A 52,269-nucleotide genomic window follows, 5' to 3' on the forward strand; every position below is an offset into this window, starting at 1 on the left:
ATCTTCTTAATATGAAGCTTGCTAAAACAAAAGGAAGTTTAAGGGGTTGTTTGTATTGAGAAAGTCTCACAACTCATTTCATCTGATCTAATTATTACAAAACATAGATAAAAAAGACAGATAGACAAAGAGAAACCACAAAAATTCAAGGAATATATCACCTTGGATGGGTTACATCCTTGTTTCTTTTTCTTCCTTTGCTATCCTTTCATGCTTGTATACCACATTGGCTCCGCAACTTTTATAAAACTTCGTTATATGATCATTCTGGATATAGAAACGAACTCTAAGATTGTCCAAAACCTTAAGCTTAAAAGATTCTATTGATGAGTATGCCACCCATACTTTATATGGCATTGAATGAAAATCTAGTTTAAGTAATTCAACCCCTCTTTCAATGTAGCATATATGATTTGAGACGTCACTTGTTATCTCAGCCCTTATCTGATCCCACAACCAGTCATCTCGATTGAAAAACACAACGCAATATAATGCTATCCCACTTATATTCTCCAAATTGTGTGGCCCCTCAATATCTATAACCCATGCTTTTGTTCCACTCAGTTGGACATCATCAGGCCTCGTAAAACGCCCACCATTTGATGACACTATATGATAATGTCCCTATAAAACGAATGCCATCAATTTTCAATCATGCAAATTATATACAGAGGCACCCACAAGTGTGTATGAGAGATAGAGAGAGATACCTTTTGCAATAAAGGATTTGGCCCATGACGATTCCATATATTCACGTGCATTTTGTCACAGTGGGACAAGTTAATCAATGCTAATGATCTGATGCGGTTTCTATGCAATTGCAATATTTTTGATGCTTCTGGAAATCTTTCTAAGGACTTGCATCCACAAGCATCTACTTGGTCTATATTTGGTGGAAGTTCTGGTATTTCTTCAAGTTTCTCACAATGGCTCAAGTCAAGGTAAGCCAGTTTGACAAATCCTTTGATGCTAGTGGGAAGGCTAACAATTTCACTCCCCGATAAATCCAAGAAAGACAAACTGGCCAAGGAATTAAACATGGTAAAGAAATTTGATAATGGAAAGAAATTTGATTCTGATTGAGAACAATTTGGAAGATTCAACACTTGTAATGCAGTGCTCCCATGGCTTGAACTTGCTAGAGGCGGCAATTCATGGAGTTGTTCTTCACTTGAAGATATCTCGTCTTCCATTGTTGTAGACTTAATAGCCAGAATGGGTTGTCTTTTATAACCCATCTTTCCAAAATTTAAAATATTTTGACAATCCCTGATGCAAACCCGACGTAGATGCTGCAACTGAAGAATGCAAGTTCGGAGACGAGTAAGTTTTTTGCAGTTGCTTAGATTTAAAAGATCAAGCCCCACTAGATTCCCTATGGATAAAGGTAGTTCTTCAATTGCAGTGCCCACTACATGTAATGTACATAAATTTTCCATGTTACCCTTGATTTCAAGAAAATTACGAAAGCTTGGGCAATCTTCAAGCTTAAGAATATATAAAGATCTCAACTTGAGACTTTTTGGCAATATGGAGAGGTTAGGGCATTGTTCAAAAGACAAAAAAGAAAGATTATCAAGGAATCCAACAGAATCATGCACCTCAATTAGACTTGCACAATATTCGACTTTCAATTCCTTCAAATTTGAAGCACTTGAAAGATCTTGGATTTTTGTTAAGAAATTACAATCAATGAGATCCATAGTCCGCAAGTTCTGTTAAGAAAAACAAAATATTGTTTGAAGCTAGCGACCTTACTACATAGCTCAAAGAAAGAAAATGAAGATTATAATTGTACATACCTTGAATCTTTGGCCTAACTCCATGACCAAGCTATCACGCATTCGAAAGATGATGAGTTTCTTTCCATTGAAATTGGGTGGTAAAGCTTGCATAGGATATTTAGACCAATCAAGTACTCTTAACTCGTTAGAGAGATAATTAGGCCCCTCAGAAAAACGTGCATTACGATTTATAAAAACTCTAAGTCCTTTCATTGATACAAAGGCATCAGAACCCAAGTTTATGATGTCTTCGCCATCGGGCAAATCTATTACCATGCCTTCAACTTTGTTTGTTCCCTAGTAAGGGAACATAAGAAAGTGTCAGCAAAATTATTGCATAAAGTTTCTCTTATTAAACTTTGCTAAAATCATAATTTTTGTGTTGACGGTATAATATAGTTCTCAAAAAAGGGTAATCTGTTGTATCCTTACTGTCTTTACATATAAATATACATATACATGTACATATATATATATTTAGTAAAAAGACATTTAGATATGACACTTTGATTGATTCATCTTAATTAATTAAACGAAATCCATTTATAACTAAAACATCATTTTGAGATAAAGGAGATTTTGTATATATATTTTCCACTATGTTTCACTTTAAAAAAGGGGAAGTAAATGTCGATCTCTTGTTGTTATGATGATCTTGCTTCCTAAACCAATCCAATTGCAATCTCCAGTTACATTTTCTAGTTGGACTAACTCATTCACATCATCAAGAATGAGGAGAACCCTTTTAGAGCGAAGTCTATGCCTAATCATATTGACTCCTCTATCAATATGATGCACATCCAAACTTATTCTTAAGATTTCATAAAGAAGTCTCTTTTGCAACTTAATTAGACCACTCACTCGCTTTGAAGTTTCTCTAACATCTTTCAAGAAACAACTCCCTTCAAATTGAGAAGAAATCATGTTATAGATCTCTTTTGAAATAGTTGTCTTACCGATTCCAGCAGCTCCAAATATCCCTATCATGCATGTAATATCATTTCTTCCAACTCTTAAATGCCGATAAACATCCTTTACACGAGACTCTATTCCAATTGGATACTTGGCTACGTGTAAAGATGTATGGTTTACCATTCTTAAGTCCACCCATTGAATTATTGTGTGGATAAGTTCCAATTCATTCCTTTCAATATAAAAGAGATGAAAAAAGGTTAGAAATTTCATATTAAATGACATATGAATATGATAAAGTTATAATATTGTTTTTCCTTTTTTTTCTCCGTTACGTACGAAATGATAGCATAAGATTACGATGTCAAAGGTAGCCTTTCTCCTTAATCCAAATGTTTCGATAGATTGTGTATTTGTATATTTTCATTGTTTGTACATATATATATATATATATATATATTGTATTATAAACTTGTTATTTTTATTTATTTTCCACATTCTCAAATAGATATGTCCCTCTCGTAAATCTGCAACTATAATTAAGAGTATTTCTCAGTTTTAAATCTGCAAATTAAAACTAAAAGTCACTACTTATACAAAGTAGTTTTTTTTCCTTATCACAGTATGATTCCCAATCTTATTCTTAAATATCATTTCTTTCCAACTATCATTAAGTTATTTTATGGACGAAATTCCATATATGTATTGCTATATTCCTATGTTTTTGCTTGCAATTCATCAAAAGATCACCCAAACGAATAATCATAAATATGAAATAGTTTTCCTTTTGTATGGTATTTTATTTTCACTAGTTCCCCATATCAGATCGTGGATTTGTCTCAATTTTCTCCATAAATATCTCAGTAGCATCATATGCGCATATACACCATACAGTACATGCATATAGACAAAGCTTGCCAGAAGCTTGCTAATTGGAACCCGGACAAATCGGCTAGTTTTTTCAAAGCTACCTTCCACTCTAACACCTTTACGTTATTCTTGATCCTCTCTACAAGTTTGGTGAATGATTTTCCAAAAATCCTTTTTTGATGTCGTACTTCCGATAGATCTACGTCATAACAAATTGGTAGAACAATTTTGTTTCCTTGCAATCAAGAATCTTCAATAACTCGTCTAAGCACCATCTGGATTCTGCATAATTTTATAAGAGAATAATGATAGAAATCATTAACCCTTCAATAGCTTTGAAAAGTGATGGCGAAATTTCCTCTCCTCTTTCAATATTATTGTCTATGTAAGTATTGATTCCCTTTCGATACAAAGCTTGGTATAAATGGGAAACAAAGTTTTGGCGAACATCTTCACCTCTAAAACTCAAGAATACATCATGATTCCATGGTCATATGGAATTAGAAGAAGAAAAGTATATGGAAGAGGAAGAAGGTCCTTGAAAGGTAATGGAAAAAGTCATCCCGATCTCCGCATGCGTGATTACTATTCACCAGGAGGTCCAATTATAGATAATCAGAAGTACTGGATTAAAGAAAGAAACAGAAACTTCTCGGCAACTTCTTGGCAACAACGTCCCGCATGTTAGCTAACCAGCAGGCCAATCATACCACTCCATTCAAAGGGATTATGGGGATGAATTAATTAAAAGAGATCATGCATGGAGTTTGACCGGTTGTTGGCGCCTACCTGAAGGTCAGATTTCTAATATAATTTTGCTAAATCGATTCATGGCACGTTTGAATTCAGAAAATGTTTCATCTCATCATTATAGTTTTATCAAATTTTTACAAAATATAATAAATAATTCAACTTTTTATATCTCAATTCAACTTTTTTAAATCTTGAAACAATTTAATATTAAAAAATAATATTCTAATAATATTTTTTTTTAACTTTCATCTTTCATCTAAAACTATCTCATCTGATCTCATTTCAAATTCAATCCAGCCCTATATTCTATAAAATGGAAGGAAAATACGCTATAAAATTCACCCATTCAATCCAATTTATCATATTCGTTGGTGAATGGAAGCCACCCTATCAAAAGCCAGAAAGAAACCGACACTAGCCGCCCACTAGTGTTATTAATCTATATATTTAGCTAAAAAAAGTCACAAAACCTTCTCTATTTTTTTTTAATTTTTTTTTAAATAAAAATATTGTTTAAAGAAAGAAGTCTAGATCATATCAAGGTCACTCAACTCCTACAAAGCTCTCTGGGTAATTGTTTTTTAGCTAAGCTCTCTGGGCATTTTGTTAGTTATCTTCTTTTTGTGACAAGCTGCTTTCAATTACTCGATAGTTTCTATAAGATGTTAAAATTTCTCTTTATCGATCCCATTATTGTGTATACACTTCATGAATTGCTTTAATTTCCATGTTTGAGATCAACTGAAACATATAATTGCTTCTAACATCACAGCTGGTCAAGCGAAAACCCTTATGTTTGTGCAGCTTAATCCTGTTATAAACTCATATTCTGAAAGTCTTAAGTACTTTGAAGTTTGCTGAGAGGGTCTCTGGAGTTGAGTTAGGTGCAGCACGGAGCAGCAGAGAGGTTAAAGATGTCAGGGAATTAATGGAGCAGGTGCTTAACCACCTATTTATTTGTTTGTGTCATTTACTAGCAATTGATTAGAATAAAATATTATTTATTATTATTAGAATATTAATAATAATAATAATAATAATAATAATAAATTGTAATATTATTAGAATGTTGAAGTTAGTGCGTTTGGATGTTGAAGTGAGTTGAGTTGAGTTGATAAAATATTATTAGAATATTATTTATTATTATTATTATTGTTTTAAAATTTGAAAAAGTTGAATTGTTTATTATATTTTGTGTTGAGATTTGAAAAATTGTAATAATGAGTTGAAATGAGTTGTTTATTATATTTATTAAAAGCACACACGTTTAATTGAGAGTTGCTTTTGAAGGTCAAGTTTTTATTTAATTATGGTGTTCATAACCGAAGACTTCAAATAGGAACTCATCATTTGAAGATCTTTGGAATCACTGAACAAGAGATGAAATCCGACTAAATGAGAAAGAAAAAAGTACTTTTAAAATGTCATGAAAATGTTGATTACTAAGGCGTTGGCTGCATTTCTTATAGTAGATCTGAAATTTGATAAATTGGTGAACACATATCTCAATTTCCACATGTGAACATACAAAACAACAGAGTTGGTAGTTTTTGCAAATATATATTCACAAAAAGAGTAAGCTAGCTTTCTTTCTGCTGGTCAGCGTGTTGGTATGATGTCGCACTATGTAAATTGGAGAACGTTCAGACCAATAGGAGGTTGCATGGTGATTGTAGGTGGGTAGATGTATGCAGATCTGGGTTTTTAACTTCTGACCAAAAGGGTAGATGACGTTATTGGTCCAAAAGCATGTATGAATGCAGATGACGTTATTGGTCCAAAGGCAGAAAAGTAGGTGGCTTCACTTCCTGACGGCAGTGTTCTTCTTCTTGAAAATGTGAGATTTTACAAGAGGAAGAAAAGAATGGCCCTGACGTTTCAAAGAAGCTCGCCTCCTTAGCTGAGCTTTATATGAATGATGCTTTTGGGACTGCACATCGAGCTCATGCATCAACTGAAGGGGTTACAAAATACTTTGAAGCAGCCCGTTGCTGGTTTCCTATTGCAGAAGGTGGATTTCTCATTTTCATTCATTTTTTCTGTATTGATTTCTAATTATTCTTCTATAGTTTCTACTTTCTCCAAAAAAAATTATGAGGCTTGGCATTTTTTACTAATTTCATATATGTCATAATCCTCAATTATGTGATGCCAGCTGATATAAAATCCATATATATGAGTAACACAGTTTGAATAGAGGAACAATAAAGTTGGGGTGGATAAATGGAAAGAATCAATGCTTCCTTCCTATGTATTATGTGATATGTATCTAGTTCGTAGGAGCTGTAAGTGGTTTATATGAATTATCAATCCTTCATTTTATTTTTCTAGGAGGAATCCTTGAGGGTAGTTGACCGAGTTTGTTAGAGTAGCATGCTTGCATGTTTTAGTTGATTGAATAAAATTTATAGGGTGCCTTGGTTTTTGGATTTGATGATGATTGTATCAGCCAAGCTGGTGCCCAAAGGAATTAGGTCTTTTACGATTCCTTGGTTTTTGGATTGCTATGTAAGTTTAAGACCTAGCCCCTGTCTATCACCTACCCGTGAAAATTATATGGTGTTCTCGTCTAAGTCCATATCAAACCACTGATCAAGTGCATTTCTTCTTTCCAAAACCCAAATGGTGGAAAGAAATTAACAAATAAAAGACTATAGAGCTGCTTTGTGGCTAGCTTTTATTCTATCTCCATTCACCGATAAGTACATAAATTCATGGATAAAAATAATATATGATACAAATGCATAAGTTGGAGGTTGGAATTCCAACTGTACAAGCTCTTCCCCTACAACAACCAACAAGTCAAAGCTTTCCAAACTCAACTAACTCCCACTCCATTTTTTCTTCCACCATAAAAATAATAAATAAACAGTGGAACTTACAAATTCATTGACCACCATCACTTCTTTCTTTTTTTCCTTCTCTCTTTTTCTCTTCTGAGCACTAAAATTGCATAAAGAAAAGCATATAAAGAAACCTTGTCTGCACTAATATCTTGACAACTAACAAATGAATAGTTATCAAATATATGATCAACACACATTAAAACCAGCTTTATATTTCAACCATCAAATCTACAGTCCAATCCCAGCAAAATCTATAATAATAAACCCAACAGCTTCAAACTTGCCCCTCTCATTGCTCTCTCTGAATTTCAAGTAGTCTAAAGAGACAAATGGCTTGTAAAGCCTCACATTCCTCTCCAATCACTTCATCTAGTGCTGTGATCACCTTTTCATCCTCAAAGCACCAAAGCTAGAGAAAAGTGGTTTGCTGGCTGGTATGTGATGGATTAATGTTTGTCTCATTTGAGTAAGTTGCAAATTGTAAGATATTGTACAGATGCTATATAAGATTTGAGTAAGCTGCAAATTGATGGATTAATGTTTGTCTCGTTTGTCTCAAATTAATAGCTCTAAAAAGCCAAAAATAAAGTTTCAAGGGTGAAGTAGGTTGCCGTGTGAAAAGATGAAATTGCCTGACAACAATGAAAAACCATAAAGCTTATGATGGAATTGTCTAAGAAAGGAAAAGGAATAAAGGAAACTAATATGAGATTTCTGATCAAAGAAGTAAAAGATCTAGAAAGATATGAGATTTGAGGTGGGAGGTCATGATTGATTGATTAAAAGACCACAACGACTACCCAAAAGCTAGAGAAAGGAAAAGATAGTTAAAATGGTTTGGAATAAGGAAATCTTACCAAATAGGCAAAAAAAAAAAAGAAAAAAAAAACATAGGATTCTATGCTTGAATTGATATGGATTATGCTTGAATTCTATGCTTGAATTCCCTGCCTCTGTCACTCCTAATTTCTTGCTAAAATGTTAAAATTGATGTGAATTCTATGCTTAAATTGATATGGATTATGCTTGAATTCTATGCTTGAATTGTTTGACGTGCTTTTGAATCTAACACGGATGTATAATTGCAGCATCCCTTTAAATATTTTAAGAAATTTTTTCGTAAGTCCATGTTTTTTCTAGGAACCAGACTGAATGCAGCATCCTATGATGCCTTCTACCCGCCATCAACAAAACTTTTGTAGAGCTAGTTTTGAAAATATTGATTACCCCATTGGTAATTAGGAAATTGCTGTTATGGATGAATATCTAAGCTGCAGCTTGGACTTGCTGGTGCTTTTCAATTCCATTGGTTCCTCTCTTGCATATCTTGGCCAAGCTCGGCTTCTTCTAGCTCATGCTTTGAGCCTTGTGGAGAATTTACCGTCTTTCGCAATAGAGCATCTGAAACCAACTAGCACAAGAAGTCTCGACAAGGGTTGGTTTTTTCTTCACTTGTTGAATTGGATTTAAGTCTATATGAGATTATTATGGAGAAAGGGGCAATCTTAAAGGAGATAAAGGAACTGAACGATGTAGTGGCTTGCCTTCTTGCTGCCTTGGTCACTAGGAAACACAACAAAGCAGTTGAAGAATTGCAAGGAAAGTTGGAGATATCAGAGAAACTATTGGAGGAATTGCAAAAGGAGGTGGGTTGCCTTAGAGACTGGAAGCAATAGCAACTTCTGTAATATTTTGTTTGTAAAGTTTGAACGCGTGTTAATTCTGTAATATCCGCTCCAATTATGTATATATTTTTGCTTTTCTTTCTAAGCAACAAACGCTTGGTTCGGGGAATACTCAAATAAATGAAGGAAATAAAAATTGGAATTGATGACACTGATCAACTGCCATTGGAATTTTTCTTTAAGCAAGAAAACAATCTTTTTTTTTTTTAATTAACAATTCAGAGACTATTTCAGTCTTCTCATGTCTTTTAGAACCAAGGATGAAATTTTAGAACTTCACTCAACTTGGAATAAATATTGCACAGAAAACCTGCTTCTGAATAAAAATAAAATTGTACAAAAAAATGTATAAATTTTGGAAGAGCATAAAAAAGACCAGACCCCTTTTGACAAACCAAAACAGAATGCTTATTTTGCAATGTGTATTAGAATTGCGATAAAAACAAGTAAAAACTAGATACAATCTTTGCATTCCTATCAGCCAAACCTCCTACAAGGGACCAACTTGTATCACACCCACCTAGGAATCCTAGCAATCTCTCCTCTTTTGTTTTTCCTTTTACATGACATGGAAAAGTGTAATAACAAAAACTGCTAAACTAGACAACTCTATGAAGTCAGTTACGCCTATTATGTTGCAAGCAAAAGGAGATGAGCAGGTGCCTAGAAATAATGAGATTAGAAAATGGCCATTTGGCTCCCTGAAACATTGGAAAGGATCCCCGTCATTAGTTCCTTCATTTTGCTATAAACATCAATTGGCAACCTGGAAAGCATAAGTATGAGACTCTAATGTAGCAGACTTTCAATGGTGAAAAGTAAGTAGAAAAAGCATAATGAGAAAGGAGGTGGATATGTGAAGAGGAAAACTAGACGAAGAACTGAATTCGACTTCTTCAAACAAGAAATCATGAAAAAAAACAAAATAGAAAGGAAAATCACAATTTAGAGCATTTCCAAAACATTCCACATTAAGCATTTGGTTTGAAAATTGCACTGTACGCCTACAAACCATGTCAATCTCCAAGACATATGCCACTTGAACATTCTCTTTTTCTTGATGGTAACAATTCTCATTCTTATTAAAAACTCCAAAATTTGGTCAAAAAAAAAAAGTAAGAAGAAGAAGAGGTGAAAATGCCTCTACAGACTACTACAAGATCATCTGTCAATAAAGTATTTGTCCTGAATGTTTCTTGAGAAACCTCAAACCATCCTAAACCAGTAATATCTTCAAGCCATGCCAATATGAAATTTCTCTTTAAGGTGTTGAGGATAGAGTTGAAATTTCCCCACTTTGATGGACAAAATAACTCAGGTTCATCGAACTGCACAGGGAAGAAATCACAGCAAACCAAGAAATCACAGAGACGACCAGCTTAGGGGGGCGGACTGGAAGCTTCGCTGCTTGGGGACTTCGTCTTCCGTCGGGATGAGGTCGAAGGTGCTTGGGGTCGGGGTCGGGGTTGCGAATTGGAAGCTTCGCACGCTTGGGGACTGAGGGCTTCCGTCGGGCTTGAGGTTGAGGACAAAGTTGTGCTTTGCATCGGGAGGGGGGAGCTAAGGTGGGGGGAAGGGGGAGAGGAGGACGGGGCTCAAAGAAAATTTTAAATGAGTGAGAGAAAAACGAGCCACAGGGAGGAGGGAAAAAAATTCGGTGCCACGTAAGGTGTGCTTTTGGTTGATGTTGCACAGTGGCTGCTACCAAGACTTATTCTTCATCAGATATTCCTAAATCCTAAATAAGTCATCCTCTTATTGTCTCTATGGTGTGCTGCTAGCCAAAAAAAGTTCCTATTTGCAGCCAACATTGTGACTAGTCATGAACAAGTTGGTCGTAAAAGGTCATATTTGTTGTAATGAGTGATCCTTAAATTAATTTAAATTTAAATTTATATAAGGAATCATGCGAATATGGTGTGCATGTGTTTTACTAATGCTATAGTTAGAAAGAAAATTTTCGGAATTGCAAACTACAACTTTTCTCCACAAAACTCATTTTAATGGTTACTACTAAATAAGAATGAACTGAGGAGGTTGTAGAGGCTAGAAGGGAAGTTGCAAAGACCAATGATTTTGGGACCCCGGGGGGTGGGGGGTTTGATGTTGATTTAGAGCTTCTTTTGGTAAACAATGCTTAGAGCTACGAAGTCATCAAAGCCAAAAGGTACGGAATTGACTATGAAACTCCTTAATTCAAAGTGGGAAATACTGATAATTAGAGTGACAGTATTGAGGAGCACTTCCAAGATTCTTCATATGGGTTTAGATGTAGCAACAAGATCCCCATATACATTGGTTCATGTTTTTACAAAGGTGCACATTGCAATCGTAGTTAAAGGTCACTTAAAAACATATCATATTATGTAGAAACCAGATTCATGATGTTGTTTTTATGCTTCTGTTGACCTTTCAAGTGGCATCTCTCAAAGAGACTATTGCAAAAAAAGATGGGGAGATTGAGTAGTTGCAATTACTTAAAGATCTCAAAAATGTGCATCCTAGCATCAATGGCGAGAAGCGTGGAACTCCACAGCAAAGCCAAAAACGAATAGGTGGGAAAGGCTTCGTTACTGAAAAATCCGCTTCTGATCATGATAATCGTTTAGAGCTCAAGCAATCTGAAGCTGATTCCCAGCATTCCATGGATGACCTTAAGTGCCAAAATGGCAAACAGGTTAATGGCAGTTTTGTAATATTTGATTAATAGCAAACTTGTAAATATGTATTTGTATATAAGGCAAGTGTCCTTTCGTGGATCAAAGAGTACAAGTCACTTTACCAAATTGAAGTCGCGATCTTGGGAGAGAAATGGAAGGGGTTTTCAAACTCGAGTCTTACCAAGATCAAATTAGAGCTTGAGGAGATGATTAAGTGTGTTTTATGGTGTGGTTTCGTTATAGGATAATACGAGAAAGCCAATCCATATTTTGTGCAGTGATCAACGATTATAAGTTATTGTAAACTCAAGTTTTGATGGATTTTTCAATAATAAAGGGTCATAGATTGTTCCTGCCTTAGATGTAGACTATTAGGGTCGAATCACGTAATTTCTTGTGTTGATTTCACATTTCTTTTATTATTCTTACTTTTATTTTTATTTTGCATGAGTATATACTGTGATTTCGGGTTTCTAATGTGTTTAAAATAGAAAACTAAACCGATCACGTTAATCATATATTTTCTTGGTATTTTGGTTGTCTGTTGTTCAATATTAATTGCATATTACAACCAGTTACGTTAATTTGGTTCTTTGAGTACTTGTTTGTGAGAGGTCTGAAAATATAACAATTTTGTTTTTCATTTTTAATATATTTTTATTATTATAAAGAATGTTCAATGTATTAGTATTATGGTTTGCAACATGACTTGTTGAAAAGAATTTAATAAAATATAGGCTTTCATGTAAAAGAAAATTATGCCTTTTAACAATATTTTTTCTTGAAAAAATTGTAATGAAATGTAGGCTTTTAGATAAAAATAAAATAAAAAATTATGCCTTTGAAAATTATTTTTTGAGTAACATATAGGCTTATGTTAAAAAAAAAATGCAAGTAAAGCCCAGATTTCCGAGTTTCAATAACCCAGTTTCATCTAGGTTTCGGCCAAGGTATACCCAGGCAAGGTTTGAACTCAGGTTTCTGGCTTGGTATACCCCGATACCCAGCCCGAAACTCGGGTGAACAGTCCTATATGGTGGCTAAAACATAGCAAAATTAGAAAAAACAAAAAAAAAAAAAAACAAAACAAAGATGCACAGAGATGGATAAAGCTAATTTTTGGAACATAGATACAAAAATTGAATTTTGGCAATGCCACCGCCTATGGCTATTTCTTTTCTTTGATATTTAGTAAGAAAGCGAAAACAGATATAATACGCAGAGAGAAGGAACAAAAATTTAAAAGAAACCATCCCCTGAGAATCCAAGGTCATCCAACGTTGGTGGTAGGAGATGGAATGCCAGGCGACTTGCAAAAGACAATATGAATAGGGGCAACTGACTTACTTGTATTATCAATAAGTCAAAATCGGTTTGGGAACCGATGTCATTTTTAGTACAAAGGATATGTGGTCAATGATGGGATGAATTTGCAAAATCTCTAAAAATGTGCAGATTTTGAAATGCTGTGGTTAGCACTAGAAAATCTCCTTCAATGATCACGGCCTTGTCCAGTTTTCTGTCGACTGCTTCAGCAGAGTTGATAATTCTTCACCTTGATTTGCGTATATTGAATGGAGTTGGCAGGTTTTGGCAAATATGATGGCCCCATAGTTGAGCTGTTTCTTCCCACTGCTGCACATGTGCTTGTATGTTCTCTCACCGCTACATAAAACTTCAAAATCTTTTCATATCAGATTCAAACACTCGAACTAAAGGAATGGACCACATTAACGGAAAATCTTACCTGATCAGAGGTCATCTGACATTAGATACCGCTTCTGAATAGTCTATATATAAATAAATTATATATAAATATATATAAATTATAAATAGTCTAATCTGAATTGGAGAGTCAAAAAATGAGCTTGCAATTTGAAGAAATGAAAAAAAAAATGAAACAAGTAAAAGCCGAAATATCGGCCGATACGGCCAGTATGGGCCAAAACGGCCGAAATTTTTACCAGGACGAAACTATCTTCCGGTATGGTACGAAATTTAAAACATTGATATAAACATCAGAAAATTCAAATTTTTACTAACGTAAAAATTAAATGCCGGCAATAATATATTTTTTCCAGCACATAAACAACTGCCGATATTATAAACGTCGACAATTTTTAATTTTTTTGTATTGACAGATGGAAGAAGAAGAGGACGAGAGGAAGAAGCTCCTTGTGAGGCCATTGAAGAAGTGATCATGATCTCCTTTGTATGTGCGATAAATGTTCACAAGAGAGGTCCAGTTATATATGGTATTGGGGATGTTCGATCCTCGAGGGCGCTTGATCAATTTGGTCTAACGGATAGAGAAAATATGGAATATGCATCATGTGTTGCCCAATGATTATACTTTTGTGACTTTTTATGCTTCATATTTGGGGTTGGTTTGGATGATGAAATGAGGTAGTTTTAGGTGAAAGATAAAAATTAAAAAAAATATATTACTAGAATATTATTTTTTAATATTATTATTATTTTAAAATTTAAAAAAGTTGAATTTAAATTTAAAAAAATTGAATTATTTATTATATTTTATATAGAAATTTAAAAAAGTTATAATGATAAGATTGGATGAAACATTGGCCTAAAAGTGTTGGTTCGGTCTAAAGTTCATCACACAGCTGGATATCGATAAAGAAGAATCCAAAGCTCTAAAGTTCACGGCAATGGAAATTGATAATAAACCTAGTACTGGTTTTTCTCGGTAAACGCACAAGTAATTAATTTGGTTAAAAAATCGTGTACGTGAGTAGTTTTAAATAATAATTCGGTCTTAGGGTGGCACTCACTTTAGAAAAATGATAAATCTGGAAACTATATGAAAAAATTATTTTTAAATAGTAAATTTTATTATTTTTTAAAACGAGTGTAGAATTTATACATTCTAAAACTATATTTAGTATTACGAGTTTGAAACTTTGATGCCGGAATAATATAACATGGTTGATATTTAACAATAAGGAAAATGCTAGTATTACCGAAGCATGAGATGAACAGTGCATTTTTCTATTTTTTTAATATTAAAAAAACAACTAAATGTATTGTTCGGTCACATGCTGGTATGTTTGGGTAGTGAGAAATGTGGAGAAGAGTTGTGAATAGTAATGAAAATGTAATAATAGAATATTGAATAATAATAAAAAGTAATGAATAATAATAAAAAGTAAATGAAAAGTAATAATAAAGTCATGAATAGTCGTAGAGTATTATGAAAATATCTAAGATATTCTTGATACCCACCACTTTTGGAGATAGTAACGAAACCATAACAATAATATATATACATAGATATATTATTTTAATTAATTTTTCTACCGTATCATTAGACATGGTGAAGTTAATTATATCTTTATACTTTTTATTAGGTTTATTTTTCTCTTTAAAAGAAACGCGTTCAAAAATTAAAAGCATGTTGATTTTTAATTACTATACTCTCTTCCAAAGCCAATCCATACTCCTTAATTGATTAGTTCACCCTGTTTGATTGTGCTTTCAAAAGGAAATGACACTAGTACTGAGATTCAATACTCACTTTGAAAAACAAGATTGAAAACAAAAGGAAGTTTTTAGATAAATCTATTTGTAAGTTTAGTTTTGACACTCTCAATAAAGATATTGTTGGAACTTGGAATAGGCACTTAAATGTGATAAAATTTACAATGGTTCCACGTTTAGAAATCCCAAAAGTCTTAAAAGCTCATTCGGGGAATTAATTGGTGGTTGGGGTGAAAATAAAAATCGGTATAAGGTGAACCGGCCCAAATTGGTTGATTCGGTTCAGTTTCAAATTGATTCCATCAGGTATAAGTTTTTCATCTTTAGAAAAACTGGCCGGAACAGGTTTAATTCCAGTTTCCCTCTAGCACTGGACCAAACCGGTTCATATATTATTATATTTAAATTTTTTATATTATATAAAATATTTTTTATATGAGTTTATATATTATATATGATTTTTATATATAATATATATAATATTATATATAAAATAATTTTATAGTATATGCTAAATTACTAATTAATACAAGACTAGATTTTAAAATCCTATTACTCATAATAATCAAATAACATAAAATTTTAATCTTAAACATAAACATTTGTTTGATCATATGTTATTAATATAAACTATATATATATATATATACATATATCAAGGATAAATACATTTTATGGCATAATAAATTATAATATATATTTTTTTAATAAATATATTTATATACATTTGATCATATACACTCATAAAAAAAAGTGTATGTAACCGCGTATTAATAGTTAAATAGCTATTAGTATTAAGTATATCACTATTAGTAATCCACTATAATATACTAATATATTAGTATTAACATAAGTATTATATATAAATAACTATATAAATCACTATAACTATATATAATATTTTAATACTATATTAATATAGAATAGAGTATTAGTATAACATATAATATATATATGCTATATATATACATATATATATATATATATAAAATATGGACATGTAGCAGATTTTAAAGTTGGAAACCATCCCGTAAGAATCCAAAGTCATCCAACGTTGGTGGTAGGAGATGGAAGGCCAGGCGACTCGCAAAAGACAGTATGAATAGGGTCAACCGACTTACTTGTATTATCAATAATTCAAAATTGGTTTGGGAACCGATGTCTTTTTTAGTACAAAGGATATGTGGTCAATGATGGGATGAATTTGCAAAATCTCCCTGCAGATTTTGAAATGTTGTGGTTAGCACTAGAAAATCTCCTTCAATGATCACCTTATCTAGTTTTCTGTTGACTACTTCAAGAGAGTTGATATTTCTTCAACCTGATTTGGATGTATTGAATGGAGTTGGCAGGTTGTGGCAAATATGATGGCCCCAGAGTTGAGTTGTTCTTCCCACTGCTGCACTTGTGCTTGTATGTTCTCTCACTGCTACATAAAACTTCAATATCATTTTATATCTGATTCAAAATTCCACTAAAACTAAAGGAATGGACCATATTAATGGGAAATCTTACCTGATTAGAGGTCATCCGACTTGGGATATCATTAATTCATCCATTTTTAAAAGTAGTGTGAGTCGAAATGAAGACCATTTCAGAGCTGGTTCATCCAACAACTTGTTTGGATGCAGCCTTCATACCCCTAACAAAACCCCCACATGAATTTCTATTAGATGTCCATAGTGGCAAAGATCCTTAACTATTATGTATCAGCAAGTTTGAAATCTTCTAAATATGAAGCTTGCTAAAACAAAATGAAGTTTAAGGGGCTGTTTGGATTGAGAGAGCCTCTCAACTCATCTTATTTCATCTAATCATTACAAAGCACAGATACAAAAGTCAGAGAGAAACAACAAAAATTCAAGGAATATATCACCTCAGATGGGTTACATCCTCGTTTCTTTTTCTTCATTTGCTCTCCTCCCTTTTATGCTTGTATACCACTTTGGCTCCGCAACTTTTATAAAACATCCCTAAATGACCCAACTGGGTATAGAAATGAACTCTAAGATTGTCCAAAACCTTAAGCTTAAAAGATTCTATTGATGAGTATGCCACCCATACATTATATCGATTTGGCTCAATATCATTTTTTAACAATCGAACCCCTCTTTTAATGTCGCATACATGATTTGAGACATCACAGGTTATCTTAGCCCTTATCTTATCAAAAAACCAATCACCTCCCTCATAAAACACAACACAATATAATGCTATTCCACATATATTCTCCAAATAGTGTGGCCCCTCAATATCTATAACCCATGTTTTTGTTCCACTCAGTTGGACATCATCAAGTCTCGTACAATGCCCAGTACTATCTGACGACGCTTTTTGATAATTTTCCTGTGAAACGAATGCATCAATTTTCAGTCATGCAAACTATATACAGAAGCACCCACAAGCGTGTATGAGAGATTGAAAGAGATACCTTCTGCAATAAAGGATTTGGCCCATGACGATTCCATATATCCACATGCATTTTGTTGCAGCCGAACAAGTTAATCAATGCTAACGATCTGATATGGCTTCTATGGAATTGCAATATTTTTGATACTTCTGGAAATCTTTCTAATGACTCGCATCCAGAAGCATGTACTACTTCTATATTTGGTGGAAGTTCTAGTATTTCTTCAAGTTTCTTGCAATCCATCAACCCAAGTATAGACAGTCTAACAAATCCTTTGATGCTAGTGGGAAGGCTAACAATTTCACTCCTCGATAGATCCAAGGAATACAAACTGGCCAAGGAACTAAACATGGTAAAGAAATTTGATAATGGAAAAAAATTTGATTCTGATTCGGAATAATTTGGAAGATTCAACACTTGTGATGCAGTGCTCCCATGGCTTGAACTTGCTGGAGCCGGCAATTCATGGAGTTGTTCTTCACTTGACGAGATCTCATCTTCCATTGTTGTAGACTCAATAGCCAGAATGGATTGTCTATTATCACCCATCTTTCCAAAATTTAAAATATTTTGTAAATCAACGATCTTAACTATGCCTAGATGCAGCAACTGAAGAATGCAAGTTGGGAGACGAACAAGTTTTTTGTTTCCTCTTAGAATTAAAAGATCAAGCCCAACCAGATTCCCTATGGATAAAGGTAGTTCTTCAATTGCAGTGCCCTCTACATGTAATTTAGCTAATTTTTCCATTTTACTCTCGATTTCAGGAAAATTACAAAAGCTTGGGCAACCTTCAAAATCAAGCCTATGTAAAGATCTCAACTTGAGACATTTTGGAAATATCGAGAGGTCAGGGCATTGTTTAAAAGACAAACGAGTAAGCTTATCCAGGAATCCAACGGAATCATGCACCTCAATTAGACTTGCACAATATTTGACTTTCAATTCCTTCAAATTTGAAGCACTTGAAAGATCTGGGATTTTTGTTAAGAATTTACAATCAATGAGATCCATAGTCCTCAAGTTCTGTAAAAAAAAAAAAAAAAAAAAAAAAAAAAAAAAAAAAAAAAAAGTTTGAAGCTAGTGACTTTACTACATAGTTCAAGGAAAGAAATTGAAGATTATAATTGTACATACCTTGAATCTCTGGCCTAACTCCATGATCACCAAGCTATGACCCATTCGAAAGACGATGAGTTTGTTTCCACTGAAATTGGCTGGTAAAGATTGCATGGGATAGTCAGACCAATCAAGTACTCTTAACTCGTTAGAGAGATAATTAGGCCCCACAGAAAAACGTGCATTACGATTTATAAAAACTCTAAGCCCTTTCATTGATACAAAGGCATCTGAACCCAAGTTTATGATGTTGTCTTCGCCATCAGGAAAATCTATTACCATGCCTTCAACTTTGTTTGTTCCCTAGTAAGAGAACACAAGAAAGTGTCAGCAAAATTATTGCATAAAGTTTCTCTTATTAAACTTTTATTGAATCATCTTAATTATTTAAACGAAATCCATTTATAACAAAAAACTCATTTTGAGATAAAGGAGATTTTGTATATATATTTTCCACTTGGTTTCACTTTAAAAAAAGGGAAATAAATGCGAAACTAAATTTTTTTGTGACTCTTACCGTACTTTCTTCTAACACATGACGAACATCCTCATGAAACCACAATCTACTGCGTTTACCAAGTTCTTTGGGTGATTGTAGTCTAACAACTTCTCGACCCATATCTTGTAGCATGTCATGTATCCCCAATTTATTATCACGATCAACAGTAATAAGACACTTGTCTATAAGCCTGTTGATACCATGATCTGGTGAAAAACCACAACTGTCAAATATTTTTATGACATCATCCAAGTGTTCTCCTTTGAAGAAAAATGCAATATCAAGGAACATATCCTTCTCATTATTATCCAACCCATCATAACTTATTTGAAGTACTTTCTGAATATTTCCATTAGGAGTTTTTCTATACTTATTCAATGCACTTTCCCATTGATGTATACTTCGACCTTTTAGATCCGAACCTAAAATTGTTAAAATTAGTGGAAGGCCTCGAGCATATTTCAATACTTGTTTAGAGAGTTCCACATAATTTTCAATCGGTTCTTCATTCTCAAAAGCATGCCAACTAAAGAGTCGAAGAGCTTCATTGTAGTCCAATATCTTCACCTCATATACTGAATCAGCTTTAGGGTTATTTAGTAAATGTCGATCTCTTGTTGTTATGATGATCCTGCTTCCTAAACCAAACCAATTGCGATCTCCAGCTAAATTTTCTAGTTGGACTAACTCATCCACGTCATCCAGAATGAGGAGAACCCTTTTAGAGCGAAGTCTATGCCGAATCACATTGACTCCTCTATCTATATCACGAACATCCAGATCTATTCCTAAGATTTCAAAAAGAAGTTTGTTTTGCAACTGAATTAGGCCATTCGCTCGCTTTGAAGTTTCTCTAATGTCTTTCAAGAAACAACTCCCTTCAAATTGAGAATAAATCATGTTATAGATCTCTTTTGAAATAGTTGTCTTACCAATTCCACCAGCTCCAAATATCCCTATCATGCATGTAATATCATTCCTTCCAATACTTAAATGTGGATAAACATCTTGTACACGATACTCTATTCCAACTGGATACTTGGCTACATGTAAAGATGTATGGTTTACCATTCTTAAGTCCACCCAGTGAGTTATTGTGTGGATAAGTTCCGATTCATTCCTATCAATATAAAAGAGATGAAAAAAAGTTAGAACTTTCACATTAAATAACATATGAATATGAGATAGTTATAATATATTTTTTCCTTTTTTTCTCCGTTACGTACGAAATGACAGCATAAGATTGCAATGTCAAAGGTAGCCTTTCTCCTTCCTTAATCCGAATGTTTCAATAGATTGTGTATTTGTATATTTTCATTGTTTGTACATATATATATATATATATATATACACACACACATATATTGTATTATAAACTTGTTATTTTTATTATTTTTCCCATTCTCAAATAGATTTGTCCCTCATGTAAATCCGCAACTATAATTAAGAGTATTTCTCAGTTTTATCTAGAAACAAATTAAAACTAAAAGTCACTACTTATTCAGATTAGTTTTTTTTTTCTTTACCACGGTATGATTCCCAATCTTATTCTTTATATAAGCCAAAAAAATGAACAATTCCAATTTTTTTCTTACATATTATTTATTTCTAACTATCATTAAGTTATTTTATGGATGAAATTCCATATATTGCTATATTCCTATGTTTTTGCTTGCAATTCATCAAAATATCACCCAAACGAATAATCATAAATATGAAATATTTTTGCTTTTGTATGGTATTTTATTTTCACTAGTTCCCCATGTCAGATTGTGGATTTGTCTCAATTTTCTCCATAAATATCTCAATAGCACATATGCACATATACACCATACAGTACATGCATATAGATAAAGCTCACCGGAAGCTCGCTAATTGGAACCCGGACAAATCGGCTACTTTTTTCAAAGCTATCTTCCACTCCAGCACCTTTACGTTATTCTTGATCTTCTCTGCAAGTTTGGTGAATGATTTTCCAAAAATTCCTTTTTGATGTCGTACTTCCGATGGATCTACGTCATAAAAAATTGGTAGAACAATTTGTTTCATTGTTTCCTTGCAATCAAGAATCTTCAATAACTCGTCTAAGCACCATCTGGATTCTGCATAATTTTTAGAGAGAATAATCATAGAAATCATTGACCCTTCAATAGCTTTGAAAAGTGCTGGCGAAATTTCCTCTCCTCTTTCAAGATTCTTGTCTATGTAAGTATTGATTCCCTTTTGATACAAAGCTTGGTATAGATGGGAAACAAAGTTTTGGCGAACATCTTCACCTCTAAAACTCAAGAATACATCATGATTCCATTGTCGGATGGAATTAGAAGAAGAAAAGTATAGGGAAGAGGAAGAAGGTCCTTGAAAGGTAATGGAAGAAGTCATCCCGATCTCTGCATGCGTGATTAGTATTCACCAGGAGGTCCAATTATAGACAATCAGAAGTACTGGATTAAAGAAAGAAAGAGAAACTTCTCGACAACTTCTTGGCAACAGCATCCCGCAAGTCAATCATTCCACTCCATTCAAAGGGATTATGGGGATTAATTAATTACAAGAGATCATGCATGGAGTTTGATCGGTTGTTGGCATCCAATTGTTGCCTAGCTACCTGAAGGCCAGATTTCTTTTTTCTATTAAATATCATTTTCCTAAATCCATAGCTGATTATATTTCTATAAATTGGAAGGAAAATACTATAAAATTCACCCATTAATTCAATCCAATTTATCATATTCCTATCAAAAGCCAGAGAGAAACCGACACGCTAGCTAGCCGCCCACGTGTGACCTTTTTTAATTATTATTTTTTAAATAAAAATATTGTTTAAAGAAAGAAGTCTAGATCATATCTTGAAACGATATTAATAGTGTGGGAAGATGTTGAAACAACTACTTTAATGTAATAAATCTTCAACGTTCCCATGCAACTTCATTTAAATTCATACCATAAATTTATTAGAATAATCCTAGTGGGTGTTAGATTTGGACGTTTGTAGACTTACTTGGGAACTCCCCAAGCAACTTCATTTAAATTAATATACTTTCTTGTTTAACCAATCCATCCTCCGTGATTAACTCGCTATGTTTGATTGTGCTTTTCAATGGAGACTTGAGAGAAGAATCCAAAAGAACCCCTCTAAAGTTCACATGGAAAATATAATTAACCTAATGCATGTGATTTCATGGGTGATCTCATTTGCACATACTTCAAAAGCTCAAAACCATGTATATGGGTGCTAGCTAGCTATAGTTAGTTTTTTTTTTTTTAAAAAAAAAAAAAAAAAAAAAAAAAAGGTGGGCAATCACTTGTCCAATAGTGACGCCCTCCCAAATTTATTAATAAAACCCTCACTTGTAAAGAAGGAAAACCGTGAAAACAAAACAAAGTCCTTGAGAGAAAACCTTAAAAAACCCAAGCCTGGAAAAGACCCTAAACAAGCCTATGAAACATAATGAAAAAACATGGCAACCAAAAACAAAAAACATAAACAAACTTACTGACATCTTAAGGAAGGAAGGCCAGATAAATCCAACCAAAGCAAACCTCTCAGGACCCGAGGCAATATTGAATTATTTGTGTAGACCAAAGCAACACCATTGGCACCATCCTTAGCCAACCAATCCGCCACCTTTTTTCCTTCACTTAATACATGCTGAAAATGACAATTAATAGATTGAGCCAAACCAACAATCTCTTCACAATAATCCTCCAGGTACCAAACCCCACACCACTCTCTATGCCACCAAGAAATAACCACCATCCAATCAACCTCAACAATCACATTAAAGAGCTGAAGTGCCTTGCACAGCCACATGCCATTAAGAAGCGCAAAAAGTTCCGCTTTATTATTAGAACCAAAACCAATGGGAGAGGCAAACGCTTGCACAAGCCATCCTAGGTCATTTCGAGTGACACCACCAATACCATTAGGACCCGGGTTGCCAAGACTGCTACCATCCGTATTCAATTTAAACCACCTTGATGGTGATTTACGCCACTTGACGACTTTGCACCACCTCTCTTTTAAAGGAGCGGGTTTGATCCGTAAGGTCTCAAGAATCATGCCATCAAAGCAAGACAAGCTGTAAGAATTATCAATCAGCTGACAAAGGGTACCAAGCCATACACAAATAGATTTGACAACAGCTTCATGCGATTCGAAGGTGCCCTCCATTCGAGCTAGGCATCTTCTCCTCCAAAGTCTCCAAGTAACTATGACAAGCATAAGGCCAATTATAACACCCACCTGAGAATAGGACTTAGCACGCCGGAACCAAGAGGAAACTTGGTGTTTCCAATTGCTCCCAAGTGGAAGTCCAAAGAGATTGCCAAAAAATGACCAGATTTTTTTAGGAGATTCTCCCTCAAATAGAACATGATTAATGTCTTCATATTGACCTGCAATACAGCACTCACATTTGGAAACAATTGGAATGCCAATACGACGCAACCGATCATCCAGACTCAAAGCCCTGTGCCAAGCCTTCCAAAATTGAATAGATACTTTTAAGGGAAGATTTTATGCCAAATCCAAGAGTGCCAATCAAGAGAGGAGCCTCGGACTCTAATACAAGGCCATGCAGATTTAGTGGAAAACATATATCTCTCTGTTTGGGTCCAAACAAGAACATCCTTCCTCAAATTATGCCCAAATAAAGAGACTAAGATATCATCAACATTCTCCAAACCAACCAGGTTCTCTAGCAAATTCATATCCCAGCTGTCTAACAACCAACACTCTTCAATTCTCAACAAAGCCTGACCCACAATTGGCAAGTCATTAATCAAGGGGCCATTCTCCCTCCATTTGTCATACCAGAAAAAAAAAATATCTCTTTCTCTAACTATCCATTTGGAATTATTCAACATCAAAGGGATATAGTGAGCAACCATTTTCCAAAATCTCGAGCCTTTATCAACATCTATTAGGAACCAAGGTTTTGATCCCACATATTTAACCTTAAAAAAGTTTACCCAGAGAGTTATATATAGAAGATTCCAAGCAAACCTCATGTGCAAGGCTGTCTGAGTGTCCTGGAGATGCCTCAAGCCGAGACCTCCTTCTGCCTAGGCCTACAAATATGTTTCCAAGCCACCCATTTCTTTTTATCTCTTCCATTTGACTCACCCCTAAAGAAAGAGCTCATCAACTGATGGATCTTATTGATTATTGCTTGAGGGGCCAGTAAAATAGCAAATACGTGAAGGGCCATACTTGAAATAACATGACGTAATAAAACCAATTTCCCTCCAAAAGACAATAGCCGCATTTTCCAACCACTAAATTTGCCTCACTTTATTCACCATACCTTCCAGATGTAATTGCTTAAGACGACCGAGGATAATGGGCACTCCAAGATATTGGAACGGAAACTGCCCCTCCATGAAACCGGTGCTACAGAGAAGATGCCGCTTACGAGTAGGGGAGATTCTATTCGAACAGTACAAGGCACACTTTTGTTTATTAATTGCCTGTCCCAACCATCTTTCATATTGGCCCACGATGCTTAAAGCACCCGAACCGACCTTTGGCTCCCATTAGAAAAAAATAACCACATCATCAACATATATTAGATAAGAAATAATAGGCGTACCTCTGGCCTGATGAAAGTGTCCAAATCTATTCTCAGTCACACTCTGATGAATCATCCAGGAAATGATCTCCTACTGGATAATAAACAAATAAGGAGATAGAGGATTTCCTTGTTGAAGACCACGGCCTCCCGGGAAAAAACCTTTTATTGTCTCATTCATCATAACCGAATACCAGGGACTAGAAATACAAAAGAAGATCAATTCACAAAATTGAGACAAGAAACCAAACCTCAACATGACCTTAATCTAAAAATTCCAATCCACACAATCATATGTTTTTGCCAGATCTACTTTTAACATAATATTGCCACCATGATTCCTTTTATTAATAGAGTGAACCATTTCCTGAGTGAGGCTTATATCCTCAAAAATACTTCTACCTGGGATAAAGGTGCCTTGCTCTAAGGAAACTAGTCGAGCTAAGAGACTAGTTAATGGATTCACAATTATCTTGGAGCAAAGTTTATAAAAGACCGAACAAAGACTAATGGGACGGAACTTATCAAAACCTGTTGGAGAATCCACCTTTGGAATTAAAACCAAATAAGAAGCTGTAAAAAACTTGGGAAAAGACTTAGATGCAAAGAATTCTGACAGTGCATTCCACAAATCATTTTTAACCACCTCCCAGCAACTCTTATAAAATCCCGAGCCAAAACCATCAGGACTAGGAGCACTATTAACCGGAATTGAGGACAAAGCAATAAATACCTCCTCCAATGAAGGCGCACTAACAAGGGAGGCATTCTCCTCCGCAGGAATAACCGGATCTACAAGACCCTCAAAAATAGGTTGCTCAACCGGCGGTTCACCCTGGAGAAAAGATGAAAAATAATCTACTGCACATTGGTGAATGCTCTCCGGAGACTCAAACACCGCATCTTTCGACTGCATATCTAGTACCCACTTACGCCTTTTATTGGCTAAGCAAGCATGAAAAAATTTGGAATTTCGGTCACCATCCACCGCCCATTTTAGCTTTGCCATTTAATTCAATCGAATTTCTTCCCAACGCCGCCAAGTCGCCAAATCCGCATTTGCCACCTGTGTAACTCTCTATCTAGATTATCATCCCAGTTTAATTGAAGTTATAGTTTAAGCTCTTCAACCTAATTTTCAAAAGCAACGATTAGGCCCAATGTATGACTGAAGACCCTTTTATTCCATTCCCGCAAGGCGACCTTAGTCTGTTTTAACTTCATAACCAGATTCTGAATGGTTGAACCACCCTCTCGAAATGACCAAGGATGCCGAACATAATCCAAAAAATTATGATGTTCCACCCACATCTATTGGAAATGAAAAGGGGCTGGACCGTAACAGAAAGGTCTTGTTTGAACTCTATAAACATAGGAGCGTGATCCAACGTAGAGCGTGGCAAATAAGAACAAATAGCATTAGGAAATACCGAAAGAAAAGAGGCATCCATCAGAACACGGTCTAACTGTGCCCAAGAACGAGCAAGGCCGTATTTCCCATTGCACCAAGAAAAAACACTCCCCTTCGATGCCATTTCTAGCAAACCCCCATGTTGAATCCAGTTATTAAAATCCTCCATAGTTGTAAGAGGTCGAGGCCTACCTCTTCGTCTCTCAGAATCATTCCGGATAATATTAAAATTACCAACAAAAATACACAGGTTCAATTCTTAATACTAAGAGAATCCCACAATATACGTTGTTCAGCCATGGTACATTTTGCATAAATAACTGTAAGCAAAACTTTTTAGCCCCTTCGCCTACCTAGAGAGAAACATATTGCCCCCCATTCGAACCAAACTCAACTCCAGGATATTATCCCCGAAAATCCAAATTCCCCCCCCCCTCCCATTTGAAATGAAGTTATCAAATTTCAAAACACGTCTCAGTCTCCTAGCAACATCAAGGTTTGGAAAAGGCTCCAAAAGAACAACAATTTTTGGCCTCAACTAACCAAGCAACTTTTTTAATCTACCTTTTAAGGTTTCAATTCCCATATGTTCCATACTAAAATGGGATCAATCATTGAGAAGGATTAGAGCATCGAGCAAGAACTTGAGAAGAACTTCTCATTTTAACAAACATCTTTTTCTTATATTTTCTTTTACCTTCATTGGCCTCGGATTCTATCAAGTAATCTTTATCTTGAGGAAAAACTTCAGGGCGTAAATCTGGCTCTAGTTCAGAAACACAGTCCTCCAAAATCAGCTGCTCCTCATCTGGTTCATCTTCCGGCTCCACGACAGCCAACTCAGTCTCCCGGACTACAAACGGGACAGCAAGCGTAGACTCCCTCTCAAAGGCCAACAGCACTGATTCGGAAACAACCCCAGGTTGTTGTCCTAGCACGGATTCATTTTCTGTGACCAAAAGCACAGCAATATCCGTAGCATCATTTTCCTTAGCAACCTCTATTACAGGAACCTTTGTTTCATATTCTGAGACCGAAGGTAGTCGTGGTTCAACATCACATTCCCTAGCAACCTCTGTTTCAGGAAATACCGAATCCTCTTCAATAGCATTTACCTGCATCATAGACAAAATAGGCGTCGAAACCACTTCTTTCTGTGAATTACCCCCCGCTGAATCAGTCAAAGAATCATTTACAACTACACTCGGAACCACAGCAGGTTCCCCATTCACAACCATCTCTTTCTGCTCTTTCTTCCCTGCCCGAGCCTTCCCCAACTTCTCAATTTGATCAGCCCGACACGTCTGTGAATTATGGCCATGCATACGACACTTGCAACAATAAGCAGGGAGTGTATCATAAACAACTTCTTGTTTTCTACTAGATGGCAAACCAGGTGCTCCAATCCAGAAATGAGAGAGAGACTTTTTGGCAGCATCAACCTCGACACACAACCTCTCCCCATCAGTTCTCGTGGCGCAACGCGTCGGATTATCCTGATGTGTCGAATTATCTCTACGAATGAATGTACCAATAGGGGCCAAAAAGGATACTAAAAAATGCTTCACTATAAAAATTTGGAGGAAGTCTTGGAAGAGAGATCCATACCGGTACCCGAGATGGTTCCTCATCCACCGTGGATTTCGGTGTCCAATGAAATGCCCTATAACAAATTCCATTGATCTCGCAAGCATCCCTCGACAACGCTTTTGTGAAATCGGCCTCATTTGTCATACGTACAAAAACATTCCTTGACCTTCGCATAGAGGAAATAACCTGAGTGGATGAAACGCCCCAGCAATTATGTATGAATGCACGGATTGCATCCAATGCTAGACGCTGCTACAAAAACTTAAGAATCACTGAGAAACGGAACAGTTCCACTGACTTCGTAATCTCCTCACTTGAAAACTGAAAGTAGACTTCTCCATCCAGCACCTTCGGGGGTCTAGGCGGCAACATCATCTCATGGATGGGATGTGGGACAGCAGCCACCAGGTTAGCAAAAGAAGGTCGACCGGCGCCACCATCTGTGGTTGCCATGCAGCTAGCCATGGATGACTACACAAGAAACAAGTGGCAACCCTAAGACTCACGTAGAAAGAAAAAGGGCAAAAATGAAAACTGTTCAATACTCGTCGATAAAAAAGGGAGTTTAGCTATAGTTGGCTTACCAACCAAAATAAAATAAAATAAAATGTTTAATTATTTGTAATAATATCATGCTATCACATGAAATACCAAATTGTGGTTCTATTTTTAAGATTATATACCTAAGCTATGTATCATACTCATCTAAACATATTTGTACACATATATAAATTGATCTTTTAAGATAATAAAGTGAACTCAATTTCAGCCTATATATCATCCTGCTATTTGGATATATAATGGTTGATCGGCCCAGTTATTGTTAAGATAGATATAAATGGTTAAATCTATCTTTTCCTCTAAGCTTAAGATTTTTGGATGGATCAATACTGCTACAAATACAAAGAGATTACACAAACTGATGTGGCTTCATGGAATCCATTAGATCTACTTTATAATAAAAATAATTTTATAATATGACGTACTATATCAAGCCATATCAGTTTGTGGGTTTAATTTTGTGTAATCCCTTTGTGGGCAAAGTATTTTCTTAAGAGTAAAGGTCTTGAGTTCAAGCCTAGACTCTACACTTCACCAATTTAATTAAATATTTTACATGTTTGGCCCACTAGTTATTAAGGAGTACATATAACTCACACGTGAGAGAGAGTATTAAGATAAATATAAATGATTAAATCTACATATTCTTATCGGCTTTATATTTTTGGACGGACAAATATTTCACAACCGTGACTAGGATCATAAGTTATGATTTCATTTGTGCTCCATAATTTTGATAATTTTTTTCGTTATGTTGCCATCTATAAGGGAAAATAAGGATTAAGCTTGCTGGTTGGAAGTCAAAGTTGTCATCTAATGGGGGAAAATTGGTCTTGATTAAGCATGTTTTATCAAGCATGCCATTTCATTTGCTCTCAGTTCTGAGTGTGCCTAAATCAATTTTGAGGTTTGTTACCATGCTCTTCTCATACTTTTTTCTCTTTGGGGAGACAGAGAAGGTAAATTAAAGAAAAATGGGTTGCTTGGAAAAAAAAGGTATGTAAGCCTATTGATGAGAGAGGTTGGGTGTAGGGGAGTTAAATGTATGGGAGCTCGACGCTCATTACGGCCAGTCTTTTTTCAGATCCATATTTGATGGCTTCTTCTTTGAACAATTCAGGTGTTTGAAGTCAATCTTTCCTTTTGTAAAAGTTGTTGTTAGGAGTTCTGAAGGGGTGCTTAAGGGTAAAAATTTGAGCTTTTGGTATGAGAATTGGTTTTGGTAGGATTTGCTGGCTAAAGAAGCTGATGTGGTTGGCATGAAGGTTTGAAACTCAGGAGGTCATGTCTTCATCTAGGTGGAATTTGTTGAAATTACAAGACCATCTAGGACCAGATTTGGCATCTCAGATTAATGCTATACCTTCTTGTCCTAGAATGGGTGGAAGATGAACCTGTAAAGGCTAAGGGGTTTTTTTTTATCTAGTTTATTGGTATAGATGGGCATGGTGTCAAGTTTTGCCCACCAAGATCTTGGGATATAGCAAAACTAATCAGATTGCATGTTTTTTTGCTAAATAAGGTGCAAAAGGGAATTCAGGGCTATATTTGGTTATGTCTTAACTTCTCAAAAGTGTCAAGGGGTTGGTTGATATTAGAAAGAGCTGATTTAGCATATTTGATATGTAAATAAGTCTGTATCAATATTTCTTTGTTTTGTACATGTTGTTCTCCAACTTAATGGGAGTTCTTGAATGAGAAGAGGTGTTTTCTGGTTTTTCAACAAGTGATTTTAGCAAAAACTTGCTGTAATAAGGCTAATTGATAACAGGAACATCGCCACTTTTGGCAAGATTGACGGCTAGCTCCAAATTGTTCAACCTTATAAATAACCATAGAGAAAGAGAGAGCAAAAGAGAGATATTGGATGACAGTGGCAATAGTGTAGTGGTCTTAAGATTCAGCTCTTGGAAACGTACATATCATTTATCCATCTCAAACAATGGATTTTGTTTGAATCCAAGTAGAAGCTCTAACTCCAAATCTACCTTTGGATCATTATAGTCCTCCTCCACCTAATCTGAAAGTTTGATGTGTTGTGAAAAATACACACCAATGATGGCAAACAAATAAAAGTTACAATCAAAATTCCACGACACACAATTTACTTAGTTTGGCAATGTCTCTACATCCACAGAGCTGCAGAAATTTTATTAATTCAGAAGAGATTACAATCACACAATCTCAACTCACACTCTCTAGAGATTTTTCTCTCACACAATATGCATTCACACTTTGCCTCTCTTTGTTCACTCTAAAACTGCTGGAAAACATGTACAAGAGTCAAGATATTACATATTTATAGAAAAAAGTGTTGGAAACCCTAATTGACAAAAAAATATTTTCTTTGCTCGAGCAGCATATCGAGCGTGCATCGAGCGAATATTAGGGTTTGTGTCTCGTTTGAACTCCTTGTTGAGCGACAGTCGAGCTAACTCACAGGTTAAGCTTCGCTCGAGTGACAATCAAGCGAATTCATGGGTTGCACCTTTTTCTGCTCACTAACTAGGCTCCACATGCAACCCAACAATCTCCCACTTGGAGACTAGTTCTTCACATGCTAGCCACTGTTTCCAGCCAAGCTTTATCACCTCTGCAACTCACAGGTCCCGTCTTCAAGCCAGAAGACTCACTGAAGCAGAGCCCGACTTCAGTCTCTCATGTGCATCGCCCTCAATTAGCACATCCGTTGGGCAACTCACAACTCTCACTGCACTAGGAGTATCCGGTCTCAAATCAAACTTGGCAACCTTAGCCAACTTCCTCAGGCTTACATAAGTAACGGCAAAACTGACACCATTTTATTTTCTCATCTAATTTGCTCAATCAAGCCTGCCTTTTTGCACTCTTGTATTTTCCTGCACATCACTGGACCTTAATGTCAAATACAAAGAGTTAGATCTCCACGCGCCAAGACCAATGCACCTTTAGTGATCTTCCATGCTCTTTCACAAAACGCTACTACATAACCATTTTCATCAAGCTGTCCTACAGATATCAAATTTTTCTTCAAATCTGGAACGTGTCTCACTTGTTGTATAGCCCACACACCCCTGTTTGGAAGTTTGATGCACACATCACCCACTCCCACTAGATCCAAAGCCTCTCCATCAGCCTCATACATCTTCCTCCCAAAATCACCGACAATATAGTTTTGCATGATCTCTCGATGTGAGGTGCTATGGAACGAAGCTTCTAAATCCAACATACAATCATCAATCAAATTATGCATAGCAAGGATTAGAGCATCATGTTTTTCTTCAGCCATGCATTCTCAGCACTTTCCTAATTTCGACAATCTCTCTTGATGTAACCCGGCTTGCCACAACTCCAGTAAGTGATATGTTCGCCGGATCTTGTCTTGCTCTTACCCCTACTCTTGGAGCTTGACATGTCATGTCTTCTACCTCGATTGTCAACATTTAGGACCAATCCCAAACTCGAGAACTCACCAGAGTCTCTTCTACATACCTTCTCAACAAGGATCATGTCACGTATGTCATTGTAGTTTAGTTTCATCTCGCCAACTGAACTACTCACTGTCATCCTCATGGCCTTCCAATTATTTGGCAGTGATGCCAACAAAATCAATGCTCTGTTCTCATCATCAAACTCAATCTCGATAGTAAACAATTGATTTGTGATCGTATTAAAGTCATTCAAGTGTTCAGCCACAGACATACCTTCTGACATCTTTAGATTGAACAATTTCTTCATCAGATGCACCTTGTTATTTGCCAACGACTTTTTATGCATACCTGACAAAGCCACCATGAAATCCGTCGTGGTTCTCTCCTTAATAACATTATTTGCCACTTTTCTGGATAGAGTCAATCGAATATCTCCAGAACTTGTTGATCTAACATCTTCTACTCAACATCATCCATGCTCTTCGGCTTCTTTCCCAACAGTGGAAGATGGAGCCTAGTCCTCAATATGCATCCTCCAATACCCAAAGTTAGTACCGTCGAACTTCTCGATCTCGGGTGCTTTCAATTTGTCTCTAGCCATAGTTCTTCTTCAAATTCAAACCTGGCTCTGATACCAATTGTTGTGAAAAACACACACCAACGATGACAAACAAATAAAAGCAACGATCAAAATCACATGACATACAATTTAAGTGGTTCTGCAACATGCATACGTCCACAAAGCTGCAGAAATTTGTTAATTCAGATATTACAATCACACAATCTCAACTCACTTTTTCTATAGCTTTTTGTCTCCCACAATATGCACTTACACTTTGCATATATTTGTTCACTTTAAAACCACTAAAAAATATGAAGAGATCAAAATTTTACATATTTGTAGAAAACGGTGCTGGAAACCCAAAAATACATTCTTTGCTCAAGCGGTGTGTCGAGCACGCCTCGAGTGAACAACTACTGAACATTGGCTCGAAGGATGTGTCGAGCATAGCTCGAGCGAACACTAGGATTTGTGTCTCGCTCAAACCCACTATTGAGTGACCCATGAGTTCGCTCGAGCGCCAGATCTCTTGATCTCAAAATATTACATACCTTGATCTTCCATAATAATGGATTTGGCACTTGAGAATTCCAAATGTTTACATGCATTTTGGTGCAGCCAATCAAGTCAATTCTTTGAAGCGATTTGATGTGATCAGCTTTCATTGAATTTGTAATATTCTTGATACTACTTCAATATGGAAATCTTTCTAATGACTTGCAACCATAAGCATCTACTACTTCTATGCTTTGTGGAAGTTCTGATATTTCTTCAAGTTTCTCACAATCGAACAAGAGAAGTTGACTTTGTCTAACAAATATTTTGATACTCGTGGGAAGGATAACAATTTCACTTTCTGAGAGATCTTAGAAATCCAAAGTGGTAGAGGAATTAAATATCTTAAAGAAATTTGATATTGGGAAGAAATTTGATTCTTACAGAAAATATTTCTCAAGATTTAACACTTGTAATGCACTATCCCATCTATCATCTTCTTACCAAATATTTCTATAACTACCAATCATTTTGCAGCCCCTCAGATTTAAATGGGTATTGGTACTTCTTCTATTGTCGTGCCACCTAGATAAAGTCAGTTAAATATTCTGTTTTACACTCAATTTTAGGGAAATTATCGAGGCTTGAGCAACCCATGAATTCAAGAAGTAAAGATCACAACTTTATCCCTCTCATTTTTCAAAACTTAACAAGACATATTAACTCAAACCATTTCATTACTATTCATATTCATAGAATACTGAGATACTCCAAATGTCCAAACAAGTTCTAAAGTAGGTCGTAAACATCATATTTCATTACAAAAGTGTAGTTCCACAATAAAGTCACCATTCCAATTAAAGTATAAATTGGTATAAACATATATGGTGCATCATGCACAAAGTTTATGGGGGCCCACAACAGGTAAATGTTAAAAAAAAAAAAAAAGCACAAAGTTGCAAGCTATTTTTTGCACGGATGCAATGTGAAGCTTTGAACAAGTACCAAATCAACATCCAAAAGGTGAGATGTGGTATCGAACCACTAATATCTCAGTTTCCAACATATAATCTAGACAGAGAAATGAACCAAATCACCAGTTTTAAGTACACTTGAAAGTGAAGTAGCATGAGTAATACTTAATGAACCAAATCACCAGTTTTAAGTACACTTGAAAGTGAAGTAGCATGAGTAATACTTTCAATCCAATCCATGTGTATAGTCTATGCATGATAGTACCAATAGGGGCGACATACTTACTTAGGTAATCATTAATTGAATTGTTGTTGATCAAGAGTTTTTGCAACATCGGCTTCATCCATTTTTATTTGCTCTCCTTCCATTCTTGTATACCACTTTGGCTCTACAACTTGTATAAAATGGAACTCTCCCAGGATCACGACAACAGAGATGAAATTGAACCTGCAAATTGTCCAAAACCTTTAGCACAAAAGATTGTAAATTCCATACATCATATCCACTCCTAGTTCGCTTATTGTGCCACAATCCATATTAACCAATTCTACCCCTTTTTGAATACATCATACATGATATAAGTTATTACTGGTTATCTCAGCATCACCAATAAATCTCTACAGCCAGCTACAAGCATCTTTAACATATATCTTTAAAAAATAATATGACATATAATAAAATTCTACTAATCTCTTCCAAATAGTGTGGCAGTGGCCCCTCAATATCTATTGCCCATTCTTCTATTCCCATCAGTCTGACACATCAAGCCCCTTCACCATTTCATTATCTAAAAACTCATGAACATAACTATTGAACTAGTCTAGAATCTAATTTCTAGAAACACGGTAGCATCATAATCCTGGACTCCCTGTTAAACGTCAAATACCATCATCATTTACGTTAAGCCATGCATGCATACTATTAAAAATGAGACACATACATACATTCCGCAATAACGGATTTTGAGTTTTATCATGATTCTGCATGCATTTTGTCGCAGCCATCCAATTCAATTCTTTGTAGCTATCTAATGTGGGTTCCATTGAATTGTAGTATTCTTGGTATTTCTGCAAATCTTTTTAATGACCTGCATTCATCAACATTTATGTAGCTTATATTTGGTGGAAGCTCTAGTATTTCTTCAAGTTTCTTACGACCACGCAACTCAAGTCTAGTTAGTGTAACAAATCCTTTGATGCTCTTGGGAAGGCTAACAATTTCAATTTTCGATAGATCTAATGAATACAAAGTGGAGAAAGAATCAAACATTGTAAAGAAACTAGATATTAGAAAGTAATTTGATTCATGCGGTTTTTCTTCACTCGATGATACCTCGTCTTCCATTGTTGTAGAGTCAATAGGCAGAAGGCATTGTCCATGATCATCCCACATCTTCTTTACAAGATTTGGACAACCACCAATACAAAGTACACGTAAATGTTGCAGCTGAACGCTAATAATTGAGAGACACGTGATTTCCATGATCACTTCCACGCCACTCAATGGCCATATTTGCTTCTAATTTTTTTCCCTCCCCAAACTCCTTTTGAGTATACTTTAATGACCAAAATCTTCCATTCATGAGAAAAATATAAGAACTATGAGGTTTTGTTTTGCAAATCAAGATGGCCTTTATTATATATAGGAGTTGTTCATGTTTAGTTGTCGATAAGCATTGATGATTTATTGATCAGAACATGTGCCTTCACTGTCACATGTGATTCTCATATAGATCACCTATGGTTTTGAGTCAATCAACATCATGTGTAACTGATACGTTTGAACTAGAATCACCAAAATGTTGGTGGTTTGAAAGCACCATTAAAGATCTCTCAAACCAATAAAAATCCTAGAAGAAAATTTTATGCTTGCCCGAAGTTTAACACGGTAATTATCCATAGTCATTATTTTGTTATTACTTTTGAATACATGTACGAACTTGTCATATTTGAAACTTGAGAAGTCTTGCATTGTATGCAGGGAGAAGCAAGATGTCAATTCTTCATATGGATATATATATTTCAGTTGGTAGAGGAAAAAATTCCCACTAGAGAGAATGCAATTTGAAAAAGAGATATGATTTATTGTTACGTGAGTATGAAGCTAGAAAAAAAAATAAAAAAAATAAAGAAACTTATAATAGAGAAAGAAAATCAGCTTCAGAAGTAAGAACTTCGTCGGCGAATTGTATGATATCTATTATAATAATTTTTGGTTGGTTTGAAATATAGTTATAAGGTGTTAATTTTAAACCTATTTATATGGTCATCGGTTTTATCGTAATAGATGTTCAGATGGTCATCGGTTTTATTAAAACGATAAAGTACCAACATTTTCATTTTGCTACAATTGCATGAGCCAGGAACTCAAGAGGAGAGACATAATGGCTTTTTCTTTTTTTTTTTAGACAAGCATCATATATATTGATAAAAATAGAGGTTCACAGATTGCAAAAAAACTAGAGGCTAGACTATTAGAGAATGGGGGAGGGGGGTCGTTAACACTATGGAAGTTTAGTAAACATGGGGATAGAGATAAGCGGTATGCTTTCGTATGTGTTATTGGCCGGAGGATGCCCATTGCACAATGTCATGCACGCATTAATTATGGTCTCGATGTATTTTTCTCAGATTCCAGTTTTCAAAAGTCTGCAATAGAGTACTTGCATCTCTGGCAATTGGTTTGATAGACCAATCTGGACATTCGTCTGGATCTTCAACTGCTTGTATTGCCCCTTGGTGAATCTCCTATGATTGTGATTTTCTTAATATGGTTTTCAATTGCTTCCTTGATCCCTATAAGCATTGTAGTGGCTTCACCTTGATTGGAACTTTGGCTTTGGATGAATTTAGTTTTAATAAAGATTAGAGAACCATCACAAAATCTACAAATTGATGTTGCCGTGCTGCCTGAACTTCTAACAACCACATCAAAAGATAGAGTGAAATGGTCCATAATGGCTTTGGATAACCACTGGGTGCATGATGATCGTGCATGTACGCAGTTGTTGATGTTCATGGACAATTGGACATAATCATGAGTCTTTTTACCATTTCATGGAAAGCTCGCGACAACTACATTAATTGTGCCTAATGAGGATTGAGGTGATGTTCACACTCATCTTCACACACTACACACTATATGTATTTTAATTTTTTTTTCATTTTTTTCTATAACAAGTATGTAATATATAGATGATAAGTAGAACAACTCAATTAGTTTAATAAGAATAAAATAAAATAAAAAATAATTTAAAAATATGTAAATTGTGTGGTGTGGAATGATGAATAACAATCTGGCCTCTTGAATTAAATCCAGAGAATAATGAATGACCTCATGATCACTAGCTAGTAATAAGCCGGAAATTCTACCTACAATTATATCAAGAGAACAAAATAAAAGGCTTAGATGGGATTCATGATTTTCTTAATGCATTCTATTCCAAATCTAAAATATTGATAAATGATATAATTGCTACTACATGACAACTTATTTATAATTATGTAATAAAATAATATTTTTTTATTTTTATTTTTGGTTTGATGGGTTTAAATTTAATAAAAAAATCTTATCATATGTAAAGTTATACATAAATTGTGAATTTGTAGTAAGCCTATCACTCTAAAATATTTTGGAAACTTCATGATAAAGATCCGCAAGTTCTTAACTTCAGGATAGAATTATAAAAATCATAATGTAATTATTTTTCTTGTTCGAGTACAATTATAGTTCCTCGTTTGTTTTCAAAACTCATCCTATCTCATCTAATCTCATCTAATCATTATAACTTTTTTAAATTTCTATATAAAATAAAATAAATAATTCAACTTTTTCAAATCTCAAAATAAAAATACTATTAAAAATATATATTTTAATAATATTTTATTCAATTTTTAATTTTTATCTTAACTCATCTCATCTCATCTCATCTCATTTCTAAAATCAAACTAAGTGCTAAGCCTGCTAAAGGCCCATAGAGTATTACAAACTTTTATGCTAGAATGGAAGGGAGAAAGAGGATCTGATAATGATAAGAAATCGATTAAACATGAAATCAGGAAGAGACATAAAGCTGAGGGGATGTGATATAAAATAAGAAAATTGACATTAAAGGCTCGTTTAGATAGTGTGATAAGATGAAATGTTTTTAGATGAGTTAAATAAAATATTGTTAAAATATTATTTTTTAATATTATTATTGTTTAAAAATTTAAAAATTTTAAATTGTTTATTATATTTTATGTGTGAATTTTAAAAAATTATAATGATAAAATGAGATGAAATGAAATGATTTATATATCCAAACGAGTCCTAAGAGGAAGAGAGGCAACGGAGAGGAGGTTGATTCAGCTTAGGCTGTGATTGACTTCTAGAGGAGAAAGAAAAGAACTAGAAGGCTCATATACCATTTTTCTAATAGGACTTCGTGAGAAAGATGGTAGGGAACTTAATAAAGATGGAGAGCTTGTATAAACTCTATTTGCCCTAGAGTTAAATTGTTTATTATATTTGATATTTAAAAATTTTGAATTGTTTATTATATTTTATATAAAAATTTAAAAAAATTATAATAATAAGATGAGATAAAACCGTTTCTATATCTAAATACGACCTATTTGTAATAGATTTCGCACTCAAGACTCGTGGACGTAACCAAACTATATTTTTATCTTTAATCATTTATCATTAAACATGGAATGGACGAGGATTCCAATTACACCACCCACAACTAGAGTCATCCAAGCGTACTATTGGATCAAAAAAATGCATCAACATTTCTCATGACCATGAGTATTAGTGAATAGTCATTCAGACAGAATAATTCTGTCACGATTTTGTTCAACTTTTCCTTTCCTCAAATAAGCTTTAATATTTTTGTTAAAATTATTATTTTAAATTAAATTATATTACGTGAATAATATATAATATAAAATTTTTTAAATAACATTATTTTTTTCAATTAATATTTTGAATGAGAACAATTATATATATAAAAATAAATTTATAAATTGATATGATTTTATAAAATTAGTTAGATATACTATTTTAATAAAAATAATTTTATAATTTAACCTATCACATCTTACCAATTTCTCTACGCTATTTCTTTTTCCTTCATTTTTTTTTTTTTTTTTTCCCCCTCAATTGAGCTCTACCTCGAATTTATACCTCAAAATCCGCTAAAGCTGTTGGTTTTGATTTCACTGCCACAACCCAAACAAGACGAGCAAATAAATTAAACCACAACCCAAATAGAGATTATTTTTTTTCTTGTGCATCAAAACTTTTTTTTTCGAAATTTGAGAAATCCCTATGTGTTGTGGCAAATGAAAATCTTGATTTGGCTGCGAAGTTTGAGATAGAAATCCACGATGTTTGCATGTTTCAGGATACTGCTTTAGTGAACCACTGGAAATTCTAAGTTTTTGCTGTGTTTTCAAGCATTTCATGACGATGAGTTCCGTATCGAAGCATTCTACGAAAGAGTATGAAGGATTTACCGGTACAAATGTAGTTGCTAGTAGGGTTGTTTTTGTACAAATGACAAATAATCATGGCAAGGGGGAAGGTAAAGGGAACTGATTTTTCCCCTCTCCGATTGCTTCATTTGCATGCTTCTTATTTCGTAAACTAACTTTTTCCTACTGATTTTCCTTTTGCCAGCCAAACAGCGAGCAACGTTGGTGGAGTGGTTGAATAACACTCTCCATGATTTTATCTTACCATCGAATGCATCAGATGAAGACTTGAGAATATGTTTGATTGATGATACTATTTGTGCCGGATATTGAATAAGCTCAGACCCGGCTCTGTGAGTGAGGTTGTCGAGATGTTCTTTTTCTTTTCATTCTTTTCTCTTTATTGAGATTTATGATGGATGCTGGATTCTCAATCCTAACTTTCATTTTCCATTCCAAGATGGTGATTCCAATTGTTCTTCAGTTTCCTCAGAAAATATTAAAAGGTTTCTGTCTTCAATGGATGATTTGGTGATGCCCAGATTCGAGATGTCAGACTTACTTAAGGTACTAGTCTATTTTTCAATGATTTTTGCAAGTCCCATGCAATAATCTTGAAAATATTGTGAAAATTGTGAGACCCACCATCAAAAAGTACATGACAGTGGATCCAATTTTGTTTTTCAAAAGGCTTGCACGGGACTTAAACATTTTGGATTTGTATCTAGGATTCTATAGGGACCTATGGCCACTTTGAGATATACACACAAGACGGTTGTTGGTAATGAATTAACAACTCCAAACGTACATGCTCAAAATTAATGTGATTTACGTGTGGGGAGTGAGGCTTCGATAATTTGCTATATACTACACTTTTATTCCCCTTTCATCTCACTACGTAAATGTGACACTTTTCATCACTCTTGCGTCATCTTTATATACTTTTTTAAAAGAAAGTTCAAAAGTTGAGGAACAATGTCATTTCACCATAGTGGGATGAAGATGTAGTATATAGCAATTTTCTTTTTCTTATGCATGTCTGCTTCTACTAGTTGGCCTTTGCTTCTAAATGCTCCTTTCTCTATCTCTCTCACACTAATGAGTTTTATGCAGGGATCTATGAAGAGTGTTATTGAATGCCTTGCAACCCTTCGAGCGCAATTTAGTTTCCTGATCCTTATTTCCCTATGTTTAAAATTAGCCATAAGGCTGATTTTCTTTCATTTGTTAAAGCTGACTAAATTCTGCATTCTTTTTTGTTTATCCAATTAGTTGATGTTGCATGTTTTCTCCCCGTGCACAGATCCATCAGTTGCATTAAAGAATCAGGCTGGGCAGAAGTACCATGAAGTGTTTGAACTCAAACCAGGGCGATTCGAAGACCTTTCTCTTTCTAAATCTTCAGAGATGATGAAAACAAACTGTTTGGATGTAACTTCTTGAGATCTCTTTTCTTCCCAAGAAACCTGTCTTAAAATCTCTTTTCATGATCATTGTCTCTTGCTGCAGAATGCCACAACTCAATCCCTATTAAGTGTTGTGAATGGAATTTGGATGAAAGCACTGAAAGAAAGAATGGCGAAATACCTAATGTATGTTGATGGGAGCGTATATGTGTATAAATATAAGTAATGCATGCATCTAGGTGCATAAGCACGTTCTTGTGTATTTGCATGCATTGTACATATGTAGTTCTAAAACTTTGTTATGATACTACTTTTGTTTTCTCAGCGTACGGCACATATGTTGGGAAAAGTTGTGCAGGAGATCGAGCGCCGCATATCAACTCAAGCCGAACACTTGAGAACTGTAACACGTCTTGCAGATTTTCTTGCATCTATTGGTTTTTTTTTTCTGCTTTATGTTAGTCTCCTAATGTGTTGTTTGTCTGTTTTCACCTACAGCAAAATAAATTTTTCAAGGCTCTTGAAGAGTAATACTGGTCAAGCATCGGAGTAATTGAAGCCCTAGCATCAGGAACTAGTGAAGAGGGCCAGGTATGGTGAACAATACAAGTCAAAAAGTTGAAACTAGACTGGTGTACATTTATATCTTTGTTGTGTGGGATTGTGTATATTTTCTTGTGTTTGGTACAACATTTTCTTTACTAATTGTGTATATTTTCTTATATTTGGTACTACATTTTCTTTACTAAATTAGAGTTGTTCATAAAAAATTGTTATGGACCAATTTGAGCATATAAAGCTACAATCCATAGACAATGAATCATGTGTTCTGTAATTTAAACTCTAAATGGCTATATCCTTTGATGTACAAATTTCTAACTTATCCATAGAGGCTTTAGTAGTTTATTAGCAAAAGCATGTAGAGAAGAATATGTTGTTGTCCACATCTTGCAAATAACTTCATAGAAGAGATTTTTGCAGACAGAGCAAACCAAAATGGAGGAAAGGAAGAAATTTGATGAGGACGATTTTATAATTGAACAGATGAAAGAAACGGATCACAACAATCTTGAACTTTCAGCATTAAAGCAGGAACTGGAAATTACCAAAAAGGCATGTGAACTGCGATGCATGCATGTGGAAAGAGAAGCTAAGAATTCCAAAATAGAGTTTGAGAAGAGGTAAACGAACTTGAGTGCTTGTTAGAAAATTCCCAAAAAAAGGTGAAAGAGCTTGAGTCATATTCTGAATCAAAATGTCAGATGTGGAACCAGAAGGAGCAAATCTACCAGAGAGTAGTGAAATTTCTGTCTGATATACTGCAGGTATGCATTTAGATGATGATCTTGTTTCATCACTGAATGTAGTGATGTGTTTTACATCAAACATCATTGAAACAACAGGAACTGAGGTTGGCTTCAACATCCATTCAACAAGAAATTTTGAAGCACAAAATAGCTATCCAGAGGAATTTAATTCTTAGGTGGGAATAGTTAAAAAGAAATTAAATATTTTATGTTGATTATGAATGGTAGGTTCTCATAAATTAACTTCACATTTCTTAGGAGTAAAGCTCAAAGTATTAGCAGATGCAGCTGAAAACTATTACACAGTTCTTGCTGAAAATCAAAAGGTGTTAATTGAGATACAAGAGTTAAAAGGTGCCACTACTTAATTTCACTTTAAGAAATGTTTAGCTCACAAAAAAGATTTCACAAAAATAAAAGTTCAGAAACTGATGTGATTGTAAAGCTCTTTTCACTGTATAGCATATCTAGCCACATGAACTTTGTGTGATCTCTTTGTGAACCACTTCTCTTCGGTTTTGTAGCTCGTATGAATACATTTCTCAACATGAAATCTGAATTTTCTTTTGCAGGAAACATTAGAGTGTATTGTCGGATAAGGCCTTTTCTAGATGAAAAGAGAGAGAAGCAGGAAATCATAGAATATGTTGGGGAAAATGGGGAGTTGGTTATTGCCAATCCCAAGCTGGGAAAAGAAAACCATCGTTTGTTTAAATGTGATCAGATATTTGGCCCTACTGCAACTCAAGGTTTTTATCACTCTCTCCATCTTCCTTATTGTTTCCCTAATAGTGTGTATGGGTATTGCCTAATTGATTGAGTTATAAACATGGTCGGCTCAATACAAAATGAGGCTGCAAAATATCAAAAAAATAAAAAGGCCTAGGCCTAGGGGGGAGGTTGAGTTGGGCGGATTTACGAGATCTGGGTGCTGAAAAGTGCAGTGGTGTTGCTTGTGTACTTGTAAAAAGCGTGGAATAGTGGTGACTCATGGGTCTTGCGCACAGACATGGAAGCACATGAGCCACACATGCCAGTCTTTTGATGGCAATGCTGGCTGTTTCTTGAAGATTAGCAGCCAGGGAGTGGCTCATGTAGGCTTAAAGCGATATGGTAGAGGAAAAAAGGAAAAGAACAGTATGGACAATGGGTGGAAGAGGGAGGACGAAACTAATGGATTTGGTTGGGGGAGATAAGTTTGCTTAGACAGAGGAGAGAAAGTTGTCTTATGGAGAGAAAACGAGGAGCTTGAAGAGGGTTAAATAGTCTACATCTTTTCATTGTGCTGAATTATGATTTTTTATTTTTGAACATTCCATATGTGGTGCAGAGGTAAGTCTTTTATTTTGACTTTTCCCCTATGTTCTGCCATCATGGCCTGCATTTTCCCTTTAACCACATTTGGGAATTGAGTTTCCTTTTATGCTTTTCGATCTTAATGTTTGACAAGTCAAAGACAATATTTTGAGGGGCCTTAAGCCTTTCCTGCCTATTCCTTGGTGCAGAGGAGTTGATGTTTTTGCAATTTTTTTATATATGTAGTTTTTTTATGATGATCATCATTCTCTTTCAAATGATGGCAGCGGAGGTATTTTCTGTTGTCCAACCCTTGATTCAGTCTGTACTTGATGGATATAATGTATGTATATTTGCTTATGGCCAAACTGGTTCTGGGAAAACTTACACAATGGTATGAACTCTCACTGTAATTCACTTTTTAGATACATTACATCTTAATTCTCCCACCATTCCAATGCAAATAAATGCTTTTCTTCAGACTGGTCCCAATGCAGCAACCAAAGAGAATTGGGGAGTCAATTATCGAGCTCTAAACTACCTTTTCGATACATCTCAAAGTGGAAGAAGTTCCATTACATCTGAAATGGGAGTTCGAATGGTAGAAATATACAATAAACAAGTGCGTGATTTACTATCAAGTGGTAGCTCTCAAAAGAAATATCCTTTTTTAATGGTAAAATATGATTCAAATATATGCAGAGTAAATTTATTTCTTTATTAGTGATTAATTCTCTAATCACAATATGATTTGGTGGTTTCCATTTTGGGGTATTTGGGTTTTGAGTAATGATATTCATGCAACTAGTTTATAACCCATTTTATAATAATTCATCGTGCTACTTCATAACAAAAGCTAAAAAAGTTTTTAGTTGAACTTCAAATTTTATCATAGGTTTTTCCATCTCCATTGCTACATGTTTATTTTTTATTTTTGCATTTATTTCCTCCATCAACGAGTTCTATTCATATGAAAACATATTATTCATGTGGCAAGACAAATCATCTGTTTCCTTGATTTGGGCACACTCGGGATTTTGACTCACTCACAACCCAATGGGTTGGCTGTACCTGATGCTAGCATGCAACCTGTCAAGTCAGCCTCAGATGTTATGGAATTAATGGACACGGGACTAAGGAACAGAGCAGTTGGTGCAACTGCCCTGAATGAAAGAAGTAGCCGCTCTCACAGGTTCATCTATCTCATCTTTTGAATATATCTCTCTACCGTCATTTTTCTAGTGTGTTATGATTATGATATTCAGTGAGATGAATCTGTACAGTGTTGTCACTATTCATGTTGGGGGGAGGGATTTGAAGACCAGTGCTGCTTTCCATGGTAATCTTCATTTGGTAGATCTTGCAGGAAGCGGAAGGGTAGATTGCTCTGAGGTAACTGGAGATAGACTCAGGGAAGCACAGCATATAAATAAATCACTATCTGCACTTGGAGATGTCATTTTTGCTCTTGCTCAGAAGAGCCCTCATGTACCTTACCGAAATAGCAAGCTCACTCAACTCCTACAAAGCTCTCTGGGTAATTGTTTTTTAGCTAAGCTCTCTGGGCATTTTGTTAGTTATCTTCTTTTTGTGACAAGCTGCTTTCAATTACTCGATAGTTTCTATAAGATGTTAAAATTTCTCTTTATCGATGCCATTATTGTGTATACACTTCATGAATTGCTTTAATTTCCATGTTTGAGATCAACTGAAACATATAATTGCTTCTAACATCACAGGTGGTCAAGTGAAAACCCTTATGTTTGTGCAGCTTAATCCTGATATAAACTCATTCTGAAAGTCTTGAGTACTTTGAAGTTTGCTGAGAGGGTCTCTGGAGTTGAGTTAGGTGCAGCACGGAGCAGCAGAGAGGTTAAAGATGTCAGGGAATTAATGGAGCAGGTGCTTAACCGCCTATTTATTTGTTTGTCATTTACTAGCACTTGATTAGAATATTTTTTTTTATATAAGTAAAAGTATATTAATAAAAGAATAGGCAAAAAGCCATGTTCAGTACAAGGTGTGTCCTAACTACGTAGGAAGCATAGATACAAGGAAATCATGAAAATCTTGGCCATTGAAATTAACGGCAATGGCCCAAGTAGAAAGAGTTCTAAAGAGAAAAGCTTTAAGTTCCTCCATTGATCTCTCTTTATTCTCAAACGTTCGTTCATTGCGCTCCTGCCACACACACCACATGATGCAAATAGGAAGCATCTTCCAAACGGCCTTGATCTGTTGATTACCTCTCAGGTCTGTCCAACTAGCCAACATTGCCACTACTGACTCTGGCATAACCCAATCCAAGTCTAGCCTCCTAAAAACCTCATTTCATAACCCTCGAGCTACCTCACAATGTAGTAGAAGGTGATCCACTGATTCTCCATCTTTCCTACACATACAACACCAATCAGTTATGATCACCCTCTGTCTCCTCAAATTATCCGTTGTGAAGATCTTCCCCAAGGAAGCGGTCCAAACAAAAAATGCTACTTTGAGAGGTGCCTTATGTCTCCAAATCTTTTTCTAGGGGAATTGAGTTGGAGGCACTTGTGATAGAGACTTGTAAAATGAACGAACCGAGAATGTACCTTTACATGTAGCATTCCACCACAAAGAATCAGCACGCTGGTTACTCAGTTTGAAAGAATACAAGAGGCTGAAAAAAGCTGCAAAGCTGTCCATTTCCCAATCATGAGCTGCCCGGCTAAAATTAATGTTCCATTGGATTTGTTCCCCCACTATCACCATGACTTCCTCCACTGAAACATCCTTGTCGCTTGCAATCCTGAAGAGCGCAGGAAATAGAACCTTTAGAGCACAATTACCAGACCAAGTATCAAACCAAAATTTGATCCTAGTCCCATCTCCTAGACAATATCTTGTGTGGCGAGAGAAGACCCCCCATCCTCTTCTTATATGTTTCCACAAACCCACTCCATGTGCCCCTCTCACTTCATTGGTACACCAACCACCCCATAAGTCATCATATTTACTCTCGATCACCAACTTCCATAGAGCTTCTGGTTCTTTATGGTATCTCCAAAGCCATTTTCCAAGTAACGCCCTATTAAAAATCCTCAGTCTTCTGATACCCAAACCACCTTTGGAGAGAGAATAACATACATTCTCTCACCTGACTAGGTGAAATTTAAACTCCTCCCCTATTCCACCCCACAAGAAATCCCGTTGAAGTTTCTCAATACAAAGTGCCACGCTAGCTGGAATAGGGAATAAAGATAGAAAATATGTCGGTAAGTTAGATAGCATACTCTTTATCAGGGTAATCCTACCCCCTTTTGACAGGTACATTCTCTTCCAGCCTGCTAGCCGACGTTCAACTTTCTCAATCACTGTTTCCTATAGAGAAGCCACTCTCGAGGCGGCCCCCAACGAAAGACCAAGATATGTCATCGGGAGTGAAGCAATCTTACACCCCAAAATATTAGTCAACTGTCTTATATGTTGAACTCCTTCAATAGGCACCATCTCTGATTTTTTCAGGTTCACTTTCAATCCAGAAACTGCTTCAAAACAAAGTAGAAGGGCCTTCAATACTCTAACCTAATTATGGTCTGCCTCACAGAAGATCATAGTGTCATCTGCAAACAATAAATGCGAAATATTAGTAATTCCTCCACCCAGGGATCCAATCGAGAAGCCAGTCACACACCCATTGGCAACCAAGGCTGAGGTCATTCTGCTCAAAGCTTCCATTACAATAACAAAAAGTAATGGGGATAACGGGTCGCCTTGTCTTAGCCCGCGAGTACTATGAAAAAAACCTGTTGGGCTTCCATTTATCAGAACTGAAAATTTCACCATAGATATACACCAACGGATCCATAATCTCCATCTTTGCCCAAAACCACACCTCCCAAGAAGGTCGAGTAGAAAATCTCAATTAATATGGTCATATGCCTTCTCCATGTCTAGTTTGCATATAATCCTTGCAGTTCCAGCTTTTAATCTATTATCCAGACATTCATTTGCAATAAGGGCCGCATCTAAAATCTATCTTTTACAAAAACATTTTGAGGCTTTGAGATTATCTTACCCACTACATCACTAAGGCGATTCGCAAGTACCTTGGAGAGGATCTTGTATACCCCATTTACAAGACTAATGGGTCGGAACTCCCTAATCTCTGAGGCCCCAATCGTTTTGGGTATCAATGCTAAAAAAGTGGCATTTAGGCTTTTCTCAAAGTGACCAGCTAAATGAAACTCCTGAAACACCTTCATAAGATCAACCTTTAAAACATCCCAGCAGGCTTGGAAGAAACCCATTGAAAAGCCATCAGGACCCGGAGCCTTATCTTTAGCCATTTTCCTCACAACTTCGAAAACCTCGTCCTCCTCAAAAGGTCTCTCCAACCGGATACCATCCATAGACCCAATAGAGTCAAAAAATAGCCCATCGGGCTTAGGCCGCCAACCCTCCTGCTCAGTGAGTAGCTGTTCGAAAAATCCCACTACGTGATCATTAATCCTCTGCTCATCTTTACAATCTAGCCCATCAATCTGCAACGACTCAATATTATTAGATCTCCTGTGAGAATTGGCTACCCTATGGAAAAACTTAGTACAACGATCGCCTTCCTTCAACCATAACGCTCTCGACTTTTGCCGCCATGAAATCTCTTCTAATAAAATGATCCTCTCAAGATCTGCAACAAGCCCTAGCTTTAGAGCTACTTCCTCCTGTGTTAAGGTCCTAGACTCTTGTACCCTTTCCAGCTCCTGGATCTCCCTTGTCTTGCATTTCTTGTTTCCCCAATGTCTCCAAAAGACTGCCAATTCCAAAGTTTTAAGTCTTGTTTTAGAGTTTTCAATTTACCTGCAAACATGAAACTAGGAGTTCTCTCAATCTGATAGGACGCCCACCACTGTCTGACCCTATTCATAAAACCTTCCGTTTTCAGCCTCATATTTTCGAACTTAAAGTATCAACGTCTTCTTTGAATCCCACCATAATCCAATAAGATAGGCCAATGATCCGAACACAACCAAGGCAATCTCTTTTGCCAAACCTCTGAAAAATGACTTTCCCACTCCGAGAAAATTAAGAATCTATCTAACCGAGACCATGTCTGATTATTGGCCCACGTACATAAGCCCCCTGACATTGGTAAATCCACTAAATTCAAATCAAAAATGCATTCTGAAAAATCTGACATTGTTGGACGCATTCTTCTATTGCCAAAACACTCGCTGGGGAATCTTATTACATTAAAATCTCCACCAATACACCATGGAAGATCCCACCAATTGTGCACTCCAACTAGCTCATCCCACAAGACACTCCGATCACTGTCTAAATTAGGTCCATAAACACCTGCAAAAGCCCACAAGTAACCATCTGAAACACTTTTAAAGGATCATGCTACCGAAAATAAGTCAATAAATTCCTCCCTTTTCTCCACCACTTGTTGGTCCCACATCACCAACACGCCTCCTGAAGCCCCGTTAGCTACCAAATATACCCAATCCACATGTATACAACTCCATATACTTCTCACAATTTTTGTATTAATAATTTTCAACTTCGTCTCATGTAAACAAACAATATCCGCCTTCCACCCTTGCAGCAAGTTTGTTACTTGAAGACGCTTGCTAGCCTCATTTAGTCCACGGACATTCCATGATATTAATTTTGGTCTCATTTGGGATAAAACAGCCCTTCACCTTAGTCCTATCCCTACTGGAACTGCCTTCAGAATTCATGGACCAAGTCAGCCTCTTAAGTTCACGTTGTTTCTTGGTACCAACCTGCATATGTTGTTAGTGACCAGTTTCGATGGCTGTGAGTAATGCCATGAACTGTTCCTCATAACCTTCACACTTCAAACCCACCATTTCTTGAATATCCTTCACTGCATTAAACACCCAGTCTGAAACACATGATTGGTTTGGGAACATACACTTCAACGAAATAGGCTACTACAATTGAGAATCTTATTGTTCCTCCACATTTTCCTCCTCAATCACCAATCCTAACTCCCCAACAGATTCATTCGACACTTGGATAAGCCTCTTTGAGTTCTCATCGTCTAACAGAAAAATCTCATCACTGACCGAATCCCCTTCAACGTCATTGGACCCCTCAAAATTGCTTGCAAGGGCCTCAACACCTCCCCCTTGCTCCATCGGCGATTTCTATGCACTCCCCGGAGCTGGGAAAGCACACGGTGGTGGTGGAAGAGCCACCTCCAAATCTGTCGACGATTTCTGATTCTCCTACTGACAAAAAACTTCCTCCGGCTGCGCCACCACCTTCATCGGTGACTTCTGATGTCGTCGCGATGAAGACTCTGGCAGGTCGACCACCCTCTGGTGGCTGCGCGACGACTGGCCTTGGAGAAAACTTCCTCCTGCTTCCTCGTAGCCTAAACGAGCCCTCCACTGCTGTCGGGCCTTGGGTTGGGCTTGGGCTCAGGCTTTACAGCCCGCCCCTTATCTTTATAGCTTTGCCCGTTAATGATACGGGCCTGAGCCATATAAAGCCCATTAGGGCCCAACCTGCCCTTAGAATCCAATACGGGCACCTGAAAACACCCCGTTTTAGACTTAAAACTACCCCCCCCCCCCAAAACTCCTTGTATTATCCCTTTCCATAACAACCTCAACACACTTCATCACCTTTTCAACCTCTCCTTGCAAAAATCTCAGTTGCTCCTGCACCTCCCTTACCATGCAGAGCAACGCCTACACATCGCTAACAATTTCTCTCTCTCGAAAAGGACAACGAGTGGCTTGGTGCACTTCTCCATCAGGCCCTTCCCCTTCGACACTAGATCTCAACCCCCCAAAGGCCCCTGCTGGAGAGAGAGCATCTCTGTAAGATTTCGAGTACACCTTATCGTTCCACTTCCTCCTCTATACATCACCACCACCTCCATCTCTGTTTCTGTCTACCCCAATAACCTCCCTCAACACCTCCCTCATTCTTTTCCATCCCCCTCCCCCCTCTTCTTCTGGAATAAGAATGAAACTACGTCGACTCCCATCACCATACACTGCCACCTCCAAAACTTTGCCTCTTTTATTCAAACATCGTCGAGGAATGAAACAACGATACCCCTCTCTTGTTGACGAGTAAAAATCCTTCCCTTCACCTATCGCACTATCCTCCAGACCTCTCTCAAGCCATTGTGCAGTGCCCAGCCCCATCAATAGCTCATGCTTGAATCTTCTACTTCTTTCAATGATACGGACCAAACCCCCTTCCCTCACGACAGAGAAGAGCTTAGATTCGATTCCAAACTACCTTGTAAAACCCATCTTAACGTCGATATAATGAAGGAACTAACTATCCACCATCCTCAACGGCAAAGAACCAGAGTTACTATTTTCGCACTTGTACTGAGAGAAAATAGAGAGAGACTCTTGGAGTTAAAAGCACACACGTTTACTTGAGAGTTGCTTTTGAAGATCAAGGTTTTATTTACTTATCAAAAAAAAAAGATCAAGGTTTTATTTAATTATGGTGTTAATAACCGAAGACTTCTAATAGGAACTCATCATTTGAAGATCTTTGGAATCACTGAACAAGAGATGAAATCCGACTAAATGAGAGAGAAAAAAGTACTTTTAAAAAGTCATGAAAATGTTCATTACTGAGGCATTGGCTGCATTTCTTATAGTAGATCTGAAATTTGATAAATTGGTGAACAGTGAACACGTCTCAATTTACACATGTGAACATACAATACAACAGAGTTGGTAGTTTTTCAAATATATATTCACAAAAAGAGTAAGCTAGCTTCTCTCTGCCGGTCAGTGTGTTGGTGATATGTTGCACTATGTAAATTGGAGAATGTTCAGACCAATAGGAATTTGCATGGTGATGGTAGGTGGGTAGATGCCTGCAGATCTGGGTTTTTAACTTCTGACCAAAAGGGTAGAGGAAAATGGACAATTGAACTAGAAAGACCAAACACATATCGATAACAAGCCCAAAGGAGTTAAACTGCAAAATCCGATCGAGGAAGGTTTAGAAGCCAAAGGGAGGGTGGTGAGTGGCCGCCATAGACAATGGAGCCAACATTTGGCAGCTAAAAGGAGCTGGACCGACACAATTAATCTTAGGAGATCTATAGGTAGTGGTTTTGACAGTAGAGTGAGTGTTGGCGGTTTTGGGCAGAGCAGACTGATCTAACCTCCAAAGATTGGGACAAAAGGGGAGAAAACTAGGAAAAAAAGAAAAAGAAAAATAGGAAGAAAGGAAAAGGTGAGCTCCTTGGCATCCTCTTCAATTATTAGTTATTAAATTTTACCCCTAGTTTTAACTGTAAAATATTGGTGTCCCAGTGTTGATAGCTATGGGAGTAGTATCACCATTATGACTTTGGTCTGCATATATTTTGCACAAACTTAAAAAGTGAATTGGATAAAATATATATGTACATTATGCATGAGATTTCTATGTGTTGGCTGTCGTACTAAAAAACATTTAGGTATTTAAATTAATATCAATCATGGCCAATGATCCTTTTCTTTTCTGAGAAATTATGATTTTGTTCCTCAGATATTCCCAAATAAGTCATCCTCTTATTGTCTCTGCAGTGTGCTACTAGCCGAAGAAGTTACTATTTGCAGCGAATTGTGACTAGTCGTGAACAAATTGGTCGTAAAAGGTCATATTTGTCGTAGTGTATATATAGTGGTCCTTAAATTAATTTAAATTTATATTTATATGAAGAATCATGCTCGCTTGCAAGAAGACTTTTCCCTTTTTGCTATAGTTAGAAAGAAAATTTCCTGAATTGCAAACTACAACTTTTGTCCACAAAATTCATTCTAATGGTTACTACTAAATAAGAATGAACTGAGGAGGTTGTAGAGGCTAGAAGGGAAGTTGCAGAGACCAATGATTTTGGGACCCCGGGGGGTGGGCGGTTTGATGTTGATTTAGAGCTTCTTTTGGTAAACAATTCTTAGAGCTGCGAAGTCATCAAAGCCAAAAGGTACGGAATTGACTATGAAACTCCTTAATTCAAAGTGGGAAATACTGATAATTAGAGTGACAGTATTGAGGAGCACTTCCAAGATTCTTCACTATAGTTAGCCAATGTGAATATTTTTGGTGCATATGGGTTCAGATGTAGCAACAAGATCCCCATATACATTGGTTCATGTTTTTATATAGGTGCTTACTACAATCCTAGTTAAAGTTCATCACTTAAA

General features: G+C 35.9%; 2 protein-coding genes and 1 pseudogene across 3 annotated transcripts; 1 reads left to right on the plus strand and 2 right to left on the minus strand.

Annotated features, from left to right (window-relative positions):
* Positions 1–320: 320 nt before the first annotated feature.
* Positions 321–21,531, minus strand: LOC121242372 (disease resistance protein RUN1-like). The gene is made up of 7 exons (XM_041140244.1): positions 21,313–21,531; positions 20,898–21,138; positions 19,055–20,156; positions 1,803–2,081; positions 711–1,715; positions 388–624; positions 321–344 (listed from the first exon to the last, which is right to left on the minus strand). Exons 1-7 carry the CDS (start codon positions 21,416–21,418, stop codon positions 321–323), a joined length of 2,994 nt encoding a protein of 997 aa, XP_040996178.1. The 5' UTR covers positions 21,419–21,531.
* LOC121242599 (protein SUPPRESSOR OF npr1-1, CONSTITUTIVE 1-like) lies at positions 16,422–18,605 on the minus strand. 2 transcript variants are annotated; one of them, XM_041140505.1, is made up of 5 exons: positions 18,556–18,605; positions 17,440–18,140; positions 16,885–17,354; positions 16,524–16,650; positions 16,422–16,434 (listed from the first exon to the last, which is right to left on the minus strand). In XM_041140505.1, the coding sequence occupies exons 2-3, from the start codon at positions 17,965–17,967 to the stop codon at positions 16,917–16,919; spliced, it is 966 nt and encodes a 321-aa protein (XP_040996439.1). In that variant the 5' UTR covers positions 17,968–18,140; positions 18,556–18,605; the 3' UTR covers positions 16,422–16,434; positions 16,524–16,650; positions 16,885–16,916. The 2 variants fall into 2 exon arrangements, with proteins under 2 accessions (XP_040996439.1, XP_040996438.1); XM_041140504.1 differs by lacking the exon at positions 18,556–18,605 and having other exon boundaries at positions 17,440–18,549.
* Positions 21,532–39,067: 17,536 nt separating the features above from the next.
* LOC121242373 overlaps positions 39,068–52,269 on the plus strand; it is a 13,946-nt pseudogene continuing 744 nt past the window's right edge.

Source organism: Juglans microcarpa x Juglans regia, chromosome 8D (genome assembly GCF_004785595.1).
Source record: "Juglans microcarpa x Juglans regia isolate MS1-56 chromosome 8D, Jm3101_v1.0, whole genome shotgun sequence".
Classification (NCBI taxonomy): Eukaryota; Viridiplantae; Streptophyta; class Magnoliopsida; order Fagales; family Juglandaceae; genus Juglans; species Juglans microcarpa x Juglans regia.

Coding starts and splice junctions, on each gene's coding strand:
- LOC121242372 (XM_041140244.1), bottom strand. CDS start 21,418: ATGACTTCTTCCATTACCTTTCAAGGACCTTCTTCCTCTTCCCTATAC. Junction 2,082..19,054: donor ATGTGTTAGAAGAAAGTACG/GTAAGAGTCACA, acceptor TTCCCTTACTAG/GGAACAAACAAAGTTGAAGG. Junction 1,716..1,802: donor AGTTAGGCCAAAGATTCAAG/GTATGTACAATT, acceptor TTTTCTTAACAG/AACTTGCGGACTATGGATCT.
- LOC121242599 (XM_041140504.1), bottom strand. CDS start 18,432: ATGGATCTCATTGATTGTAAATTCTTAACAAAAATCCCAGATCTTTCA. Junction 17,355..17,439: donor CAAATCCTTTATTGCAGAAG/GTATCTCTTTCA, acceptor TTCGTTTCACAG/GAAAATTATCAAAAAGCGTC.